Raw genomic sequence first — 60,948 nt, forward strand, 5'->3', positions numbered from 1 at the left:
TTTTACCTTCTGAATCCAATTCTTCCTGTGCAACAAAAAATTCGGTTCTACACACATATATTGTATCTAGAATATACTGTAATATATTTAACATATATAAGACTGCTTGCCATCTGGGGGAGGGGATCGGGGGAGGAAGGGAAAAAATCTGAATAGAAGTAAGTGCAAGGGATAATGTTGTAAAAAATTACCCATGCATATGTACTGTCAAAAAATGTTATAATTATAAAATAAAATAAAAATTAAAAAAAAAAAAGACAGCAGGAAAAAAAAAAAAAAAAAGAAAGAAAATCTGGTCAACCTACAATAACATTCTTAAAAGAAACCCAAGAAAAACATGTGCTGAGGATTAACATAAACTAGGACCTTAAGTCTTTGCCAGATGCCAAATGATGGGATTATAAGGAAAGATGATGGGGGTTATAAAGAGTGGAATATGACTGAACACCAACAACTTCCTAGAATCTTGAATCTGACTAGAAATTCCAAAAGAAGAAATGTGTAAATCATTCACTCTCCTTTTATTGTATTATTTTCTGTATCACAATGAATCAGACAACCTCTTTTATTGCAGTAAGATCTAAGAATCTTCTCTACCCAGTTCTTCTTCCAAACACATAGAAAACAGATAATAATTGCTTTGTGCCAAGTGCTGGAGATACAATAAAGTGAACAAGTCCCTGCCCTCAAGGAATTTACATGCAATGGAGAAACAACAGATACCCATAAAACTAGATACAAAGTATGCACAAAATGTAACACAACACCCCTGAACAAAATAATGCTTACATTTCATCTTTCCCCTGAAGTTCTCTGGTACCTTTAAGAGAATTTGAAAGTGGCTAGGCTCTCTGCCACTGGCTCCATCCATTACTAATGGTGTTCCCTCAATTGTAGCGGGCAAGTGCCTTGTAACCCAGTTCCATTTAGTCACTAACAGTCAGATTAACTTTTGCAAAAGAACATTTATTTCAAAGATATATTAACAAATATACAAATATATCCCAACACATGAGACACACTAACCCCCTGTATACCACCTCAGTCTCTGAGAAGGAGTAAATTAGGTTAATAACTCAGTTCCTATGTTCCAATTCTAAAATTCCCCTTGGGTTCAAGTACCAGGTACCCTAGCTTCTCAGGAATTCCCTAAGACTGGGTGGATGACTGCCATATCCTACATGGAATCTACTCCCACCCATATAGAAAGAGAATGATGTTTGCTGCCAAAAGTAGGGCTGTCTTCTTGTTTTGAGATCTGGGCATCCTTCAAGCTCCCATTACAAAAGTAAACACAAGTTAATTAGAGTGTATGAGGCACTGCTATTATAGTGTATGAGGGGAATCTGCAAAGTTTTCATATAAGAGAGTGTCTGAGCCCAATTTTGAAGGAAGCTATTCTAAGGGGCAGAGGTGAGGAGGGAATGCCTCTGGGCATGGGGGACAGTCTATTCAAGGGCACTGAGACAGGAAATGGAATGTTAAAGGAAGATTATATATTATCAAAGAAAAGTGGAATAGTGAGGATCATCTGAGTCAGATGAAGACAAAGTGCTGAACATGTAGTTAGAAATTCCTGAGTTCAAATTATGCTTTCAGGACTCCTTCATTGCCTTTTGTATAAAACATAAATTAATCTGGCATTTTAAGCCTTCAAAATATCTTTCTGGACTGATTATGTAATATTCTATTTTATGTATTATATGTTCTATCCAGTCTTGACTACAGATATACTTACTATTCTTCATTTTGTCTCTCATCTCCTTGCCTTTGTTCTGGCTACTCTATGCTTGGAATGTATCTTGTATCTTCATTTCTTGTGATGTCTAGCTGCGTTCTTAATTCATACGCTACCTCCTCCTACAAGGATTCCTAATTCCCATTTACAAGCATTAGTTAGTTGGCCCTAAAAAAATAAAAATATTTTTATATATTTCAAAATTTTCATCTAAATACATATAATCATTCCTTTCCTTCCTCCCCTCCAGTAGAAGGTGAGTTCCTCAAGGGCAGGAACTGTTTCATTCTTATCTTTGTATCCCATGATATTGCATGGCACTCGAAACATACTATGTACTTAATAAATTATTATTGAACTCCAGGATATCACCTCATACCCAGTGGATTACCAAAGATGACTTGCAAAACAAATAATAGTTGAAAGAACTGTGGAAGTATGTTAGTGGGGCTATGAACTGGTTCAACTATTCTGGAAAACTAACTATCCCCCCAAAGTAACAATAAAATGCATAATATTTGGCCCAGCTATAGATACCACCATGAGGCAGATATCCTAAAAAATGAAAGGAAAGACTCATATTTCAAAATAAATATTTTTAGCAAGGTTTTTTATTGTAGTAACTAGAAACAAAGTGGGTTTTCATCAATTAAGGAATGACCAGACAAATTGTAGTATATGATTGGTAGTGAATTATTATTGTATTACAAGAAATGACAAAAGAGATGGATTCTGAGAAACCTGAGACTTATGAACTTCTGCAGAATGAAGTAAGCAGAACCAGAATGATCAATCAATAACTGGAACACTGTAAAGAAAGAACACTCTGAAAAGCTTAAGAATTATGATCGGTGCAATGGCCAATGAGAAAAATGACAGTGAATAATATTTTCTTTTTTTAACATATTTCTGTTAAATATGTTAACATATTTAAATATGGTTCATTCTTTAAGATGACAGGTACAATGCTAAGTTCTGGGGATATAAAAAGAAGCAAAAGACAGTCCCTGCTTTTAAAGAACTTACAAGCTCACAGAAAAGACAGCATGCAAGCAAATATATACAAAGCAAGCTATACACAGGATAAACAAAATAATCAACAGAGGAAAAGTATTGGAATTAAGAGGGATTAGGGAAGACTTCTTGTAGGAAGTGGAATTTTAGTTGGAACTTAAAAGGATCCAGGGGTGTCAGGCTTCAGAGCAGGGGGAGAACATTCCAGTCATATGGTATCAACATCCAGAGAAAATAACCAAAGCTGAGAGATACAGCTAAAAGAGAGATGAGTCTTGTTTGTATATCAGGAGAAAGCTCAGCAGTTATTCAAAAATTTCTTTTAAATATTACAAATATTTTAAGTTCCAAGTGTTCCTCAAATGTCTAACATAGCCTATTACATTTTACTATTATCCTAATCTTATGAACCACACTTGATTTTAAGTATGTTCTATTTCAGTTGCTCTAATTTGTGAATCATGTTTTCTACCTCATAGAAGAGAGCTGATGAAACATAGAGTTTCAAACACAGAGTTTCAGACACAACCAGAGCTTAGATTTATTTTGACTATGGTTATTTCTAGTTTGTTTTTGCTTTTTTTTTGTTTTTTTACAAGAGGGCTTAGGAGAAGTAGAATCATGAGGGTGGAGGAAGTAGCAATGATGCCCAAAAAAAGAAGAAAAGAATGTCAATGAAATATTTTTAAAATACTCAGAGGAGAGCAGAAGAAAGTTCAGAAGAGGAGATGGCCAAGCAGGACAGGGTTAGAAGCATACTGTTTAATTTAATTAATATGAAAGAATAACCTGAACATAATAGAAATTCATAGTTTTTATACATTTCTTTTTTTCCTGTTACATATGGTAATGTTCTTGTGTGTTGATATTTTCCAAGTTAATAATCAAGAAATTAAATATATATATATATGTGCATATACATATATTTTTTTCAATGAAATACTTATTGAATTTGACAGTGGACAAAACTCTGCCTCAGAATCCAAAATCCCACTGCCTATATCAACTGATAACCTTGGGCAAATTACCTAACCTCTTAAGGTCTCAGTTTCCTCTTGTGTTTAGAAGAGGAATCTCCTAAGAACCTGTCCAAGTCTAAATCTATATCCTACTGCAAGAATTTCTAATGCTACCCCTACCTCCTATCCCCCATGTTAATGTCCCAATATCCCTATCCCTAAGGATCCCAAGGGTATTTTTGATGCCACTTGTTCAAAGTATTAAAAAAAAGATACTAATTTTAGTTCAAATCATTATATTCTTACTATAACCCCAATCTAATGAACCACACAGATCAGATAATTAAGATCTTAGGGAGTCTGCCCTGCTACCCAAAGAAAGCAGACTCTTTGATCCAATTTCAAGGTCCTCAATCTCTACTTTTCAAGAACTTTTCCTTAGTCTTATGTTGTTATTCCTGAGTCTCATTAAACAGCTAGGATAACAATAACATTCTCATCTCTTTAATATTTACAAATGGCTTTAATCAAAACAACTGTGTGGGCCTGGTAATAAGAGTAGCATCATCCCTATGTTACATGAGAAAACAGGTTCAGAAAGATTAAGTGACTTGCTCATAGTCACATAGCAAACAAAAATGGGAGGCAGGATTTAAATCCAGGTGTCTTCTGACTCCAAATCCAGGTTCTTTAGTCTACACCATCTAATCCCTTCCAGAACACAATGCATTGAAAAATGTTTCTTTGTTTTGTGGTTGTAGCAATACTCCTTGGTATTAGAAAGGCTTTTTCTTCTTGGCAACAAAACCGTATTAGGCTGCTTGGCTTTAGTGCCAATGATGATGATGATCTGGGATAGTGTGTAGTTTGGCATAAACCTTTATATAGATTTTAGAAATTAGTTTGCATGAAAGGAGAGACACAAGCGCAGAAGTATCTAAACTTAAATGTTTTATTCAATCTAAAAACAAATTTCATCATGACAAAAGTTTTCAACTTTTGAAAAAAAATTGTATGTCGTGAAAATCTATTGTTTTTCTGATCTTTGTAAATGGAAATGTTCATGTTTGTGGCTATTTTTCAAATTTCAGGGAAAAAATTTAATTCTAAAAATTAAGTATTTCCAATTTTTCAAAAATAAGTAGATTAGTAAAATAAGCTTTATCCCCTAAAATGTTTGAGATTTGAGTGAACACTGAATAAATGTTTGTTGATTGAGTGATTAGTTGATTAGTATGGTATTTGAGAGTAGGATTTAAATGTCTGGCTATAGATGAAGTGCTTCTAAAAAGAGCAAATCACTTATCCTCCTAGGACTCAATTCTTAATCTGTAAAATGAAATAATTTTACTATGTGAATTCAAGTCACTTCCCTGTTTTGACTTTCAGCTTTATTGTTCACTTTGTAACATCACACAAGTCAAATGGTCTTTCTGGTTCTGCTTCCTCACTGGAAAATTTTTGGACTAGATGACCTCTAAAGTTCTTTCCTTCTATATATAATGATGCTATCTTTCTGTGATCTTTTGAAGGGGGAAATCAATTATAGCATGATGTAAATTCTACATTTTGGAAAAATTAATTTCAGAATTCAAAGGAAGGATAAGGAATAGTCTCAATATTGGGGTATAGGTTAAGCAATATTATTTGGATTAAGAACTTACTGTTAAGATACTGATGAAAGTATTTTGCAAGATAAATATAGGTGCCCAAAATGAAAATAAGAAACCAACTGACAGAGGAGCCAAACCTGGGCATCAAGCCAAAAATCAATTGTACATGTGCTCTGAGTCATTCTGTTATAACACATATGTCCATAATCTTTGGACAACTGGGCCAAGTTTCCCTTTGACCTGTTATGGTCTGATATGAAAGTAAAACTCTAAACAAATCTTTTGTCATACTCATGATTCTCCAGTATTAACTAGTAACACCCAAAGCTATGTCTTGTTCTCAGCTCTTGTGACATTAATATGACTGCTCTCTCCACTGTACTCTGTCATCTCTCTAAAAATCTATTTATAGTGTCCAGATTAAGAAAAGGATTCTACACTTTGCTGGTCAGATAATGTCAGTTGAGTTCTGGAAATCATATTTAAGGAAAGTCATTAACCACTTGAAGTGGATCTAAAAGAAGGGTGTTAAGAGTCCTGGAAGTCATGCCATGGAAAGCTGAGTTCAAGGAACTGGTGATGTTTGGCCTGGATAAAAGACCAGAGGTGTCAAGATAATGGTCTTCAAGCATTTGAAAGGACATCATATGAAAGATATTAGACTTGTTTCAATTATATGGAACTGGAAAGGTAATCCTGTTTAATTCTCTCATTATACAAATGCAGAAACTGAGCGTCAAAGAGACTAACTTACACCTGAGGTTACAGAAATCAGTGACAGAGGCAAAACTAAAAATATGGAATGGAAGAGTATGAGTATGGAAGTTAGCAATGGAAGAGACTTGGCTAATTTGAGTAATTATGGCTATTTAAATGTGCAACAGATTGTCTTAACAGGCAAGAACTTACCCACCACTGGTTGTCTTTAAGCAGATAGCTTACTCTATTAACACCTACCAAGAATAGCAAGTTGGGTTCCCAGAGAGCAAAAACTTGTACTCTCCTCAGAATTCTAGATATAACTCTGAGGTATTATGATTGCTATTACCGTTTCTTACAAGCCCCCTCCAATGTGCTCCTCCCAATGTCAATCAACTAGTTGGCATCAATTCATTTTTTAAAGGAGCTATTTATTATAACAAGGAAGAAATTATATACAAATTATAACAAGGAAGAAATTATAGAAATATTCAGCATCAACTTCCAAACCAGAAGTTATAGTCTCTCCTTGCACATACAAAGTCCCTGGAGAGGGTGTGGCCCACTTACACAGCACAAAGGCAGTGATTCTTTTCCTCCCTTCACAGAGTCCCTGCCCAATTTGCTGTGGGATAAGATGCTCCCCTCTTGGGCTGGGCTGACTCTCATCAGACTGAGGTATCTCAGCTAAGAGGCTAGTCCTTTCCTAGTCTGGGCCACACAAGTCAGTTGATGGCTGTGCTGTTCTTCATAGGACTCAGCTAGTGCTGCCACTGGTGCTGGTGCTGTCTGCTACTGGCTCCAATTACAATGAGGAGCCCTGTGATGGCTCTTACAACATTTTGAAGCTCACAAGACCATATCTAGCTAATTCCATGTCTAGACACTCATTTGCTTAAGATCAGAAAATAAGTACAACATACACATACACACACACACACACACACACACACACACACCTGAAATGCCACATATTCACAGACAGATGGAGACTAGATGGGAGATAATGCTTGCAGACTCTTCTCCAACCCAGAAGCTCACAGTTGTCTTCCTCACTCAAGTTTTCAGAAAAAAAAGAACAAGGCTGTGTACCTTTTGCATTCACATTAAATTCTATTCAACCTCTCCTGTGTTATCATTCCTAGTTCATCAACCAATCAGAAGAATCTACGTTATAGATCATTCATGATCAGAAGAAGGTTAACCCAGCCTTAATGTATTTATATTAAAATCAGGCAGGGAATATTGTACATGATATGTATAACTCACCAGGAAGGTCAAATCAATACATGTTCCAAGGGCTGGACCTTTATTGTAAAATACCCCCACTACACAATATGGGATGAATACTTTCAGGAATATAGTGGAGAAGAAAATTCCAAGAACATTCAAGTTGGAGAAGATGGCCTGGAAATTCTTACATTGATAAATCAAAACTCTAGTTAAAAACAATAACAACAACAACCAATTGTGTAATGGAACGTCATTTGGCTTTTAAAAAAACAAATAGGAAGAATTCGTTTAAATATGAAGGGAAGCAAAGTGATTTGAAAAAAGATAGAATTAGTACAACAAACAAGCTTACTACAACTAAGTTTTTTTAAAAACAACAGCAATACAAAAGGTGAGACATAAGTACTTTATTAATTTTATTAATCATTAATTTATTGTTATATTTATTTGTTATTAATTTATTAATATTAATTTGTTAAAATGCATATAGATTCAACATTTGTGTGTGTGTACACAAAACAAATGGATTCCTACAGTCTCTTTGAACTATGGCTCTGGAACTCCTTGTTAATTTTTTTTTTTCCGAGTCTGGGGTTAAGTGACTTGCCCAGGGTCACACAGCTAGGAAGTGTTAAGTGTCTTGAGACCACATTTGAACTCGGGTCCTCCTGAATTCAAAGCTGGTGCTCTATCTGCTGTGCCACCTAGCTGCCCCCTCCTTGTTAATTTTTCAAAGCATAGTTTGCTTTTTTGACTAATATTTTGACTAATCAGTTAGGCAAAGTATGACCCAAGACTAAATTGATACAATGTTCTCTATTACTAGACCTTATAAGAGACATCAGTTCCATAGCAAAAGCATCTAATTAAGATTTTAAAATGCAAAAAGCAAGAAGGAATCAATCATTTTTTGCCACTAGTGTTTCTGGAACTCTATTTCAAAAGGCCAATTGCAAAGGACTGCCTTCATTGATGGAGATTGATTGCTTGGCACTCTGTGTCTCCATGAAGATGGGAGTGATGAGAGCTAGAGAAAAGAGAAGTCTTCTGGTTTCCAGCCTTGAAAAAGACTTTAGTTTCAGAATTTCCTTGGTTCCATGAAGAGAAAGAAAGACTGGAAAGAAGTCAACATGCAGAAAAGCCAGAAATCTCTATAATTTCTCTATGGCCAGCTTGCTGTACTAAAGGCCTTAGAGAATTTCCCCTTAGGCGAGATCTAATGCTCTCTTTCTTGGTTGAGACTATCTCCATACTGATGAGAGAACTCGTTTACTCTATACTGTCTGGTGTTTACTCTCATATGTATGTATATATTTGTATGTTATTGCATTCAATAAATTCTCTGATTTCTGTTTTTCTATTATCTTGAATAAATGGATTTATTTGCTTTTCACTATTATCTGTTAATTAGGGAACTGACCTTTAATGAGAAGGGAGTAAAGTCTTAGATATATAGCTAAGGGTACTCCTTCCCTTTTAAGGGATAGTGATCAGTTCAGCTTGTCTCTAACAATTACTTCTTCTAAATAAACAATATTCAAGGAGCCAGATAGATTTAATCAAAGCACTGAACCTCCTCTCTGTGAAGAAATCAGTGGTAAGGCTCTTGTCAGGAATCAGTCTCCCTTGTTTGGGTGGAGGGAGAGTTGAAGGGAGAAGAGACTAGATATATCCTTGCCTCCCTTTGACCTACACCTAGATAGACCCTAGAAAGACCAACTTAACCTAGAGACAAAAAACTGCTCCCACATATGTTTAATCATCTAACACAGTGGTAGTGGTAGTGGTATGATCTCATTATCACTATTTTTCCAAGCATAGCAAAAGAGAAACAATTTGTTTTCTTATGTTTTGTTTGTTTGTTTGTTTGTTTGTTTGTTTTTTCCCCAGAATTTAAGACCACAGAAGTAAAAACTAATGATTTTCTTGTTATCTGCCTTGTAGAGTTCTAGGGGAATCTCTCTGAGAATGTTAGGTATATATGGAATATCTCACCTTAGGCTTTGGGAACATTAGAATCCTGTCAAGATTTCTAAATTTGACTTTACTATGGCATCCACCTACTCCAGTCATAATCCCAAAACTTGCTTTTGTAACCCTTTTCATTACTGCTATTCTGGCAATCCTGCTGTTTAAACTTTGTGATTCTTTAAAAGCTCCCCACCAATCAGCTTTTCCTTGGGGATAGCACCATTCTGTGACTAAACAAAATTCTTCTTAGAAATATAATTCTGGGAGTTTCTTACAATAAGCAGTGTTCTCTTGGTCTCTGAGTATCTTACGAAATGAAATTTTAATAATTCCGCCTTAGTCATGCTTAACACACACACACACACACACACACACACACACTGCAGACTGTTTGTGCAGTTCTTAGATATCCCAGGTTTTATATTCAATCTGTTCTAATAGTAATATTAAGTAACAGTCTATACCAACTCAAGTCCTGCCTCCTGTAAGTATACAGAATAATGAGGTATCATTTTAACCAGTAAAGGAGAATATTTATCATTTTGTCCACCAAGTAGAGTAGAGACTAGCCCATTAGCCAAAAACAATTATTAAAAATATAAAATTGATTTATTTTGATCTTAGAAGCCAAGTAGAATATTGCCTGGTTATTGCTTGAATGGAATATTGGGGGGCTCTAGATATTTGCTTTTTTGATTTAAGCTAAGGCTTACCCTAACTCAAGTACCTTCACGTACATCAGAGCACAGTCTACTTCTCTTCTCCCACCACTTGCTTGCTTCTATCTGGGCAAAGGGAGCTTTCATTATAGAACTACAAAGGTAATTAGGCAGTAGTACCTTGACTCTCAGGGGAGCTAGGTTGCCATAATTAGAGTTCTGGGCCTTAGTCAAGAAGACTCATATTTCTGAGTTCAAATCTGGCCTCAGACACTTACTAACTGAGTAAATTATTTAATCCTTTTTGCCTTAGTTTCCTAATCTATAAAAAAGCTGAAGAAGGAAATAGTGAAGCCCTCTATTACTTTTGCCAAGAAAATCCGCAAAGAGGTCACAACTGAACAACTACAACCTTGATTCATGTGATATTATTTGAAGAGGCAGCATGACAGAATGGATAGAATACTGGAATAGGAATCAGGAAGCCCTGAGTTCAAATCCTGCTTGAGATGCCAAGTAGTTGTGTGATCCAGGGCAATCAAAGTCTTTCTGTTCCTCAGTTTTTTCATCTGAATAGTTGGGGAGTGAGGGGAGATAGAACTCAACCTCTCAGGTTCCTTGCAGCTCTAAATCATATTCTTCAATTATGGACAGATATGTTTTACCCTTCATCTTGCCATCATTCACCAGTGTTTCATTCTATATTAATGAACTCCGGCATTCTTTTATCTGATCACAAACTATTCAGTTTCATAATCTGAACCAGTTCAACTCTACATTGTCCTCTTCAAAAATGTTCCCTAGTACTTATCACCAATTGTATCCTACCAAGCCTCATCCTTGAAATACTCCCTACATGCTCTCATCTCTGCTCTTACTTACATGTGACTAAGTGAAGATGGACAAAATTATGAAACTATGCTGATTATACTCTAAGGAACATAGGTGAGTACGGAGCACATTCCAAGAACAGGGAGCAATCTATACAAAGGCATGGAGGTAAGACATGGAATGCTATGTTTGGAGAACAGTTAGACCAGCTTCCAATAACAGCCCAGGCTCTCCACATCCAAGTCCCAACTCTCGAATCCCAAGACCAACTGAGACCCCTCTGGCACCTAAAATGAAATGGGAGACCACAAAACTCCACCCTCCCTCCCAAGAGTATTTTTCATTAGCCTATGGCCACTCAAACTATGGATTCTTCTCTCAGACTCTTAGACTCAGATGCCCATACTTCCTCCTGCTCCTGCCTACTTTAACCCTGGTCTCTAAGACCTCACAAGACACAAAGCAGCCTCCCTAATTGGAACCCTCTCCATCCTTACATGATGCCTACTCTTATTCCTCAATGGTAGAAATATTCCTACCCCCTTTTTTCTTCCCCCTACCAGTTACCGAACCCTGGAACAAATTCTACTTCCTAGCTCTTGCTATCTTATTACCACCTACCTTAATCCTATACTTCAGTGTCCACTACCCTTCCCCCATGCCTTCTAGAATGTTTGCTGCATAAATAACAAATTTCTTTTCATTTTTAAATCTCTTCCTTTATCACTCTTCCCATCTTCTGGTACTAAGACTTTGCTCCCTCCTTATGATTTTGCATTTCTATTCCTCAGTTTTTTCATCTGCACAATGGGAATGGAGAGAAATAGGATTCAATCTCGATTGTCCTGATTGTCCTGATCTGTATCTTTTCACCAGACCCAGATGGATCCAGAGAAGAAAGTAAGACTGGGGACTGCACAACCCACCCTCACTTAAATCCAATTCACTTGATTGTCATGGTATCACTTTCCTGTCAAGGTTCTCTGAGAATAAAGGACAAACTGCAATAACCACCCCCAACCCTGCAACTCATTGGTTGAGGTAAGAGAGATAGCAGTGGATAGAGCACCAGCCCTGAATTCAGGAAGACCTGAGTTCAAATCTGGTCTCAGATACTTCCTAGCTGTGTGACCCTGGGCAAGTCACAACTCCAGACTCAGAAAAGAAAAAAAGAAAAAAAAAAAGCCAAAATTCATGACTTTATCCTACTCAGTTCCTATTATTTATTCCAGTGTTCTCCTTATGTTACACTTAAAAATGATCACATTGATTTTGACATCACCCATACATGTTCCATTTCCATGTTCATGAACTCCCAAATTCTTTTATTTTATAATATTTTATCATTCCACCTTTCTCTGTGACTTTATAATCCCCAAAGCTGATCATCCTTATGGCTCTAAATCTCTCCATCCTTCAATGTTTTCTTTGGCCATTATCCTCATAATGGGTATGCTCTCCTCCCTTACCAGTCTTGGGCCATTAGCAAACCTGTTCAATTCTGTATTATGCTCTACTTTTGAATTCTTTGACTCAATTACACCTTTCCAAACCTCAGTACTGGATTAGTCTCAGCACTGGCCACCTTTGCTCCTATTTATGTGCTGCTAAAACAAGCTAGAGGAAGTTACAAAACTGTTCACTAGGTTCACCATAACTTGGTTATATGATCTCATCTGGGCTCTGATTAGAAGTTAATGTTTTTATTCTTCCCTGATTGGTTTTCTTTCCCACTCACTATAATGGCTATCCCAAACCTTGTCTCCCCTCAGGCATTTCATGGAATTGCCTTTCCACTTCTTGTCCCCCCACTTTTATCTATCTGAGAACCTTTCCTCATATTTCACAGAAAAAAAAAAATGAGGACATTTGCTGAGAGCTTCCTCTTCTCTTCTCATCTCACACCTCTCAAATAACTTCCCTCACTATTGTGTCCTTCATTTCTGTCTCTCACAAAATTGACCTTCCTTGTCAATGCCAAGTCCTCCATGTTCATATTGATCCTATTCTTTCCTATCTTCTCCAACAACTTTCCCCTTCTGTCACTCTTTTGCTAATTCTTCAATCTTCAATCTACTGTCTGTTTTCCTGCTGTCTGCACATACAACAGTGTCTTCCCTCGTCATCAAAGAAAACTCAATAGTTCCTACTATCTCCAAGTGCTATTGTCTAGCATCTCTCTCCTCTTCTCAGCTAAACTTCTTGAAAAAGTCAACTGCATTTAGTGCTTCAATTTCCTCTCTTCTCATTCTCTTCTAAAGCTTCATTATTTTCCAACTTCATCATTTAATTGAACCTACTCTCTCCAAAGTTGCTAGTGATCTCTTAATAGCTATTTCTAATGGACTTTTGTCAATCCTCATCCTTCTAGATCTCTCTGAAGCATTTGATGTTATCACCTTTTCCTTCTAGATACTTTGGATTTTTAGAGTAGAGATATATTATTTCTTAATATATGTAGAGAAACCAAAAGGGGTTTGCTTCCATATTGCCTATTACTTCTAGGATAATATGTGAAATGTTTTTGTTTTGCATTTTTAAAGTTCTTTATAACCTGGATCTTTCCTACCTTTTCAAAATTTTTATAGTTTACTTTTCTCCATATATATACAGTTATGCGGTCAACCATAAACATATGATACTCTATCTACCCTATCTTTGCCTTTGCATTCACATACCCCAGGACTGAAATCTACTGCCTCCTCAACTCCACCTCTTAGAATCAATCCCTGGATTCATTCAAGACTCTTGTAAAAGAAGCCCTTCCTGGTTCCCTTTCTGTTTTTCAGGTTTCCTCTATGTTCTATGTACTTTTTATGTGTCTTGTATGACATAATTATTTACATCTTGCCTTCCTCTCTAGAATATAATCTCAGAGAGGAAAAAGACTATTTTGGCCTTTTTTTTTTTTTCTATCTCCAGTGATTAGTATAGATTAGCATATAGTAAAGGATTAATAAACCATATTAATTAATAATAAACCAGTTTGGCTGGATTGGAGCTTTATTCAACAAAGGAAAATAACATGAAACAGGACTGGAAAAGTAGCTAAAACATGAGTGTGGACTAGCAAATTGGAAAGGCATGAGATTAGAGGGTCAAGAGATTTTTATCATAGTGGCTCATTAAATATTAAAGTTATAGTTCATAGTTTAGGGATGTGTATGAAGTTAAATCAAATCAGGATTAGGAAAATAGCCTAGGAGATTAGGGGTTAAAAACCGCAATTAGGATCAGGACTATGTTTACTGCAAGCAAGAGTGGACAGTAGGATAGATTTCATTGTCATAGAGTAGAATTTCTAAGTTCTAGACACTGGAGGTAGTAGAATTCCAAGAAATAGTATGATCTCTGATCCTAGAGAAAAAACACTTTTTTTTGAGGGGGGGAAGGAGAAAGGGCCAGGCAATTGGAGTTAAGTGACTTGCTCAGGATCACACACTACTAGTAAGTGCCAACTATTTGAGTCCCCATTTGAATTCAGGTCTTCCTGATTCCAGGGCCATTCCTCTATCTACTTCACCACCTAGCTGCCCCAACAAGTTTTTTTTGGTTGTTTTTGTTTGTTGTTTGTTTTTGTTTTTAATATGTTTGCATTTTACTTTTTTGGCAAGCCAATTGGGGTGAATGATTTACTCAGGGTCACATATATACTAAGTGTCAAGTGCCTGAGGCCAGATTTTAAAAGCATTCCTCTTGACACAAAGAGCCCATAAATTACTATATTAAGGATTCCTTTTGCAAAGTCTCTCTGGCTTCTATTTTTCCCCTACCCAGGTAAACTCCTTAGTAGTTGGTTCACTTCGGTGATTCTAAAGGGCTGTAGCTGCTCTGAAAGCATTCAGACTAATGAGTCATCAAACATAGAACAGGTTTTATTTAGAACAACAAGAAAAAATGCAGAAATGACTTTTACCCAAACCTATAAACTATCAAAAAAAATTCACTTAACTTTTCACTGGTTTTCAAGCAATCCTTCAAAACTGATATGTCCCAATTCTCCAAGGATCTATAAAATCACTCTCTAATTATACTGCTTTCTTCATTTCAAGAGTCTTTGCCCTTTTGATGGGGTTGACTTCTTAAGATTTCTAGCTCTGCCCCTTCCACCACAGAGATTTATAATGACATTTTTTTTTAAACTTCTATGAGACCCAAGGTCTGTCCCCAGAAAAAGGGGGAAATGATGGGAAACAGAAAGACAGATGAGTGTTAACATAATAATAGTTAGCATTTACATAACACTTTAAGTTTTACAAAGCATTTTTCTTACATTTGCTCCTTACAACAATACTGGAAGTGTGGTAATAATTAACCCCCATTTTATAGATTTGGAAACTGAGGCAGATAGAAATTTAATTGAGTTACACAGCTAAAAAGTATCTGAGCCAAGATCTAACCTCAATTGTTCCTGTCTAGTCCAACACTGTATATACTATACCATCTTGCTTCTTAAAATATTTTCCATCCCTTCAAAGTAACACATAGATGAAAGAGTGAGAGTGCATCAGAAGGCAGCTACAAGGCAGCACCAGAAAGAAGAAAAATACCAATAAGAAACCAAACTGAAGACTAAAGGAGAGCTAAAAATCAAATGGAAGACAAAACCCCAACTTTGTCCTTCATTGATACTGTGACTCATGTAGACTATGGGGGAATTGAGGGAGGGGGATGAAAGAGAAGGAAGGAAGAGCAATCTTTTCACATATTAGAGGGGCTCAATCCTTGGTCTAGACTTTCTCCAAAATGCACTTGGTCCCTCTCCTGCAAACTATTTTTGCTGTCACATTGATTCCTTCTCCCCTCTCACTCTCACCCTAAACACACACATATCCCCACTCCCACAACCTACACACACACACACACACACACACACACACACACACACACACACACACACATACCGTTTGGTGCTTTACTCCAGCTAATTCCAGGTTCAGTACCATTTATCTCTTCATCAGAGTGTAGTTTGGTGTTCATGCTGCCTCAATTGCTACCATCTATTTCCTGCTGGCTACTCTCTTTCCAAGAAATGCTATGTTCTCTAAATATCTATATCCACATTCCTCTAAGATACTCATTGGATAATTTAGTTCTTTTTACTCAATCATTTCAAGCCTGCTCTGCTGTACTGACCTCAAATGGCCCTCTGAAGCTCTCCCAACTTCCTCTTCTCAACCAAAGATTACAGATTCTTATTCCTGGATGATTTACAGAGACCTGATTACATTCACTTCTTCCTTGCTTTTGTGCTCAAGTTGTGTGGTCTCCATTCACATAGTACTTCCTAATGTCTTTTTTCATGCAGATCACCAAAGTGAAAGATTGGTTAGTTCCCTGGCAACATTGTTTTTTTGTTTTGTTTTGTTTTGTTTTGTTTTTTCTGTGTGTAAGCCTGAAAATCCCCTTGAAAAGTTGAAAGAGTGATTTTGCTGGTGCATAGATGAAGTGAAATGCACTTTGATGAAAAAGGAAGTCATTAAGTCATTGAAAAAGTATAAGATTTGAGTGGTCAGATTGTTATAGAGGATTTGTAAATTATAAGAAATGGCCTGATTAGAATAAGGAGTAATGACATTTCTGCTATGTCTGTCACATAATATGTACTTGGGTCATTGTACTATTGTAAGCTCCTTTATGTAAATCTACAGAAAATAGATTGTCAACTTAATCAAGAATGATGGCATATATGTGTTTATGTACTACCTATTGTCCACCAGGTGGGGCTATACTCAAGCCACCAACCAATTTTTTTCTATCAGTCTATTGTCAACATCTACTAAATAGCTTGGGCCTCCTCTATGATATGCATGGAAGAAGCATTCTAAAGGCTTCAGGCTTCTTTGTCCATCAGAGGGGTATCCAGACTACAAATTTTTAGATTATTCCCATTATGATAATTTCTTGTTGGCCCTAGCCCCAAATCAAATATTGATCAATGTATATATAAAAGGGTAGCAAGTGGCTCAGAACATAAGAGTGCTGGGTCAGAGTTTCTTCCTGAGTTTAAATCTGGCTTTAGACCAGAAAAATGACTGAACAAAAACAATAACATGAAAAATGGCTGAGGATTACTGAAACATTTCAGTCATGATTGAACATGACACCATTCAGATATAACTGATTCTTCATGACCCCATTTGGGATTTTCTTGGCAAACAGAGTAGTTTGCTATTTCCTTCTCCAACTCATTTTATAGTCAAGAAAACTGAGGTAAAAGGATTAAGTGACTTAGCCAGGGTCACACAGTTAGTGCCTGAAACTCAATTTGAATTCATGTCTTCCTGACTCCAGGCCCAGTGTTCTATCTATTGCACCATTCATCTGCCTTTATTAAATATAAAACTGCAAAGAAAACACCAAGTGTCACTCTCTTGGCTAACCTTTACCTTATTACATCTCAAACTCAAATGTATTCTGAGTCCTTCCAGCTATCTAGGACTGGGAAGGGATTAATGAAAGGAGTTGCTTTTGTCAATGCAATTGTCAATACAAGGGGTGAAAGCTTGTTTGCCTGCCCCTTGCTCTTTACTCTTCCTGTACATAGCTAAATGTCTCTATTAACTCTATAATTTCCTTTGCAGAACCACGCTCTGCAACCTTGGCCTACAGCCAGTTGCTTGTATTTTCTCTCCAGGTTTAAATCTCAGTTTTCCCACCTACTAACTAGTACTTCAAGTCTGCAGTGCCTATGGACAAGGTACTTAGTAACTAGATGGGGGTAGAGAAAGATTGAAATTTTGATGAAATTACTCCCTGAAGCAAACAGGGAAGGGCACTGATAGTCCTATTCTCTGTGGAGGTTGTTCAGTCAGAAATCTGACTTTAAGTTTCCCCTACAAATCTGTTTATGGCCCAAGTTTGCTGAATCCCTTGTGGGAACTCTGCCTCAGCGGAACTTTCCCTTCACTCCTCCCCTATGCCATATGGTGTTCCTCTTCTCATCCACCCATCATGACTCATGGTGTTTTTCTCCTTATAGATAACTAACTCTTTTAGGGTACTAAATATACTCCAATCTCATGGGGTATTCCCTTTCTCCTGATTAGGTGTGAGTTATCTTTTCCATTGTTAATTGTTAAAACTTTTTAAACTATATGTTCTCCCAATCTATTTCATATTTACCATTCCTAGTGTCTACTGTTTTGCATTATTTTGCCTGTAACCTCTTCTCCTAAATAAACCTACCTTTTGCCAAAGAGAATAGTCATTGTGAATTCTTCATATGACCGAATATCAACATTTGGTGCTGAATCCCAAACACATCATTTGGAACTAGAAATTACTCTCCTGGGGGCAGCTAGGTGGCACCGTGGATAGAGCACCAGCCTTGAATTCAGGAGGACCAGAGTTCAAATCTGATTTCAGACACAACACTTCTTAGCTGTGTGACCCTGGGCAAGTCACTTAACCCCAGCCTCAGAAAAAAGAAAAAGAAAAAGAAATTACTCTCCTAAATCACATCACTATGACAATCAATTAATCAACAGTTCTATTAAATTTCTATTATGCTAGTTATAATACCAGGCAAAAGGGATAAAGGTTAAAGGTTAAAGATGAAATTTTCCTACTCTCAAGTAGTGTCACCTAGTCAATTGAAACAATTTGGATATGTATAGAGATTTATAAAACAGTTACCAAAAAAATTGAAAGGGGTTTGAGGAGGTGGAAGCACTAATAGCTAGGGGATGAAAAAATAAATTAATGTGGAAAGGGAGTATCAGAGTTGAATTTTGAAAGAAACCAGAGATTCTATGAGATTGTGTGACTATAAGGAGGGACATTTGGAGACTGGGGGGACAGCAAATGCAAAGATATGGAAATAGAAGATGGAGTATTATGAATGAGGAATAATAGGAAGATTTTGGTGAAATGTGTCAATTTAATCTCCAGTGATTCCACTCATTAGAATGTAAACTCCCTGAAAGTAGGCATGACTTTTGCTTTTGTATTTTTATTTCTGTTATTTGGAGTAAATATAGACATATGTTAATAGGTGTTTTTTCATTCTTTAATCATGTATTTGAAGTGGGATTGAAACCCAGGTCTTCTTGAGTTTGGATTTGAGCACTGAATCTACCACTTTGCCACACTATTCAATAAAAGAGCATTATAGCAATATTGGCAAGAGGTGATGAGTACCTGAATTAAGGTGTTAACTGTCCAAGTGGAAATAAAAGGATGAATTTGAAAGATGTTAAATATCCAAGAATTTGATTCCCAAAGTTCATTGTGATTCGTCCAAATGTCAAGTTCTCTAGCATGCAATCAAAAGTCTGACTCCCAGAAGCAATTCAGCAGCTCTTTGTGATGAACAGAGAACCTCAGGTCCATCTATCCCAACTAACCATCCTCTTGTTTTTAGTATCTAAATGAAAATTGTTTCTCCCAAGTGCAAAGTGTAATAATAGCTAACATTTATATAAAAGGTTTATAATGCACTTTACAAATATTATTATTTTATCCTCACAACAATCCTGGGAAGTAACTGCTTATTTTTATCCCTGTTTATGGTTGAGAAAACTAAGGCAATTAGAGGTTAAATAACTTGCCCAGAGTTTCAAAGCTAGTAACTGTCTGATTTAGGATTTGGACTCACCAAAAATTCAACACTTTTTTTCACTGCACCATGTAGGTGTTCAACTGCTAGCATTGTGCACAAAATTTGTCCTGTGTCCTCTTATTAAGATCATGATCTTAAGTATTCTTTTTATAAGGCTTCAGTAAGTAGAGAGATGCCTTTTAAAGACAATGTGATCACCAGAAATACACCACTATCTCAACTTCAGTTTCTTCATAGCGCTTATATAAATGACAATCCAGAACTGCCAAAAGATGTGCTGTAGTCACTATGGAATAGATATCAGTTACATATTGGATTGGAGATTGGATTACTGGAATTGTGATGTTTTCAATGACTGAAATTAAACCACAATGACCCACTCTGTCCGCAGACTTTGAAAACAAACAAACAATAGGGAGCTTACAGGCTTTATCTGTTCCAAAACTCAAAAAGGAATTTAGAAGGCTGGCATTTGGGAGACATAAAGAGAAGACATTTGTTTGCTTGATACAACTGACTCCATTTTATATCATTTTGTGATGTTTATTGTTCATGATGCTCTGATGTTTATTGTTAATAACTTACTTTTCAATATTAAAATAAGCATTATAAATTGGTAAACCTGTGTGTTCATAAACAACTGGTAAATAAAAGCAGGAGAGCCCTAGATAATACAGATTAATAAAGGAAAAATTTTATAAATAACCTTATTTCTTCTTTTCTTTTCTTTTTCTTTTTTTTTTTTTTTTGAGGCTGGGGTTAAGTGACTTGCCCAGGGTCACACAGCTAGGAAGTGTTAAGTATCTGAGATCAGATTTGAACTCGGGTCCTCCTGACTTCAAGGCTGGTGCTCTATCCACTGCTCCACCTACCTGCCCCCAAATAACCTTATTTCTTTATATTGTCAATCAATCAAATATTTTATCGTCAGATATTTATTCATATTGTTGAACAAAAATCTAAATTGCCAACCATCAATCAGAATTTGGGTATAATCAGCTAACATCCACAACTAGAACTACAAGAAATTCATCCATACCCCCAACCTTAACCTTCAAGGTTATGACTAAATCTGGTTCCTAAATTCCCATTTGTTCCATTGAGTCTCATTTGAAACCTAAGCCCATTGGTAGGGAGTTCTCTCTTCACTAGAAGAGATGCCTTGCCTATTTGAGGGATAAGATAGAGTTGACAAGAGATTCCAATTTTGGGAGAGGATATGGCTATTACAACCTCTCTTCAGATCACTTTAGGGAGACAATGATTATAGGAAAAAGCCAACATGTAGAACTTCAAAAATGTCCCCATTTATACCTAACTACATTAAAAAAAAAAAATTCAGGAAAATTTCCCCTATGAATGAGAATTTGGATTTTCTTTTGGTTGAACTGAAGATATATTGCTCCCAATGGGAGAATTCCTTCAATCTGTATTGCCTGATATATGTTCTCACACACACACACACACACACACACACACACACACACACACACATATATATATAGATATATAGATCTATATATCTATATATATTATAGATATAGATATATAGATCTATATATATCTATATATCTATATCTATATCTATATAAAGATTTCTGTTTTGCTATTGACTTGAATAAATGGGTTTCTTTGCTACTTGTTATGTATGGTCATTTTGGAACTGGTATTTGGTGGGAATGGAATCAAATCTTAGATATAAAGCTTGGGGTTCCTTTTCCCATCACTAAAAATAGTGATCAGGAGGTTAGTTTGAACCTCAAAATTACAATCCCTAGATTAATAATATTTAAAGGATCCAAAACTATTATTCTTATCTGGTATCCCCTCTCTCAGAGGAGAGAGTGACCAGCTTCTGCCTCCAATTTCCTGGTTCCCTTCCCAGAAGGAATTAAAGTCTCCCTTTAAAAAGAGAAGGAGAGAAGACACTAAAGATATCTATTCTTACCTATCAGACACACATACATACACACTACACATCTTTTTCTATACGTTGACTGCATGTTCATTTGAAGGCAATGATCACTGACTAAGTTCATTGACATCCTGGGCAACCACCTTGGATGGTGACACATGACTTCCAGCTGGGTGGAGAGGGAAACTTGTCCTTGAATACCAGCTAGACACTTGCTTAATTAGAAATTCTAGATAATTAGGTTGGTGGTTTATTCCTAGTGAGGTTGATATTTATATTGTCTAATAGATAATATAAACTAATGTTTGTGTGTATTTAATTAATAAATTTGACTGTTAGCATTAAGAAGTCTAAGTGTAATTATTTTTTTCCATTTTACTAGCTACCCAAAGTAATAGTGAGTAGACTTTGTAGAGGGCTTTAGATAGTTGTGACTCCAATACTATCTAATCAGCCAGAAATTCTTCTGGGTTCTAGAGAGAGGGATACAGTAGTCTTCTATCTCATTGACTTTCTTTTGTTTCTATTTCCCTCTAGCAACATTTAGAGTAAGCTTTTGGAGATAAGGCAATTTTGTAAGTTACAAAGTAACTATACTGGTTTACAATATAACTTGTAACAGTGTGGTATCTAGTTAAATTGTCTAGCCAAAGGCTCTTAAAACTGAGTTTTAATAATGATTCCATACAGTTGATAATGTTCCTACCATCAGATTGCCTCAGGATCATTCTCTGGGGCTTTTTAGATAGTGACCCAAAGCCACTGTGGACTTCTTGCCTTTCTCTCAAACCCTATCTATCTTTCTTCCCCCCCAAACTCTGCTGCCTCTAGTTCTCATTACCCAATCTTGGTTAATAGTGTTGTCCTTAGAGAATGGCAGGTCTGTACAAATGACACAAGTCAGGAGCATGGAAAGTATAGGAAAATAAGTCATAGAAAGGCAACATACAAACTAGGGGAGGAAGGAGAAGGGGGAATCCCCCAATTTTGCTTTGTTAATGGAGAGAAAGAGAAAATGTTTGTTATACCATTCAATTCCAACTCAACAAACATCTATTAAATGCCTACTATGTGTTTAGAACTGAGATATAACAGTAAAAACATCATAGGCCCTATACTCTAGGATCTCAGTGTAGTGTAATGTACACAAATGACTATGACATGAAACAGCATAATGAGTACAATGAGAGAGAGCTACACAAAATAACAGAGAAAATGTGCAAAGACTTTAGAAATCATCTCTTCTTCTGAAGGAATATAGGATCAGGAAATTAGAGCTGAAATGGAACTTAAAAACCATCAAATTCATTTCTAGAAGTCAAGGTGGTTGCCTTGCCCAAAATCACAAAAGTGGCAGGACTGGTGTTTAGGTATATGTATTCTGATTTCAAATCTTGCTAACTTCCCCACTTTCATATTCAGTATCTCTATGAGTTGTCTTCTTCCATCTGAGTGTAAACATGTTGTGTTTGAGTGCCCAGCCTTGCTTGCTTACTGATATTTCTGTACTGTACAGTATAGGAAACATATAAAGTATTTAATAAATATTCTGTTACTTGTCTATCTATATACCTGTCTGTCTAAATCTACCTACCTACATAGTTACCTTTCAAAATTGTTTCCTTATGCATCCAAATGCACTGGATTTGCTTCAACTTCCTGGCAAAGTTCAGGCTTGGGGCTATAGAATCAGGGCCTTATTCTATCTTCAAGATGTTCACAGAAGCCCCAAGTGATGTTCCCATTCTCCTTTGGACTCAAGAAGCTTTAGCTTCCATTCTTCTCACACTGATTCCTTCTCCCTTCTCCTTCCTGCCCCTCTCCAGTTGTTTTCAGGAACAACTTTTGTTCAGTTGGTGTTCCCCCCCAGTGGTGGGAAACTTCCTGATCCCATTTGGGATTTCCTTTCCTTTTCTTTTTTTGCTGAGGCATTTGGGGTCAAATGATTTGCCTGGGTCACATACCTAGGAAGTGTTAAGTGTCGGAGCCCAAATTTGAACTCAGGTCCTCTTGACTTCAGGGCTGGTGCTCTATCCACTGCACCACCTAATTACCATTTAGGGTTTTCTTGACAAATACTGGAGTGATATGCCATTTCCTTCTTCAGCTGCCTCCTTCCCTCCCTCCCCCCCAACTACTCAGTTGCTTAGAGGAACAGCTTGTTCAGTTGTTTTTCAGTCTTATGAACTCAAACATACTGAAGTGCTTTACCATTTCCTTCTCCAGCTGATTTTACAGATGAGGAAACTGAGGCAAAAAGGATGAAGTGACTTGCCTATATTCACCCAGCTAGAAAGTATTTGAGGTCAGATTTGAACTCAGGAAAATGAGTTTTTCTGATTTTAGTTCTGGCACTCTATCCATTGGGTCATCTAGCTGACCCTATTTCCTTTGCAGGAACAGCTACTCATATACAAACTTCTATACAGAACATAGTTACATTTATGTGGTTGCCTAAGATACCTTTGAAAGACAAATAATGAAAATGGGGAGAGCAAGAACTTTTCATCATCCAAAGAAAGATGAGGAATAAGGTTCAACTATAAAAGGGGGCAAATGGATCAGTAACAAGAGCTCAGAGGAAGGAGTAAGCACTAAGGCCTAAATTTAGAATGATTTATAAGAAAATGTACTGCTAAATTTTTGATATACCAGCCTTCCAAAACCACAACCAATAATTTTAAAGAATAATCTACATTATTACAATTTTCCATCATTTTCTTAAGTTTAGACAATTAACAAAACAATAAATCAAGCCTTGATTTGTGGTATTTGCTGATTTCCAAAGTATAAATGCTCATATTGAGAATGTAGCTAGCTCTAGCATATCCCTTTAAGGATATCAGAAAAAAAATTAATATTCACAATATTTCTTCCTCTAAAATATTAAAAAGGCACTTATGTATGCTTCATTTCTTAAGGAGGCAGCCTCTATAGCAGTCCAGATCCAAACAAATCATCCTGTAGATTGAATCAATCATCTTTGTGTGGTGAATGTTGGTAGTCACTGAGTACTGAGGCTTAGGGTACTTACTCATCAAGGAAATATCACTCATCAGATATGATGTGCTATTAAAGAGAATGGGATCAATCTTTTCCTAGTCTTTAAAGTTCAAACAAAGAAAGGGCTTATCCTGTAATCTTGTAATGCCAGAGAAATTGAGGCAGGATAGAGATTAGAGAACAATTTGATTATTAATTTATTGGAGAGTAATCAACTGGCTGGATCAGTAACTCATTTCAAAGTATCCAGCCCCAATGTCAGATACACAAGATTCTTTTATAGGGTAAATAGAACAATGACATAATGGGGGAGGTACCTGGATGGGGTTGACCTAATGGGGGGAGGCACCTAGGATGACATAGCGGAAGGTACTGGAGAGGCTCCTGATATTCTAATGATGTCTAAAATGGATAAAGATTTTTATCCCATTAAATATTAAGAAGGAATAAGTATAGCCAAAAGTCTAAGATATAAGACCTTTATCCTATCAAACATTAAGAGGGAATGGTTATAATCTGAGGCAGAGTAACTTAATAGGACAATTGGGGAAACTGGGTCAGAACATTAAAAGAGAATTGTAGAACTATGGCACAACATTCTCAATATTCCAGAATTTTAAGATCTTCCTGATATACGTTCTATATATTTATTCAAAATATTTGTCATGGGCAGTATATATTTTACTAAATAAATCAGCTTTAATTTCCTAAATTTTACTTGAAAATTTCCCTGAACTCTTGACATGATCACCTGCCACTTAAGTGTCAGAGAAGAATATCAATAATTTAAAAAAATTAGTTGACATTGATCAGTTAGAAGGCATTAGTCCTCAATGCTGTGAAACTGAACTAGGATGGAGTTTAGAGAAATGGGATGATTTTTTTCAAAAAATGACACTGATCATGGGTAAGAGGGCACGGTTAAAACTAGACTACACAGTATAGTTTAGGGAAAGTACTTAGATTTTAGTCCCAACTGCATGATCTTGGGAAGTAAAAAGGCACTTTCCTGGACTTTTGTTCTCATATTTAGTAGGATAGGTAGATGGCACAGTGAATAGAATTTGGGGCCTGAAGTCAAGAAGACCAGAACAAATCCTGGCCTCAGACACTTAATAGCTGGGAAAATTATCTCTTTGCCTCCGTTTCCTCATATTTAAAATGAGCTGCAAAAGGAAATGACAAACCTCTCCAGTGTCTTTGCCAAGAAAACCCAAATGAGTTTTGAAGAGTCAGAAATGGCTGAACAAGAGCTCCATTTCAGTTCTTGACACTGAATCAAAAATGATCTTGAAGGATCATAACTGGAAGAATGTCATAGCTGTTGACAGTGAGGTGATTTTCCAGAGGGAAACAATCTTGAGTTCATTTTCACACAAGCTCTTAATCGCCAGGAGGGAAGGAGAAGAATATCTTCCTTCTAGCCTCATAGATCTCAGTACTACATCTGCTGGCTGTTGTTTTTTGTCCTTTGTTTTAAAGGTCTGTAACATTAGGGAGGGGATGTCATGACTTGGAAGTGAATTGAATTTAAGTGAGGGAGGGCTATGTAAGTCTCTCCCCTGGAGCCATCTGAGCCCGGGCAAGATGTAGATCTGGACTGAAGACACAGAGGGAGACTTTGGCTTTCCTTCTAAAATTTGATCCAAATTTACTGAGGGGAAAAGGAGGGTTTCAGAAATGGATTTATTCTTTAGCTCCTTTCCTAGCCTCGGTAGGAGCAGCTGCTAAATACTTTCATTATATACTTTCCCTTCTCCCACAAAACACATTGTCAGGACTGAACTCTCAAAGCAACTAGGCAGTGAAAGCATTGCAAACTGATTAGAGTGCAAGGGGCTCCAATTCAGGAACATGAGAATTTAGGTTGTCACTAAACTACAACTCCCACAATCCTCTGTAATTCCTCAACTCAACAGTGCCACCCCCTTCTATTTTAGGTTATTCCCCATCTTAGTTGTCTCAGTTCCCCCTTCTTGGTAATGTACTTTAAAATGAGAAGGAAGTTGAAGGTGAGGTGGGAGTAGGTGAGGAAAAGATTCTGATCTCCTTTCTTCCTCCAGCAGCCCTGGGGCAGAGATCCCAGGGATTCTACCCAATCTCCATCTCGAAAAGCTTACCCAGCCCAGTCAGCTGACTTTGGGGGAAGAGGAGGAAGGGGTGGAGCTGTCTGCCCGAGTTGTCAGCTGAGAAGCCCTGGAGACTGAAGACAGGGCAAGAAGAGGACATTTAAACCTGGGACAGACCCTTGGGGACCTAGACTCGGAAAAGAAGCAAGCCAGCCTACTGAACTGGAGGGACCTGAGCCACAGGGAGCCCAGCTGGGCCAGGAGTTTGGCCACCACCCTGCCCAGGACATAAAGAAATGCAACCACATTGGGGCTTTTGTGGCTGGACTTTATGGGATCCTCCAGGGGGCCAGACTCAGGGTCGAAGACCTTCCACTATGAGAAAAGTCAAGCCTGTGGGGAACATTTGGATGGGCTTAGCGCTGGGTAGCTTCCTGGCTCTCTGCTGCTTGACTGAGGCCAGACCACAGCCTAGCAGAAGGGACCCCCAATGGTTACGGCAAATCCTGCCTGGCCTCGGTGTTGAATTCAAGTTACAGAACATCAGCTGCTCAGTATGCAAGACCCTGTTCACTGCCATCGACATTGGGCTGCAGGTGAGCTCCAAAAAAGGGTCTTCCAAGGGTGGAGTAAGGACTTCTTGGTAATAGGGACACAAGAATTTAAAAAGACTTCAGGCCACAAGAGGGTTCCCTGAAGAACTGAAGTAAAAACTTCATACGGGTCTGTGGGATAGTGGTACAGAAAGAAAGGAAGAAGGGGACAAGCATTAATTAAGCACTTACTATGTGTCAGGCACTTTGTTAAGTGTTTTCAATTATCTCGTTCAATTTTCATAACTAACATGGGAGATAGTGCTTATACCCATTTTACAGATGAGGAAGCTGAGGCAGAGGATAATTGACTTGTCCAGAGTCACACAACTAATAAGTGTCTTTAGGCCAATTTTGATCTCATTGCCAGACCTCAATGAGAAGAGGCAGACATACAGAGGAGCAAGATCAAAATACTTCAGTGAAAGGCATTTAAAAAATTTGTTTCTGAGGTTAAGTGACTTGCCCAGAGTCACACAGCCAGGAAGTGTTAAGTGTCCGAGATCAGATTTGAATTCAGATCCTCCTGACTTCAGGGCTGGTGCTCTATCCACTGCATCACTTAACTGCCCCTGAAAGGCATCTTTTTAGGATAGAATCCCAAATAAGAAACATGGGAAAAGCAATGCTGATAGAATCCCAGTGAAGCAATAATTTGGACTTGGTCCTTGTGTGTGGAACCCAGAGGTGCATACATTTAGGTCTTTAGCACTGTGTCCTCTCACTTACTGGTAGATATTAAATCAAAGCTTCTACTGGCCACTGAAATGGGGTGGAGGTTTAATTAGTAGAGTTGACTAAGGTTGTTGTCTTCCAAATTATTAAGCTTGAGTGCCCTAAGCCAAGGAGCATAGTTCCTGCCCTCTGGAGGAGGTACCACACAGACCATGACAAGTAGATTTAAGAAAGTGAGGGTATATCCCTTAGGATGCATGCCAGGGTTAAAGTATAAAGTGGGCTTCAGTTAGGATAGAGTCCAGGAAATCTTTGTAGTTGGGGTAAAGATGGAATTTGTCATTACCTCTTTACTTACCTTTATCATGTATAGTTTTCTGATCCTGGGGTGAGGTGAGGTCAGGTATGGAAGGCCTAGGTGGGTATCATTATGTAACTCTCAGGATAAATTTTGCCTCTCCTGTCCTGACTTGCATCCTTCTCCTTGCAGATGGAACCCAATGTGGCGCGAGTGGGATTTGTGGCCACAGCTGTGTGTGAACAGCTGAATCTAGCACCACCCAATGTGTGCCAGTCTATTATCAAGCTTTATGAAAATGATATAGTGGAGATATGGACACGTTCAGTGCTGAGCCCCTCTGAAGCCTGTGGGCTGCTTCTAGGTTCTTCCTGTGGACACTGGGATATCTTCTCAGACTGGAATATTTCCTTGCCTGCTGTGCCCAAACCCCCATATCATCCTCCTGCTCCCCCAGCACCTGGTGCCCCCATCAGCCGTGTGCTCTTTCTCACAGACCTACACTGGGATCATGACTACATGGAAGGTGCAGATCCTGCCTGTCCTGAACCCTTGTGCTGTCGAAAAGGCTCAGGTTTACCACCTTCCTCCCAGCCTGGTGCTGGCTACTGGGGTGAATACAGCAAGTGTGACCTGCCACTGAGGACCTTAGAGAGCCTGCTAGCAGGAATAGGCCCTGCTGGCCCCTTTGACATGGTTTACTGGACAGGAGACATCCCTGCCCATGATGTCTGGAGTCAAACCCGCCAGGACCAACTACGGGCACTGACTACTATCACTACCCTTGTGAAGAAGTACCTGGGACCTATACCTGTCTATCCAGCTGTGGGCAATCATGAGAGTACCCCAGTCAACAGCTTCCCTCCTCCCTATGTACGTGGGAACCACTCATCCAGCTGGCTTTATGAAGCTATGGCCTCAGCCTGGAAATCTTGGCTCCCTCAAAATGCCCTCCACACCCTCAGGTAAGTGGAGGTTTGCACAAATAGGCAAGAGGTGGAGGAGGGGAGAAAACTGAGTGGAAAGAGATAATGAAATGGTAGCTTGAGAAAACATTCCTGGACATTGTGCACAGCAACAATTTACAAACGGTGGTCTAGGGACTAGTGGTGGTCCTTTTCTCAACAGCAAAGCAATTTTTAAAATCATACTTTCAGTTCTAAAACAGTCTATATTGATAAGTATAACCCACATTAACAAAAAGCTCAATTTTAATTTTAAGGGGTCCTGAGAGCTCCAAGTTCTCAGAAAATAGGAAGTGGTTCTAACCACTTTGCTCTCTACTCAGTTACCTAGTTCAAACTTTTTTCTTTTGAATAGTTTCATTTCCATCCCCAGCATCTAACTCAGTATTTGGTGCATAGGCTTTTTAAAAAAATGTTGCTTGATTGATCTTCATCCTGAGTCAGGCCTCCATCACTTCTTGACTGGCCTACTGCACCAGCTTTGACCTTCCTGCTTCTTTCTATTCAATCCCTCTCCACACAATAACAAATGCTTACACTATACACACTTTCAAAATGTTATTTCCTTGCTCATAAATATTCCATATAACCTACCATAGCATATAGTCTAAACTCCTCAGTCTGGCATTCAAGGCCTTCTCAATCTAATTGCAGTTTGTTTTCACATGCTTTGTGTCCCACTCCTCCTCTAAACAGACAGTCTGATTTCAGGTACCTTACCTTAATTCACCTCTGTTCCCTGCTTATAATTCCCTCCTTGTTCTTTGCAATGATTCAAATCTTGCCAATCTTCAAGGCCTAACTCAAGCCTTTCCCAGGCACTCCAAACTTACACTGATCCCAACTTTCTCTGTGCTCCTAGGGCTAAGGCCTTACCACTAAGTAAGCAGGTGTTTGGTTGTTTTGTTGAACATCTCATTATTTGATTGTCTCAGCTGAGAGAGTTTTCTCTAACAGAACATAAACCCTGGAAAGGACAGAACCCACACTGTCTTACAACTGCTGTAGTATACCCTACAGGCAGGCCTACTTCTGGTCACGTGGTAAACTTCTAGAGATGGTGTTTGCATTGTATTGACCCAGCCCTTCCTCTTTCAGGATTGGGGGGTTCTATGCCCTCTCACCTAGGCCAGGCCTCCGCCTAATCTCCCTCAATATGAACTTTTGTGCCCGGGAAAACTTCTGGCTGCTGATCAACTCCACAGACCCTGCGGGGCAGCTGCAGTGGCTGGTGTCAGAACTGCAAGCTGCTGAAAACCGAGGAGAGAAGGTAAGGAAGATAAGGAGCCAGGAGGTAGAAAGGGAGGTCTTTGGGGGAGGAATAGCAAAGGTGTGAGCATAGGACACCAAGGGAAGCAGCCACCTTCTGACCAGCTATATGAAGATGCAGTGTTTTTTGTTTTTTATAATCACTCCCGTTATGCTTGGGAGAGAGTCTGTTTTCACAGCATCTGGCCCTTCAGTAAGCAATTGTTGGGAATAGATTACATCATCCCACTTCTATCCAGAAGTTGCTGGTCTCTGAATAAAGATAGATCTCCATACCCAGTTTGTCACACCATGTCTCCTTTACCCAAGGGATATTCATACCCCAAATCTGAGGGTGCTTTCTGCTTTTTGAAGGGCCAGGTAGCCCTAATTCCCTGCAGCCAAAGTGATGTTACTCCTATCGCCTCAGGTACATATCATTGGTCACATTCCCCCTGGACATTGTTTGAAGAGCTGGAGCTGGAATTACTATCGAATTGTGGGCAGGTAAGAGAAGGCATTGGGGGATAACAGGTAAAGGACAATTCAAGACCTATGTCAAATTCTACCTTTGACACTAATCAGTGAACCTCTCAGTGCACCCACACAACTCTCCAAGACTAAGTTACAGATATCTACATCTGTGGAAGGAGTTTTCATACAAGGTGTTCCCTAAACTTACATAATTATAAGGAGGAGATGGGATCTATGAACAGAGGCAGAACATGATTTGGGATCTGAGCAAAAGTTCTTTAAGCTTACCAGTGGCTGGAGTGCTGCAATTGGAGTCAGGAGGACTCATCCTTCCTGAATTCAAATCTGGTTTTCCTAGCTTTGTGATTCCAGGTAAGTCACTTCACCCTGTTTGCCTCAATTCCTTATCTATAAAACGAACTGGAGAAGGAAATGGCCAGCCACTCCTGTATCTCTGCCAAGAAACCTCCAAATGGAGTCACAGAGTCAGACAGGACTGGAATAGCTAAATAACAAAGTCCTTCCTCTAAAGTTTCCCATTCACTTCTGTGCCAACCCCGTCAGGCATATAGGTACCTAATGAGACGACGTCATTCATAGATGAAGAAACTAATAATCTCAGAAACCAAGTAACTTTCCCCATGTTGACCCAAAGACCTACAGAAATGACTTATTACAGTAATACAGATGAGGTGTGAATTAAAGCCCTGGATTTGGGCTTTGAAGTGTGGCTCTGCTACTTATTCCCTATATAACTGACCCACAGCAGCTGATTCACTTGCTTTGAATTGGCTTGTTCCTCTGTAAAAATAAACAAGTTAGGCTTTGATCCCTAAGATGTCTTCCAGCTGTAAAGCAACAATCCTATGAACTACCAGGATGCCCTGCCCTCTTTTCCCCTTAGAATGAATCAATGAATGACTTTTCCCTTTACTAGGTATGAAAACACCATAGCTGCTCAGTTCTTTGGTCACACCCATGTGGATGAATTTGAGATTTTCTATGATGAGGAGACTCTGAGCCGACCCTTGGCTGTGGCTTTCTTGGCCCCCAGTGCTACCACCTATGTGAACCTTAACCCTGGTGAGTGAGCTTTCCTAGTTAACTGGGTAAGGGGTGGGTGGCGGACTATACAGCCCATCTGTACCTGTTCTTACCTCTGGATTATACCCTGATCAGTGCCTTTCCTATCCATGTAGGTTATCGAGTCTACCTAATTGACGGCAACTACCCAGAGAGTTCACATGTGGTCCTGGACCATGAAACCTACATTCTGAATTTGACATTGGCCAATGCTCCCGGGGCCACCCCCAAATGGGAGTTTCTCTATCGGGCCCGAGAAACCTATGGGCTTCCTAATGCTCTACCAGCAGCCTGGCATGACTTAGTGTACCGCATGCGGGGCAATGAAGGGCTTTTTCAGACCTTCTGGTACCTATACCACAAGGGTCATCCTCCTGTAGAGCCCTGTGAAGCTGCCTGCCGCCTTGCCACCCTCTGTGCCTTGCTTTCTGCCCGTTCAGACAGCCCTGCTCTCTGCCGACACCTGGTACCAGACCTGCCCTTACCCCATACTGGAAGTCTTTGGCCGAAGCTTGCATTTTGCTAGCAAACAAAAGCTCGGACAGCCACAGGGGATCCAGAAAGATGGGGTCCAGTGCATTGCTGAAAGGAGGAACTCCTGATCTCTCTATGAAGTATTAAAAAGGAGGAGGAGGGTTAAATATCTGAATGTGCCATAAACTCAGGTGAGCAAAGATGGTTGAGTTTTTTCCCTGGAGGCATCTTAGCACCTGAGAGACTTGTCTGGCTGGACAGAAAGGAGGAAGCAGCTAACTCTTAGGACACGATGTGGGCAGGAAATTGAACCTCCTGTGTAAGCAACAACCATCAAGATTACTATTGGTCCTTCTTCCTTCAGGACTACACATGGATAGGAAACAAGCCCAGGACCTTAGTATCAGCCCCTTCCCTTGCCCTCATGCTGGTTCTAATTGCCTCAAGGATATCAGAACTGAAGGGGCACACAGTATTGGTAACTTTCCTCTGCCTGCTGGACAGGAGCTCCCCCATCCAAGGTTGCCTAATCCCCTGGGACAACTACAATAAATATATGTGACTCAGTGGCCTCCTTTCCTCATTGCACTGTGCTTCTTGCAAAAAACACAGACCTGGCAAGCCCTAAATCACTGTTTCTACTTAAGGTTCCATACTCTGTTGAAAACAGACTTAGGAAGGCCTTATGCCAAAGTCTTTAGATCAGGGACCACAGAGAGCACTAAATGGGTTACTCTGATAGCTTTAACTCAAACTAAAGAAGACTTAGATCTTCCGCACAGAAATTTAGGAATGAAGCCCAAGACTGCTTTAACAACTGAAGACAGAGGGAACACAGGAGAGAGTAGTGTGGCTAGAAGTAACATTAGGTCTAGGGGGAACAGCTTCATGACATTAATGCAAAGTGACCAACTTTACCCTTCATGAGGAGGTGGCTCCAGGGCACAGAGAGGCAACAGTTAGGCAGGCATCAGGATGGGCGCACAGACAGGCTTTATTAGTGAACACAAATAGCCAGTGCCCAGGGAACAGGAGGAGGGGTGTTCCCCCACTCCTAGCCTCACTGCCCCTGGGGTACAGGCCCAGCCAGCAAAGGGAAAGCCAGGTCAAAGGCCTGACAATCCAGACGGACTGATACACGTGGCAAAGAGACATAGGAACCCTTGGGCTGGGATAGATCAGCATCCCAGAACAGGGGCCCGGTTGTGGAGTCTGGCCATGAGACCATTTGTTCTACCTTCATGCTTCAGTCTCCTCCTTCCCTGTGGGCCTGCTGTCCCACCTTCCTCCCCATCCCCCAGGCAGGGAGCCACTGCCACTGATGGGAGAAGTATTGCCAGATGGCCCTGGCCCAGAGCAGCTTCAGCAAGGGCCTGATAGGCTGCCCTGGGCCCCTCCCCACCCCATATCTTAAAAGAGTTCCCCAGGGCCCCAGGGCAGTTTGGGGAATGGTCTGGACCCAATCCAGACCCTGCGAGGCTGTTCAGGGTGTATGGGTTCCTAGCCTTTTAGGTTTGAGTGTGCCCAGAAGAGACTGGACCCCCTTTCGAACAGTGCAGCCCACGCGACGAGCAACCGAGTCCGCAGGGGGTGCTGGGAGACAAGAGCTGGAGGCCTGGGGACGAGCATCCAGGCACTTCTGGTACCGAAGCTAAGGGGAAAGGCAATGGGGTACAGTCTTCAGCTCCAGACTGCCTATTCAATCCAGGTGCCCCCATTTCCTCCCCTTGCTCTCTGTAAAGCCCCATCTTCTCTCTCCCACCCTGGCAGGCAACCCTTCCTTTATCTCCAGTCCCCAACTTACCATGCAGGCAGCCTGTACAGCTTCAGAGAGGCTGGCTGCATTGGGCTCACACCAGAACATGTGGCAGCAGAAAGTGGAAGGGCCAGCAGCCATGATGAAAGCGAAAGTGTGGACGTCTCTGCCCACCGCCAAGAAAGACAGGAACCGTACCCTGCATTCTCCCAAAACTGCCTCAGTCTGGGAGATTAATTAGGAGGGGCAATTATTACAGATCTACATCACCTCTGGAGGGGACATTGATCTCAATGGCCCTGTCACTGCTTCTCTCAGAAAACAGGGTTCTTAATCTGTAATCTCTGAATGTACAGGGTTTGATTTTTTTCATTATTCTGATATATTTAAATATATTTGCTTTCCTTGATAATCTTATGTATTTTACTTATTTTCTAAGAAGGTCACAACACACAAAAAACCCCACAGAGATTTTAGTAGACTACAGGCTCAATATAGCAACCAAACTTCAATTTACATAAATAGAAGTATAGTGTCCCAAGTAAGGGAGTCGCCATCTCCTGTTCTCATCAGACGACATCTGAAACAGTGTTTCATTCTGTGCACTACATTTTAGCAAAGACCCTAACCAATCCAAAATGTCCGCAAAGAACATGACCAGCTTAGTGAGAGGGCTCAAAATCACATCATTTTAGGCTTAACGGATGAAACTCAGGATGTTTAGTCTGGAGAAGACTGGAGGAGGGGAGGAAGAGGCAGACTGATCACAGACTTAAGACATCATTTGTACAGTCCTCTCATTTTGTAGATGAGGAATCTAAGGACCACTGGAATTAAACAATTTGCTCAAGATGACATAAAGTAAATGGCAGAGTTAAGATTTGAACTCGGCTCTTCTGACTCCAAAGCCAGGACTCCTATTACATCACACTGTCTTATGATACTGAGCTTTCAAGATCAGAAGGGTGTCATGTAGAAGAAAAAGGGCTTGGCCCTAGACAGGAGAACTCAGAGCAAGAAGATTTCAGTGGGCCTAGAGTCAGGAAGATTCAAGTTCAAATCTCTAACTTGAAACATTTCTTAGATGTGTGGCTCTTGGCAAATTACTTGAGCTACCTACCTCAGTTTCCTCAACTGTAAAATGGGAATAATAATAGCATGTATCTCAGAAAATAGGGAAGGTTATGCCGATCAAATAATACAATCTTTGTATATTCCTTGTTTGGCACAGTGTCTGACCAGGACTAGATGTTCAATAAATATTTGTGTTCCTTTTCACCCCCATCGTCACAGATTTTATACACAGACTAGATGACCACTTGTTAAGGATGGTGTAATAGGATTTATTATACTAGCAGGGATTGAACTAGATGGTCTTTGAGCTCTCTTTCACAGGTCTGACATTCTGTGATTCAAATTTGTTGAGAATGAGGCAGCTCTATTACATACATACCCACAGTGATCTAGCACAAAGGGAAATGAGAAGAAGCCATTGCTGAGCTGCATCCAATAAGTACCTAACGTGTGCAGCACGTTGTTCATAGCTAGAGGGACTATAACTATCTATTTTTAAAATTTTACTAAGTCGTCCATAGTTATCAGCCAGTCAAGCATTCTCTTCCCCCCCATGGCAATCAGCCTACAGCAGATGAGACCAGAGCCTGAGCTCATCAGCTGTCTCCCTCCTTCCCTCCCAGCCATGGCCTCACCTGCTGGTGCAAGATGGTGAGGGTAGCAGGAGCCACACTGACGTGACTAGGAGTCCACTGCTCCCTGCTACTGGTGGCCAGAACTGACTCCAATGCCCCATTGATCACATCCACACCTGAAGACCAAAGAGACAGCACCCCCCAAAAAAAGTTGTGAGGAGTCATACCACCAGGACAATATCAACTGATATCTCTGTCATATGTCAGTTATATCCTTTGTAGTAATTTATATAGTGTTTTGATTTGCCAAGCACTTCCCATATGTTACCTTCACAGCCAACTTTTAAGAAATAGGTACTATAGTTCTATGTATAAAAACACAGAGAGATCCAAAAAATGAAGAACTTTGCCCAAAGTACTCACTGGTCATCGCCCCACCCACAACTACCTGGGTCCAGCATTTTTAACCTCCACAGTAGGCTGCCTCTATACATACATGCTACTGTGGGGACAGACATATACAATTTGCCTTCTCAAGACTCTCCTTACAAGACCACAGGGTCTTTTCTCCCTCCTCACTATATTCCCTTTAACATTTGACATTGCTACAGATCATCATCTTGAAGCTGTCCTCCCTTGCCTTTCAGCATCATCGCTCTTTCATCTTTCCTCTCTGACCTCTCCTATTTCTTTCCCAGGCTCCTCCTTTCCCTCATGTCCCCTCCCTATGATTGCCCCTCAAGTGAGAGAATCTGCTCCTTGTTCAGTATTCTCTCCCCCAGAGAGCTCATCCATTGTGAGATGAGTCCCAAATCTTTATCTAGTTGTCAGATGAAAACAAAAAACTTTGGGGACTTTCTAAGTGATCTAAGGGTAGGCATTTAGAATCACAGAAACTTGTAGTGGGAAGGGAACTGGGAAGCATCAGTTTATATTCTTCGTTCACAGGAGGAAACTCAGACCTAGAAAGGAAGTGACTTCATTTTGTGATCTCCCAGGTTGTCAGCTCCTTAATGTAAGGGACTGTTTTTCATCTTTGTAGTCCTTTGGTGGTCCCTAGGCTCAGGGTCCCAAATAGTAGGGAATCAGTCAATGTTTGCTGTATGTTGTTTGCAGAGCCCCCAAATCCAGATCCCCTCAAATGCCAGGGCAGAGCTCTCTCCACTATATCACAGCAGGGACTACTAGACCCAGGCATTTCAGAGTGGTTCCTGCTACCTTGCCGTCTTGTATTTAAGCTTTCCGAGTCTGTGTTTTTTTTTTTTTTTTTTTTTTTTTGTAAAGTGAAGATATAGTAGACAAAGGAGCTCTTTAAGAGCTATACAGCATGATGGATACAGAGGGCTGAACTTGGATTCAAAAAGACCCGAGTTCGAATTCAGTCTCAGAAACTTTCTAGATATATCACTCTGGGCAAATCCCTTAATTTTTGTCTGCCTCAGTTTCCTCAACTGTAAAACTAATAGCACTTACCTCCCACATTGATGTGAGGCTCAAATGACATGATTTTTGTAAAGCACTTAGAACAGGTCCTGGCACAGAGTTGGTACTATAAAACTATGTGGTACAGTGGCTGGACTCTGGGCTTGGGATCAGGAAAACCTGAGTTTAGAGACTGGGCTAAAGGGAGGGCTAATAGTGAGACCTTAAGCAGGTATTACTGGAAAATGTATACAATGACAGAACTCAGGCTAGCGTTCTTGCCTCTGTGCTCCTTCCTGTTTCTGAGAGTCATTGCAAACCTAAATTTGTCTTTTAGTAGTTTCCTTCCATTGCTTCTAGTTTGTCCTCTGGGAAACCAGGGACACAGCTATATGTGACAGCCTGAATGACAGCTACTCTGACCCCTCACTAGTCAGTCTGTTCCTCAGACCGAATTTTACCAATCTCTTTAACTAGGCATTGTCTGTCACGGTGTCAAAATCTAGGCTGGAGACATTCAAAGAAAGCTTTGATTTGATTTGATCTCCACTCCTCCTTCCCCATTCCCACCCCTCCACACACAAGTGAGAAAGAGGGAATAATGGCAGAATTGTAGAGTTCATGCTAGGGAAACCTTCCAGTGGATCATGGCTGAATGTGGGTGGTGGAAGGTCCTAATGGCAGGGGGCATTCTCTGTGCTCAGAAAACGGCAGTCAGGAAGATGACTCCAAAAATATCTTCCCTCACTTAAGGAAGGGGTAAAGGTTTGCTGGGTCAGCGGACAGGAGTTGGGGATTGAAAGGACCTCTCTATAGAGAAAGAGGGGTAAGTGGATTAGGGCAGACAACATACATACCCACTGGCTTAGCAACAGGCACATTCCCTAGGTAATAGACTTGGAACTTCTGTACCAGCTCATTCTTCGGGGCTGGGAATTCCACTGAGGGGAGGGAAAGAAAGCACATCAACTCTGGCCCCCAGGCCACTCCACCAGATATGAAATAAGTTTCCAGCCCACTTCCCCAGATCTCAGCTAACAATGCAGGGCCCAGATCTCTTGATCCTCCACTTTCCCCAGATCATCCTCCAGCTTCACTCCCTCCAAATCCAAATCCCTTCAATGCTATGATTGGTTGATTTTGAATTTCAATCTTCTCAAGTAATTTGTGCACAGCTGGAGCTAGCTGTGTATATTGTTTCTGACCTGTTTTCTACGGAAAATATATGGAGGCTCTAACTGCCCCATCACCATTGAAGCTCTGTGACTCCTAGGTCTCTCAGGTGAACCAACAAGGATAGTGCACCAGCCAGTGGGCCGGGACAGGGGGCCATCTGCCTGCTTGGATGAGCATGGGGTTAGGAGGAGGCCCTGACCTTGAAAGGGAACGTCCACCAGTTTGGAGTGATCCAAAGACAGGCCATTCACTAAGCAGCGAGCGCTTCGACGTTCAGCCATGATCTGTGGGAGTGAAATCTTGTTACCTGCTCTTTTGGGTTCTAGAATCTGACACCCCAAAGCCCACAATCCCTCATCCCACAGGTGGCCTCCCAGTGACTGCCTAGGCAGGAGCCAAATTCAGTAGAGAACCTATATCCCATGCAAGTGCCCTGCCCCTACTGGGCCCAGGGACCAGGGTAGGGGGCATGCCTTCGAGCAGATCTCATGCAGACTGGTGGCTATGTTCTTGGCGGGTGCTTCACAGCGAAATACGTGGCACTTGAGCATCTGGGTCAGCTTGTCCCGGGCCACATAGGCAAAGTCCCTGTGAGAAAGATGGGTCATTCATTGTCTCCCCACTCTGCTAGACACCAAAGTTCCAGTGGGGCAAGAGCTAGCAGATCAGGATCATCCAAATCCAGTGTCTTGGAGGCTGAGGGCTTGAGAGCTTAAATTTACTGGTAAAGGGAATGCTTTAGATAAGGTACAGAAAAAGAGAAAAAGCAGGCAGGACTAGGGGGAAGGGGGATAGGAGAAAATGCTAATAGCTTAGTGGGCATTGCTGGGGCCTAGGAGGGCATAGGGGGGCACAATACCTCTCTCTGGGTCCGGCAGCAGAAAGGAGACAAAAAGCATGATTAGGGAACAGTGGCCCCACCCTGGTAGCTGGGTGAGCCCCTTGTCCCAGGTGGACTCCATCCATTCCCCCCTCCATGAGAATTTCCCTCAGCCCACACCTTCCACTGTCCCGCCCGACGCCCCACACACGGATGCTGATGATGGGCTGTGAATGCAACACTGTCTGTCCATGAGGCTCCACCAGCTTCAATGTTTCATCCTCCAGGTGCAGCAGCATATCCTTTCCCTGGGGGGGGGGGGGGGGGAGAGGGCAGGGGGGAGGAGAAGCATAGAGCACCTGTCAAAGCAGGCCCTGGGAGACAGAAGGCAGCCCCAGGCACCTGCCATACAGGCAGTGGGGGAAGGGAGAGCTAACACCTGCCACAGTTGCCTTGCAGGGGGGGAGGGCAACGCTGAGACAACTGTCACACCAGGCCTGCTGGAGTGGGGCAGCAGCTGGGGCAAGCTTATTGCACAGATTTCTGGTTCTCCCCTGACTCTGGGTCAATCCCTCACATCCACATCCCTCTCTTAGTGGGTCCAAGAGCAGATTTCTCCCCCTGCTCACCTCCCCCCAGCCTCCCTGGGCTGGGTCATGCAGGTTGTGTTTGTGGTAGGAGAGCTGGCGGATGCAATTGTTGACAGCTACACTGCTTCGTCCAGGGGCCAGCTCCTCTTCGGTCATCTCCACCCAGCCCAGAGAGCGCACCGCAAAGCACTGCAATTGGGGAAGGGGGAGGGAAGAACATGGGGAAGGTGCATGTATGGGGCAGAACACAGCCCTCGGACATAAGGAATCTTGGGTTGTCACAGAGCATGCGGAGGACCAAGAGGACCCTAGCTGGGTCCAGGGTAAAGTCCCAGTCTCCAGCCACCCCCTACTCAAGAACCTCCTATTGTTTCTGCCATCCCCAGACAACACAGCTGACGAACCTTGGCCCCCAGATTGGTGTTCAGAAGGGGTAACTTCTCTTGCTCTTGGGGCAAGCCAGTGCTAGGGGAGGAGAGTAGAGAATCAGCCACCTGTGACAGAGAAGACACCCTTCCCAGCCTACTCCTATATAGACAGCCCCACTCTTCTAGCCCCAGCCAGAACTCAGGCTAGGAAAACTGGGCCCAGGCCCCAAGCCCCATATTTCATGATCAATAAGGTATCCCCTGACTCTTTTCCTTTCCTCTCCTCACCCAATGTTCAGAGCTTGGAAGGGCAGGGATCCATCTTCAGAGTCCTTCCTTTCTGACTCCATGGGGGGTTCTTCACTGGCCACATCCTAAGAAGAAATGACAGCGATAGGAAAAAGACCAATATGACTCTTTTACTCCCAGGATTCCCTACCCATCATCCAAGGGCCTCTTGCTGCCCATGAACAGGCGTCTTCTCACCTACCTTCCAGAACTCGCCATCCTCAAAGGTCTCCCCATGACCAAAGCCAGTCCAGGTGAGCTGAGGAAGGAGGCATTGAAGGGTGGGGTATAATGAATGCCTCTAACCCCACACCCCACTCCCAAAACATGCATTCTAGGGTCCAGCCCCTAGCTACCTACCCAACTGGGCCCAAAGAGTTATAAAAGCTACTCAGGTTAGGAACTGCTCTAGCCTAGGAACAGAGGGAATAGACAGTACTGGATTTGGAGTGAAGAAGAGCTGGATTCAAAGCCTATCTCTCAAATTTAGTAACAGTTAAGTGACTACAAATAAGTCATTTAACCCTGTTAGTTCTTCATGGGGATAACAACAAATGTGGAGATAATAAAATGGGGATAGCTGCTGTTACCTGTCTTATAGGTTTTCAAGGAACACTGCAAACCTTAAAGAGTGCCTCTATAAATATATATAAAGTGCTTATATAAATGCCAGTTATTATGGAGGGGTAGGTTGGAAGAGCCGGCTTAGGGGCTGTTCTTCCCTTTCCTTCAGGAAACTAATAGATGCTTCACCTGAGACTCTTCAGTGGGGCTGCTCCCCTGTGAGGGTGGGGCCCGGCCAGGAGGCTCCCATTGGGTGGTTCCAGTAGGGATGTGCCAATAATAGGTTCCTGAGGTATCCTGGACCCTCATCCATCCGGAAGGCAGGTCTGAATCCGTCTCGAATGAATTCCGGTTCCAGAAGGAGTCTGCCACAAGATGGGCTGAGTAAGAAGTCACCCTTCCCCAGTCAGGATAACTGCCACCCTCCCATCTCCTGCCAGGGTAGTGCCATCAACTCCCACCTTAGAGCTCACAGCTGGCCTGGGCCTGTGATTACAGGTGATGGGCCAGGGGGCTCGGCAGCCTTAGGAGACTGGGATCCAGGGATAATGGAAGTGAAGGGGCTTCCTACTGCTTAGGAGCAGTAGATGGAGAGTCTGGGATTATAGTGCTCACTCTGCACAGAGCCCAGCTCATATTCCCAACACTGGGGGTGTCCTGTGGGCTTGTATGTATACATGTGTGTATACAAGTGTGTGGATATATACCGGTGTTCCAGTAATGAGAACATACACAGATCACACGAAATATGTACACCTATAAGATAATTCATACCTGAACCACATACACACATACTTATACATATTAATGATGTATATTAATAGTTGGATGTGTGTGGAGCTGCACATTAATAATTAATTATGTTTAAAAAAAAAAGAATGGGCTCAAGTACAGGGCATGAAATAGACAGGAAGCTAGACACCACAGAATTCAGAAATGCTCTCTTGAATCTCTTTATACATATACATATGCCCTACATATGTATACAAATATTCATTTATGCATAAATCACATACCCAATAATACCCGCCAGGTAAATATATGCAAGACTTCATACATAATGTATACACACTCATGTCAATGTGCACTGTGCAGCCACACACACGAACATATAACCCCCCTAAAATTTCATACAGAGTACATATCCCATACCCCCCACATATAACATATATCTCATCCATACTGTGCACACACTATACATATATTCTAAATACACCACATACCAAGTAATTCTCCCATAACAGCCATCAGTGTACACATATGCCATACATATGCACTGGTCACAAACATACCAATGCATACACGTACACATACTGCAAATGCATACAATATTAACTTCTTATTCTCTCTGACCCAGATGTCATAAGGTAAGTGATACTCTTAGCTCCTATTTACCCCACCCCCAATCCCAGCTCCCTTCCTACTGTTCCCCTCCCAAAAAGTCTGCCCAGGAGCTCTCCCAGGCTCAATCCTTGCCCTCACCTGGGCTGCTGTCCTGTAGGATGATGGCGAGGAAGAAGTCTTGAGAGAACATGCTGCTTGCCTGCCCGGGGCCCCTCCCACCCTCGGGCCCTGGCTCCAGCCTGGGCCCCCACGGTCTTCCTCCCTTGCCCCGCTGGGCTTCAGCTCACTGCTACGTGCTGGTACTGGGCTCCGGAGAACAGCTGCTCCCCTCCCCCTCCTCTTCCCTCTCCCACTCCAGCTCCCTTTTCCTCTCCCCACCAGGGCAGAGCCATCTGCCAGGCTTCTTCCTCCCCTCTAAGCCAAGAGGAGGAGGAACCCAGCATACCTCCCCCACCCCACCCCCACTCACCCCTAGGGGCTGGAGACTGCTATGGCAGAGGTTAGCACTCAGTGCTGGACCCGCTATCTAGCTGGCAGCAATGGGGACCCTGCTTTCACTACAATGCAGTTCTCGGCTTTCACAGCTCACACCTCCACCCAGAATACCCCCTCCCCATCCCTAAGCTGAGCTATTTCCATCATTTCTCTGCGTCAAGCATTCACAGCTCCCCACACACACCCAAATCCCAGCCAAGGAGACAGGATACCCTAAACCACCTCCCACCCTCCTCATTCAAAGGCCCTACAGAAACTACAGCTCCCAGCATGCAACTGGACATAGCCTTTGAGGTCTCAGGGGACCCAATGACTCCCATTAACCATGGGGATTTCAGGGCCCCTCCTTTACACATGAGCCAAGAGACATCCTCCCTGCTCCAAATACTTCACAGTTTACCCTAGGGGTTGGAAGTAGGAAAGCAAGAAGGTTATAACATATGAATACTGTCTGTCAGAAAGGTTTAAGCCAAAAGGAAAGGGGTATCATTCACCTTTCAACTGGCTAGGCTGCCCCAAAGACACCCATCTCTCACACTTACCTGCCAGAGCCCAGATGGACTGCTGCGTTTCCCCAGCAACAGGAGCCTCAGGACCAGCTGGGCACACCCAGACCAGTGACGCAAACTCTGGTTGCTGGGGAAACCGGGAATCCTGACAGGTACTGAAGCAAGAGAGTCACTGCTGAGGGACAGACATTGTCCCAGAGCTGAGCCAGGGCTCCTAGGCAACCAAATAGTGTTTGTGCCCAAGGAGGGAAGAAGGTGAGCAAGGCTTGGAGATGCATCAAATCTTGCTCTCCTCCACAATGACAAAGAGAGAGGGATGAGATCTAGGGCCTAAGGGTGGGGAACTGGGGCTCCCTCATCACCTTGGGGAGGCACTCAGCTCTCCACAGACTTCTCTGTATTCTTCATTGTCTTCTGGGGCAGACTTATGCCTGGGAAGAAGAGGGATATTATACCTGTCCAATGGGCATACAGAGCCAGACTGGAGACGGGATAGGGACATGGAGAAAGGGGAAACCAAGCCTCTGATCTTGAGTTGCACTGATAGGGAGGGACAACAGTCTACAGCTCCTCAAGAAGAGGAGTGAAACCTGAAGGCAGTTTAAGAAGCCTTCTCCCATTTATTCTCAATGTTCCCTGATACACTCCAAATGGAATCCACTAACCCACTTTTCTGGAACCTGTATTACCAGAAACCAGGACCCTCTTTCAGGAAATTGAGTCTTAGTAAGGCGAAGCTATCTTCTATACATACATCTTTTTTGAGAGGAGGGCAACCAGGCAACAATCTCTGGATTTGGGACCATATCCATATCCCTGCCCCTCCCACCAATTCCCAATGACTTTGATTTCTAGGTTTCACCTGAGTCTCCTCAGCTATCTCCCTCTTTGGAGCTGTCCAACTACCTTTTCCAATCCCTTTTTCTCATCCTTGAACTACATCCTGAAACCATCATACTTTTGGCAGAGGTAAAAGGAGCATTTGTATAAAAAGATATCTTCTGTTGTGTTTCAAATCTCTTCCCTAAGAATGTCTGAATGCCTGGCCTGTGCTTTTTTGTTTTAGCTGAACCAAGACACTGGGCTTGGTCTTTGGGGAACATGGCCAACATTGTGCTTCAGGCTTTTTTCTGATATATTTCCTCAGCTTTAGTCAGAAAACTCCAGTAAGGGGTGTCTTTTCATTGTCTTTCTCCATAACTCATCAATATATAATATTCACATTCTTCCTCCTGTCTGGATTCTTTTTCTTCAATTTTCTTTATGTAAGGCAACTAAATGGCACAGAAGATCAGTAGGCAGAGCACTGGGCCAAAAGTCAGTAAGATCTGAATTCAAATCCAGACTCAGATACCTTGTAGCTATGTAGCCCTAGGCAAGTAGTCTTGCCTACTTACCTTTTGTCTAGCTCAGTTTCCTCATCTGTAAAATAAGAATAAGAACACTCACCTCTGAGCATTAATGGAGATAATTACAAGTGCTTAGCACTTGCCTGGGACATGGTAAATGCTATATAAATGTTAGCTATTACTATTACTATTATTATTAACCAGATTTTATCTGCTGTATTCTTGGGTTCAGCTCACAAGTCACTTAAGAGAACTTTCTTGAGCATCATGGGCCACACTGATCTCTGCTACCTCTGGACTTCTGAACATTTATGGCCACAGCTATACAACTTAGCACCTCATTATATGAATCTAGACCACAGGCTGCCCTCGGGTTTTCTTGTCCTATATGCTTCACAGTGCTGGCACATAGTGGGCTTCTAAGTGGCTTGTGATGATTGATTGGCTGTCACCTTAGAATATAAGCCCTTTATTGCCTGTCATCTAGGGGAGGGAGGGGAAAATTTGGAAAAATGAAAACAAGGGATAATGTTATAAAAAATTATTCATGCATATATACTGTCAAAAAATTTTATAATTATAAAATTAAAAAATAAAAATAAAAATAAAAAAATAAATAGAATCTAAGCCCTTTGAGGGTTCTGACCTTACTATATGCCTCCAGAACTTAGCACTGTTCCAGGCTTATACACTCATGAGCTTAATGCTTGTTGACTGGCCGGCTGACTGGTGACCTGGGCAATTCCTATTAAAATATATTTTTTTGCATTTTCCCAACATTCAAACTTAGCTGCCACTTTTCTCCTACCGAGAGTTTCCAGAATTTGGGCAGATCTACTTCTAGGATCCCCACTGGCTTAGTATCTCATCAACATTAAGGGGCTAGTGTGTTCTGCAAATTTGGAGAAGATGTCACTGGGTATGCCTTCTGAATCCTTCTGAATCTCTTAAAAGAATAATAGAAGATGATTTCTGTATATTTTTTTGTTTTGGCTGAAGAAAAGACACTGGGCTTGGTCTTTGGGGAACAAGGCCAACAATGTCCCTCATGCTTTTTCCTGGTATATTTCCTCAGCTTTAGTCACAAAACTCCAATAAGGGATGTTTTCTCATTGTCTTTCTCTATAATTCATCAATATATAATATTATAATAATAAATAATAAAAGCCAATGCTTTAAATTCTCTATTCAAAGAAGTATCTGTTTATTACTACCTTTATTTACTATCTCTAAGCCACTCTTTGAACTATATACCTCTTCCTGGTACTGATCTTAAGCTAGGGATATGGCCCTTCTACCCTGACCTTTCCATATTGCTTTTTCCTCCTTGAATTCATTTTATAGTTTTGGCCACCTTAGATAATGAATGAAGCCAGCCCAGGGGGTAGCCTGAATGAAGCCAAAGGAGGTAGTATTCATAATTGACTATCTTTCCTGCCAGTTCTACTTGGCCACTTTTGCTTAGATCTTTAATGCCCCCTCCGTCCCCCACACCAAAGAAATACCTGTTTCCTCTGGGGAGCCATAGGAAGGGCTGCCCTGTGATAGGGTGGCCCAGCTTGAATCTTCATCACTGGCCGCACTGTTCCTCATGCCAAACAGGAGACTAGCGCTCTTGCTGTGATCTCGAGGACCATCTGGTTGGGTCCGCTGAGCAGGGTTACCCTCACTGCCCTCCAGAGGCTCACAAGGTCCAGGGGGAGAGGACAAGTCCTCTTCTTCTTCTTCCTCTTCCTCCTCTTCTTCTTCATCCTCCTCTTCCCCAGCTGCCTTCTCTTCTCCTTCCTCTTCCTCTTGGCTACAGGGCAGGGCCTGAGGCTCAGGTGGGCCAAGATCAATGAGGAGACCAGAACCCAAGTGCCCACAGTTGGCAGCATTTCGGGCAGAGATGTCTAATTCTGAGTAGAGATGCAGCAAGCCTTTGGCGCTAGAAGCCACAGTAGGGGCTGGTTCTCCACCCAGGGTCATGTTTCGGTTCTGATCTTGGTGAGCTGTGGCTGCCCGTCGTAGCTGGTTCTGACCCTCTTTCACCCATTTGGCATTGGCTGGGCCTGATTCAGCCCCACCACCTTCTCCCATGGCGCTTCGAAGGCCTTTGGGTGCTGCTGCCACACTCTGTAGCTTGGCGTTCAATAACTGGTTATGGGCAGCCTGCAGGGGCAGTGCCAGGCTCAGCACTGGACCCACACGGCTGTTGTCATTCACCACATCAGGTTGTGGGCTCAACGATGCAGACATGGCCCACGGTAGGTCCTCCTGACAAAGAAATAGGGAGTAAAACCATCATTAATTAAGGGACAGGGAGTAGAGTAGAAATAATATAGGCTTGAAGTCAGGAGATACCTGAGATTGAATCCTAGCTCTGATACTTTATTAATAATAATTACTAGCACTCACACTACACTTACATTTTATTTTCCTTATATAACATTTATTTATATAATGCTTTTCTAGCAACAAACCTATGAGCTAAGGAGTACAAGTATTCTGCCCTAAAATGGGCCTTTAAAATTATTTTATGCCCTAAAAATACCGCTATAAAAGTAGAGGAGAAAACTGAAGCTCAGAGGTTAAATAACTTCTTCAGCGTCACAGAGCTAATTTTGAAGATGAGATTTGAACCCAATTTTGATCATAAAACACAGATGAAGAGTTGGAAGGGACCTTAGAAATCACTAAGTCCAATCCTACTCCTCATTCTATAGATGAGGAAATTGAATTCAAGTGAGGTTCAATGGAAAGAGTCACAAAGGAAGTAGGTCACAGGATGTGGAATTGAATCCAGGTCCTAAAATTCCAAACCCAGCCCTCTTTCTAACATTCCGTGCTCCCTCTTTCCTAATACCATGTCTAGCCTGCTCTCAGTTACACCATTTTGCCTCTCATTAACTAGCTGAGCAACTCTGAGACATTCAGTTTCTCTCTCTGAGTTCCACTTTTTTCTATTAAATGGGCACAATACTTGAACTGCCTGCTTTATTAATTTCTTTGAGGAAAACACTCTGTAAACTTTAAAGCATTCTAGAAATGGATATGATGATATTGATGATCCTCATCATCAGTGAGGATGATGAAGATGAAACTCTTCCCCCACTCTCCCAGATAGGACAATAGCTTTCTTTGGGCCTCACCAGAGTGGGACAGTAGACTAAGGCTGGTGACCTATCCACAGGAGCATGTAAAAGTATACAAGTATAAAAGCAAGAGGGCACCTATGAAAGTTGAGGGGAAAATTATAATGGTCTTTATTCTCCTCCCATGATCTCCTTAAAGATCTAGTCTCCTCCCTCCAGGGGCTTTCACTTCCACTGTCCCCCTAATAAAGGATCACTGGACTAACCTACCTGACGCCCACCTGCTGCTACTACCTCTAATAGGTCTAGGCTCAGAGACCAGAAGTCTTTTCCATCTTAAGACACAGAGACTTCTCCAGCAAAGCACTGTCCCCCCCATCCCTTTGCCACAGCTTCAGGCAGCTGAGCGCCCATACAATGACCTCTCTGTCACAGCCTCAGTTCCTCAAACAAACTCCTGACAATCAGCTCTCAGCCCTTGTCTAGCCTGAACTCAATGTACAAGGGACAGTGCTAGGCAGAAAGCTGAGTCAAACAGGCATGAAAACTTTGATGTCCATTTTGGGGAATGTGGTGGGTAGCTAACATGGTCCCATCCCCACCCCAGCTCACCACCCCAGAACTGAGCAAGGGTCTGATCATTTTTACAACCAATCCCTGCTGATGTGAGACCCAATACCATCTCTTAACACCCTAGTTGTTGTACTTATTATTGTTCAATTATTTCAGTTATGTCCAACTCTTCATGATGCCTTGGAATTCTCTTGGTAAAGGTAATGGAATGATTTGTCACTTGCTCATTATACTCATTAAAAATATGAAGAAACTGAGGCAAACTTGGTTAAGTGACCTATTAAGGCTCACATGGCTAGTAAGTATCTGAGGCCAGATTTGAACTCAGAAAGATAAGTCTTTCTGACTTCAGGCCCTATTTACTGAGCCACATAACTGCTCTTAGATCCTCTCAATTCCCAGTTCTTCAATTCCTTTGACCTTCCCTTTCTCCATGTCATTAAATATTTTCTCTCCTCCAGCATCTTCCTCTCCTCCTTATGGACCTAAAAGCTTCTGTCCTTCATCCATTCCTAGCTTATGCCTATCTATTAGTCTAAATGTGTTTGTCTGACTCATACTTACTGATCACTTAACCTTTGCAGGGTCCTGAATCTAGGCCTGGGGGTGTACAAGGGCATTATATTTGGTTTCTGGAGCAAGAAATTGGACATTTATATATTCTGACATAAAATGAGAAATAGCACTATGTATGGCAGCCAAATGACTTAAGAGAGTTGGGAGGGACCATTAGAAGTCACCTGAGCCATCCCTTGAAGAAAATGAGTGCTATAGGAATTAAGAGGAGAAATCAGTTTGAGGTGGGGCACTCAGGACAGCTTCCACAGAACAAAGTGGAACTGAATATGGGCATGTGTGTGCTCTGGCTCCATCTATAGCCTTCACATCCAATACAAAGTCTTCTGAATACTTCTTTCCAATGAGGGGTATTATGTGGTGGTTTGGAGCTGGAGGATCTAGGTCTGAATCTAGGTTTGTTCCTTTTGACCTATATGACCTTGGAGAAATTATTTTAATTCTCAATTTCCTCATCTGCAAAATAAGAGGTCAAGTTAGAAGATAACTAAGGTTCCTTAAGATCTTTAATTCCATGTTCCTAACATTTCCGCTTCCTCTTCTTCATCCCTACTACTATCAGCCTAGTCCAAATCTTCACCAACTCTTATCTCATACATCATTTTGCAAGCACCTCTTGCAAAAGTTTCAGGCCTCCCTGCTTCCAATCTTTCCTACAGAAGGAATGACATTCTGATTATCCCACTTTCATCACATTACACTTTTTGACTCAAGAATTTTTGGTAACTACTATAGAAAAGATAAAAGTCTAAACTCCTTAATCTAGCATCCAAGGCCCCTTCATCATCTGCCCTACCCTATCCTTCTGGATGCTTTTTTTTTTCTCCTGTTACTTACTAAAATAACACCTCCTCATCCCAACCCACTCCAACTAGGATTGTCTCTTCATTGATGTTTGGCTACAGAAACAGAAACATTTCTCCCTAGCTTAGAATGACATTCTTACACCCTTCATTTCTATTTATCTAAATCTTATTTAACTCTCAAGCTGCAGCCCATCTCCATCGAATACCAACCTAAAACCTCTCCTTTCTCTAAATATTGTCTATTCCATTTATTTGACATTTAGGATCAGAAGTTCAAGGATCTAGGAAAGTGGTGGAAGCGAGAGGTAGGTAATTTGTTCAGAGTCAAGGAAGTGTCAGAATCGGAATCTGAACCTAGGATTCCCAAGTCCAAATCCAGTGCCTTCCATTATACTCTCTTCTTAGGTGGTTTCTCTTTAAAAAAAAAAAAAAAAAGCATAGGAAATATAGGAACCTTGGAGACAGGAACATATCTCAACTTAATTCAATTCTCATATCCAGAGCATTGATTTATGGCCTGAGGAGATATAAAAATATCAGATAATATGACTTTTTAAAAAATTTCAATTTCAACAATGACTTCAAGGTATCTCATTATTAGCATCCCTATCATCAGGGCAGTTAGAGTTTCCAATCTTCTTTCTAATCCTATACAAAGTTTAACACTTAAGAAAAAACTCACTAAATCCAGTTATTAATTAGTAGCTATAAAAACTTGAAACCGCACTAAGAATTTGGGTACACCCAATATTGATTGAATGAACATATTTCTGTTTATTTCTATCCCTACTGAGAAGTCAGTGACAGGGTAAGGAAATGAAAAGGCAGAGATGGATTTGGAAGGAACAGGAAAAAGAATGACAGGATAGAATTATGAAAACATCTAAATAGAAGGAAACTTATCCTCCTTATCCATCCCACACCATCACTACTCCGATAGGCAGATAAACAAAAAGGATGAAAAGAATTGACAAAATGGCCTCTGGATAAGCAATGAAGAAGAGGGGTCACTGAGTCCAGAAATGAAAAGGTTAAATCAATTATTTCCTAAATTTTGACAAGGTTCTATTAAAAAAAGAAAATTAGACGCCAGATTAATTAAGAATAGAGAACTAAGAGACAAGGTTCGAGATAAGCAGGTATATCTGAATTAACTTCATCATTCATTCACTCATTTAGTCACTTTATTAAATGCCTTTTATATGCAAGATACTGTGGAGTCCAAAGAGTAGGGTTGTTTACAAATTTCTTCTAGGAGTTAAATGATAGTATTTCCCATTCTTAGGATCATGAAGAAGGGCATAGTGAAAACTCCAAGTTTTCTGATGACATCAAACTCTCCTGATTATTGGAAAACCTGGTATGCATAGAGAGACTATATCCATAGGTCTTACAGGTCTGAGGGTAAAAGGACGACAGCTAAACTTTAAAATAGTAAACATATTTAGGGTTAATTAAATACACTCTACCCAAGTATAAACTATCTGAAGGCCTCAGATCTATCAGTCACAACTCAAGATGGATCCCTGAGGATGCAGGCCCAGTGTCCTGCTACATCCCCAAAAGGTCAACAAAATGTAGACAATTTATTCTTAGTCCGATTCAGGATAGCAAATCTCAGCTGTATAAACATACACACGCACACATTCACATACACACCCCTTTTCCGCCTGATGTCTCTTTATCAGAACCACTTGCCTCTGACCTCCTCCTCCCTCACCTTGTCCCGTATCCTCTCCTTTTACCTCCCATTAGCCTATGGTCATCATCTCCTTCTGAACGGTCTTTAATTCCCATCTTTTCTTCCCCTGACTTTTCGTCCCTCCACCTCTGAGGTCCCCTACCTTCCCACCTTTTTTCTTATCCATCTCCCCCTCCCCTTCACAACCATCCTCCCCCCCTTCCCATACCTCCCTCTTCTATCGCCTTCCTCTGGCTTTCACCCTCCTCAAGCTAAGATTCAGGAAAAAAGGGGGTGGAAGGGAGAGTGGCTGGGCTTGGGGAGCCGGAAGATTAAAGAGACAAAAAGACAGGGCTGAGGATGGAGGGCTAGTTCCAGCCTAGGAAGGGCAGATCCCCAAGGAGGGGAGTGGGGGAAGGGAACGCAAACAGAAATTAGACTGGAAAGCGGAGGGCTGTGCATATAGCAGGGCAGGCCCAGGTGGATGGATGGATGGATGGATGGATGGGGAAGACTGTGGGTGCGGTATAGTAGAGCAGGGAAATTAAAAGAGATAGGGAGGGGTGGAGATCAGCGAAGAGAGGAGATAGAGGGCAACCACAATACTCTCCTCTGAAGCAATAGTGGAGATAATCTAATCTGTGATTTGGGAAGAGGTTGCCATATAAAGGGGTTTAGAGCGCAGGAATGGAAGGGCCGTAGAATGGGTGAGGAAAGGAGAGGGCGGTGCAGAAGCGGGGGATGGGGAGGGCGGTGGAGGGGGATGGGGAGGGCAGGGCCCCCAGCCCCGTACCTGCAGCGCTAGGGACCCCGGGGCTGCGGGCGCTCGGAAAGCTCGGGCTCAGATTCTGGTTCGGGCTGCGGGGCGGTTTTAGGCAGAAGCGGCTGCAGCGGCGGCGGCAGCGGCTGGGCTGGAGATCGGACTCTGGGTCGGGCTCAGCGGCCGCTTCTCCATCACAACATCCCCCAGCGCAGGAGCGCGCGTGCCCGAAGCGGGACCGCGCCTAGACCTGCGGGTGCGCGCCTGGAGGGGGAGGGGGGAATTCCACGGCGCCATTTTGGGCCGTGCGCGAGCGTGTAGATGGCCTGCGAGGAGCTCCAGCTCTTCGGGTGGGGCAGGGAAGAGGAAACTGGCCAGGGATCCCACCCCCTGTATATCTTGGATTTTCCATTGCCCCACAACCTGTCTCCTAATAGTGTACCTGTAACCTCCTAACAGATTACACCTGTAATCCCATCCCCCACGCTCAACATCCAGATCTCCATAACCAACACCTGTGCACTATTCCGCCACACCCCAACAGCTGGGCGCCTGTGCTCCGCACAGTGGGATTCCCCACCCCACCAATACCCCGTCATCCACATCCCAGTACTGAGGGTTCTATCCCGCCAACATCTGAATTCCATCTTCCCCTATCCAGGCCTGCCCAAGACTTTCATCCCCAACCCCAGAGCTCAGCCCCATTCCTCCTCACCTCCCCCTACTCTGTTAGATTCTCACACATCCCAGCATCACTTGCTCTATCCCCTAATTACGCTACATTCTCTAACCCCTATCGCTGAGGACCTCAGACCTTACCTTCCCTCCTACACACACTGGAGTTCAAAATCATTTTTTAATCCCAATCATTAAGCCTTTCTCTCAATTTTCTCTGCATTCCTCACCTCCTATTGGGAATCCATAGCGCTTGGTATCTGAGCCCTTCTTCCTCCAAAACCCCCACTCTTCATCATTTCTTCCAAATTCTATAAACCGCCAACATTGGAATCCCCTCTCCAGCACCCAGGCTCTGTGATCCCCACACTTCTGAACTCCTTCTCCACCCCCAAGACCTATCCATAGTAAGAAGTCCTTACCTATAGCTATAGTAAAACCCTGGACCTGACTTAGTTCTTGCTGATCCATTTTTAGATCCTCTGCTTGGAAGATTCCCGGAGACCTTTGATTGGAGATGGAGGGAGGGGGGTTGCTTAATTGGGAGAATTAAGCTTGAGTTCTAAGTAATCAGCTAGGGTATGGCTTCTGCCCTCTGGAAGAGGTACCACACTGATTATGACAAATACACTAAGAAAATGAGGGTGTTTTTCATAAGATGCATGCCAGAGTTAAAGCATAAAGTGGGCTGCAGTTAGGATAGAATCCTGGAAATCTTTGTAGTCAGAGTAAAGATGGAAATAGTCATTACTTCTTTATTTACCTTTATCATGTGTAGTGTTTTGATCCTAGGATGAGATGAAGCCAGGTACCTAAAGTCTGAGTGGGTATAATTATGTGAATCTGAGGATATAGCTCTCTCATCTCATCCATCCATCTATCACAGATCTGTATCCTTCTTACTGCAGATGTTTTTCAGTAGTATCCAGCTTTATGTGATCCATTTAGGATTTTCTTGGCTAAAATAGTGGAATAGTTTGCTATTTCCTTCTCCAAAAAAAAAAGGGAGATATATATATATATATATATATATATATATATATATAGAGAGAGAGAGAGAGAGAGAGAGAGAGAGAGAGAGAGAGAGAGACATATATATATATAGACATATAGATATATACTTTTTGTTGTTTTTTTTTGTAAAGATGACTTATTGTTATTGTTTCATTTTGAAATGATTTAACTAAATTTAAGTGGCAGGGTAGTACAGTACATAGAAAGTCAGTGACAGAGTCAGGAAAACTTGTGTTGGGGTCTGCCTTTGATATAATGCTGTTTGTCGTGACTAGACAAATTTCTCTGCTCTTGACAACTCTACAAAGATTCCAAAGTTGCAGAGCTTCAGGAGAGCTTCTTTACTTTATATTTTTGGGTATGTATGGGTGGAGAAACCCCATGTGTAATTTGGTGGGGGGTGGATTAAAGGGAGGCAGAATAGCCTCTCTAGCCTCTTTTTACCCATCTTCAGTAAGGAAGACTAATTTCTGCCAGAAAAGCAGGAAGTTGAAAACAAAAGGTTGCTACTCTTCTCTCCCTCAAAGAGAGAAGACACCAGACAAGAATTATATCTATTTGCTCTCTTAAACATTATAAATCTAGGGGATATGATTATTGAGTTCAATTTAACTTCTGGTTAATATTTTTCATTATTGAGGAAAATTTGGATTTCAAGCTTTATATCCAAGGCTTCACTCTCATATCCCAAATATCAGTACTACAATGAAGAAATAAAGCAAATGGTAAAGCAACCCATTTGTAATGTTCTTCTTTAAAATATACTGTTCTCTGGGAGCAGGTTTCTTGGAGGGCTTCTGGAAGCAACCTTAGTTTCAGTTCAGAGTAATAATCATCTCAAATTCGACCAGGAGTTAAAATCCAAATGCTTTATTATTCCTTTTAATTCTTTCCTGTCTCTTTTCCTGGGGCCCGGTTAGCTTTACTAGAGGCCTATCTCTCTCCTTGGTTCCAAGAGCTCTCTTCAAATGTCTCCAAATCCAAAGGTTTGTCCTTCAGTCTCCAGCCAGCACAAAGGTGGAAAAGGAATGAATCTGACTCTGCCTCTGAGAGAGTGGGTTTGTGGGTCTCCATGGCCTTGTGGGAGCTCCTCCTTATATATGCTCTCTTAAAGGTGTGAACTCTAATAAGTACTGAGTACATAAGCATTGTTTCTATCAATTCCAGTGACTTAGCACCTTGGAAAGAACAGAAAAGGACAGGAAAGGCACTAGAATTAAGATGGGTTGGGAAAACTTCCTAGGTTTTAAAATAAGAAAGGAAAGCCAGGGTGTGGAATTGAAGAGGGAAACCATTCTAGGTATGAAGGATAAGAGAAAATTCTAGAAACCTAAAGATGGAGTGGAATGTTTTGTTTGTGGAACAGCCACAAGACTAGGATCACTGGATCAAAGAGTAAGGTATAAGGTTTCAGGAATTTAGGTATAAGAAGATTGGAAAGTAGAAGAGGGGCTAAGTTATAAAGAATTTTGAATGACAAACTGAGCATTTTGTATCAATACAATTAATCATACTTCTTTGCACCTATTTATATTTAAAAAAGGAATTTGAAGATGTAGTATCATACCTTTTCAATAAAGTCCCTGTAAGTTTCCATCAGTTTTCTTTATTTGTTCATTTAATTTGTTTTATTTGTTTAAAGAGTTTTAATTAATTTGTTCATTTCCTTTTATGTGGGAATGCTTAGTGTACACCTTTTTCTTCATGATCTCCTCCCCTCCTCATCCCCAACCTGCTTGCTTTCCATTATATCATAAAGGTCCATCTATGTTCTTATAGAGCTTGCTTACATTTTAACATTCTAATACATGAATGTGCAAAATTTTACATAAACCTTTGCCTCCTATTATATATCTATAGGTTGCTTCCAGGGTTTTTACAATGGCAGATAATTCTTCTAGGAGAATCTTTGAACAATGTAACCCTTTTGATTTGTTTTTGATAACAGTCTTAGATCATATTTCCACTAACAATTATTGTATCAAAGGGTCTGGTTATATTTGTAACTTTTGCAAGATATTACTAAATTTCCCTTATAAACTTTCATTTCCACAATCGATAAGTATACCTGTTTTCCAGCAATCTTGCCAACATTATTTTTTTGCCCTGCAAAAAAAATTTTTCTGCCTACTTACTGGTCATGAGGCAGCATCCAAAGTTATTTTAATTTACATCTCTTTGATTGTTAGAGATTAAGTATTTACAAGTGGATTTTAAACTTTAGGTTTCTTCTTTTGAAACTATTCATTTTCTTTGGCCTTTTATCCATTGTAGACTGGGAGTTACCTGTATAAATATTTAACATTTCTTCATATATTTTAGATGTCAAAATTTTAACTTGTCATATTTGCCACATTGTTCCTCCCCTGATATTTTTCTTTTGATCACAGTTTTCATTATACACAATTTTTAATTCAATGTAAATGAGGACATCTTTCTTGTTCATAATCATTCATTCTATTTGTTTCAGAAAATAAAGGTAATTTGCACTCCAGATATAACAACATTCCATTTTTATATTTTAATTATAAATATTTTTTAAATTGTCCAACTCTACTATTCAGTTGAAGCCATTGAGATAGATGGTGTGAGATTTGCTTTATATCTATTTCATGTCATAGTGCTAAGCAATTTCCCAAATAGAACTGTTAGAAGAGAAATGTCAAAATCAAAGGATCAATAAGACTTGGCAGCTGACAGGTTAGATGATGTCATAAAAAATAAAAAATCAGAGATACCTCCCAAGTTACAAACCTGAATGAATTAAAGAATGGTGGTGAACCAAAAAAGGGAAAAGAGAATGAGGAGGAGGAGAAAGTGGGGAAGGGGAGGAGAAGGATTCCAGGAGAAGGATTAATTCCATTTTGAATATGTTAAATTTGAGATGCCTATGGATTACCCAGGTGAAGAGCTATCTAGTAGGCAGTTGGAAGTACAGAACTGGAGCTCGGGAGAAAAATAAGGGCAGCATATATTTTTAGAATCACTTGCATCAAGATGAAAATTGAATCCAAGGGAACTTTTATTGCTTCAACTAATGTTACTGTTGATAACAAGGATGCTTGTGATGAGAGAGAGGAGACTTAGAGAGATAGAGACAGAGACAGAGATAATGGCCTTAAGCAGAGCTTTGTGATACACCAATGGGACATGATGATTCTTGTGAAAGAAAATTTAGGCTCAAGTTTTCCAGAAATAGTTTTATTTAATTTAGCATTAATCTAATGTTCAAGCATTTCTAACTTGGAGGAAAATATCCAAATTGGCATTTCCCCCATGATCTCCAACATGCACCAAGAAGATCACATAAAAAATCTTGAACAATTGTAAAGAAACTAAGTTGACATTCCATTCCCTCCTGGACCACTCAGTCTTAAATAAAAGCACTTTGTTTTCTTCCAAGATAAGCTTAATACTTTCATAATGGAGAAGGGCAAGTCTAAAGCTATTCTCTTCAGGTGGGCCAGGAAGCAAAGATTAAAACCAGACAAAATTTAAATATCTTAATGCATTTGCCTTTTTGTCTTTGATTTGCCACTCACTTTTCCAAAAAGTTTTCCTATGGACTCTGGAAAGGATTTTATGGGAAAATACTTCTTGTTTCACTAAGCAGAAGGCTTTTTTATGCTTTTATATTCCACAAAGGTAAGTTAAAAGGTTTGGTCCACTAGGAAAATAACCAAAGAGGAAAAGGTAACATTAAAACTCAGTAAGAAAGGAAAAAAAGAAATGAACAACAGTTTCAAACACTACACAGAAGTCTAGAAGGATGAAAACTTACAAAAGAGAAGTGTGTTGATCAATAAAGAGATTATCAGGGACCTTATGGAAACACAGTCAGCCAAATGATAAGGATGTAAACAGGCTATAAGTAGCGAAGTGAGAGGGAAGAATTATATGAAATGTATGAAGAAATATGAAGACGAATGAGTGAAGAAAGTTTTCTAGGAGTTTGAATGTAAGAGGAAGGAAAATAGGAAGATGGGATAAGTCAAGTGAAGGTTGTTTTTCCTTCAGAATAGGAGAATTCTGGGAATGTCTGAAGAAAACAGGGAAGAAACTTTTGGAAAAGAGGTTAAAAGTTATGGAAAGAAAAGGGATGATTGAAGAGGTAGGTTTTCTTTTCTTTTTTTATTAATTTTTATAACTATAACTTTTTTTTGACAGTACATAAGCATAGGTAATTTTTTTTTTTTTTACATTATCCCTTGTACTCCCTTCTGTTCCAAATTTTTCCCCTCTTTCCCTCCACTCCCTCCCCTAGATGGCAGGCATTCCCATACATATTAAATATCTTATAGTATATCCTAGGTATAATATATATGTGCAGAACCGAATTTTATTGTTGTTTCAAAGGAAGAATTGTATTCGGAAGGTAAAAATAATCTGGGAAGAAAAACAAAAAACAAACAAACAAACAAAAAAATGCTCACAGTTTACACTCATTTCCCAGTATTCCTTTTCTGTATGTATCTGATTCTGTCCATCATTGATCAATTGGAATTGGATTAGCTCTTCTCTATGTTGAAGATATCCACTTCCATCAGCACACATCCTCGTACAGTATCATTGTTGAAGTGTATAATGATCTCCTAGTTCTGCTCATTTCACTCAGCATCAGTTGATGTAAGTCTTTCCAAGCCTCTCTGTATTCCTCCTGTTGGTCATTTCTTACAGAGAAGAGGTAGGTTTTCTGAGGAAGTGTTACACTGTGGAATCAAAGACACAAATGAAGGGGTTAGAACTGATAAGGAAAAGAACTACCATCCTCTGAGATTGAGGCAAATGAAGAGAGGGTAGAGAATACTGCTGAGGTAATATTAGGTTGAAGATGTTGTCTGATATACTAATTATTTCCTTCTTTTATCAGAAATTTTTGATGAGGACCATTTGATAATATTTTGAAGTCTAGAAGTATATATTCTTCATCAATTTTTCTTAAAAATGTCTTCAGTCAATCCATGTGGATACTCTCTCCAGAAGAAAAGCTAACAACCAATATTGGCCTTTTGATCTGAATCATATCCTTCCACAGACACTCCATTGAAGACTTGGTTTGTGCAGGGCCTATCTCTTGCTATTTTTTAACATTTCTTGGGTGCTTAACAAATGCTAGTTGACTGAGAAGTCCAGCACTCAGGCTAGGGACTCTAGAAGGGACCTAAGAGACCATTTAATCTAACATGTTCATTTTCTAGTCAAGGAAACTGAGGTCCATGGAAGCCAAGTGACTTACAGGGAGTAAGTGACAGAAGTAACATTTGAATCCAAGTTTTCTGACTCCAAATTCAGTATACTTTCATACTATGCTTCCTCCATAAATGCCCCACTTCCTTTTAAATCATACATTTCCCAAATGATATCCCATATATAGTAGAGTATAATGCATAAGAGTTGGACTTGGATTCCTGAAGATTGGAATTTAAATACAGTTTCTGACATAGGCAAGCTTTTATTCCAGGCAAGCCATTAAGCCTTCAATTGTATAAGCAGCTCTGTGAAACTTTTTTTTTTCTTTTTTGCCGAGGCAATTGGGTCTTGCCTAGAGTCACACAGCCAGGAAGTATTAAGTATCTGAGACCAGATTTGGACTCAGGTCTTCCTGACTTCAGGACTGGTGTTCTATTGACTTCGCTACCTAGCTGCCCCTTCCCTGACACTTTGAAAAGAAGGTGCCAGCCTAATTTGGGAGGGGTAATTAGCTTATCTAGAAGTTCCCTGGACCAATGAAATCTGTCTCCATGGCTATGCTTTTTTGTATGCCACTTCTTACATATATGCCACAGTTTATTCTTCTTTTATATCCCTTCATTGTCTATCAGATCACCAATAATTTAGATTTGTCAGAGATTGTAAAATTCTAAAATTTATCAGCCATTTAGCATTAACTGGGGAATTTTTAAAAACAGGACTTTAAATATATTGGAATATGGGACTCTCTGTGAGTAACTTCCTATACAATGTCATCAGCTCTTTGTCTGCAACTTCTAGTCTTGTTGTCTAGGGATACTGAGAAGCTAAGTGACTAGTCACATAGTCTGTATGTGTCAGAAGTCTGAACCCCAGACTTCTTATCCACTTACTACATTTCCTCTCCCTAGAGAATATTGGTGCTTAAAAAAGGGGGGGAAATAAGATCATAGTGATAAAATATGAAACCCTTAAACTTTTGGTTTTGAAGTCTGCCTCAGGAAACTCCTATGTCCAATCTGTCTGATTCTGAATAGACTACTTCTCAGTTCATTGCTGAGTGATGGTCAATAATAATCAAATTTTGGAGAAACCCCTCAATTCATCTGGAGATTACTTCCCAGCCCTACCCATGAGCTATAGAATTAGCATATCTATGGTAGAAACTGGATAAAATGATTTTCCTTGGTCCTGTTTTTTTTTTTTTGTTTGTTTGTTTTAAATTCCCTTACAATTCAGTATGCTTGGTAAAGGCATACCACTAATTTCAATAAAACTTAGCCCCTTGACAAGGAGATGCAAGCTTGCAAATTCTTTTGAGACACCTCATGACACCAGTTTGGGTGTTTTGGGGTTCCCCCTTTCCCAATCTCAACAATAGGATTACTAAATTAGAACTGAAAGGGATCTCAAGAGGTCTTCTAATTCAACCTTCTCATTTCCTAAATGGGAAAACTGAGACCTAGAATGGATAATAGATTCACTGAAAGTCACAGGGTAGTAAGCAATAAAGGCTCTGACTATAGTCAGTGCCTTTTCTATTGGGTCAAGGTTCAGCTTGGAATCACTGAAAGTACTATACTATTTCCCAAATATAATTCAGCCTTCTCTTTTCCTGTTATTCAATTCTGTACCAACTTCACTCATCCACAATGTCTGTAAAAGATATAGGCACTTATGGATTAATGCAATGGACTTTTTATTCAATTCTGTATCTTAATCTGGAAAACATGCATTCTTCAATGTCTACTTTCCCTCTTACCTCAATCTTACAGAGTCTCTTTCTTCTTTTTTTTTTAGGTGCAAATCAGGCACTGTCTTCCAAATGAAGTCTTTCTTGATACCCACAATTCCTAGAGTCTTTTCTCTGTATCTAACTACATTTTATGTATGTGTGTGAGTGCACATGTGCAGGTGTAGGCATATAAATACTTGTTGATTAATTAATTAATTCATTAATTCAGTTTTCATCTTGCCTATGTAGGTTATTAGTCCATTATCAGGTATCACCTTCTCTGAGATCCTCTCACCACCCAAAATGTAAATATTTCTCCTCAAATTATCTCTCTCTGACCTCACATATCTTCTATTACTGAACTGTGTTGTGGTCCCTTTAAGAAACTGTATTTCCTATTGATCTGTGATTCCTTTCAGATTCCCAGCCTCTCCTGGCTGAGGCATATCTTACCCAG

General features: G+C 40.8%; 2 protein-coding genes across 7 annotated transcripts; one reads left to right on the forward strand and one right to left on the reverse strand.

The window, feature by feature from the left end:
• The first annotated feature begins 26,345 nt into the window (after positions 1 to 26,345).
• On the forward strand, positions 26,346 to 32,646 carry SMPD1 (sphingomyelin phosphodiesterase 1). Its single transcript, XM_074305039.1, has 6 exons — positions 26,346 to 26,863; positions 28,026 to 28,798; positions 29,897 to 30,068; positions 30,477 to 30,553; positions 31,458 to 31,603; positions 31,720 to 32,646. The coding sequence occupies exons 1-6, from the start codon at positions 26,564 to 26,566 to the stop codon at positions 32,127 to 32,129; spliced, it is 1,878 nt and encodes a 625-aa protein (XP_074161140.1). The 5' UTR covers positions 26,346 to 26,563; the 3' UTR covers positions 32,130 to 32,646.
• Positions 32,647 to 33,047: 401 nt separating this feature from the next.
• Positions 33,048 to 52,107, reverse strand: APBB1 (amyloid beta precursor protein binding family B member 1). Of its 6 annotated transcripts, none has more exons than XR_012488476.1 (14): positions 51,911 to 52,098; positions 45,913 to 46,663; positions 40,900 to 41,075; positions 40,349 to 40,405; positions 40,147 to 40,232; positions 39,895 to 39,955; positions 39,530 to 39,679; positions 39,081 to 39,208; positions 38,554 to 38,668; positions 38,280 to 38,364; positions 37,762 to 37,845; positions 35,415 to 35,658; positions 33,882 to 34,105; positions 33,048 to 33,728 (listed from the first exon to the last, which is right to left on the reverse strand). XR_012488476.1 is itself a non-coding variant. In XM_074305033.1 (14 exons), exons 2-14 carry the CDS (start codon positions 46,643 to 46,645, stop codon positions 33,561 to 33,563), a joined length of 2,136 nt encoding a protein of 711 aa, XP_074161134.1. In that variant the 5' UTR covers positions 46,646 to 46,663; positions 51,911 to 52,107; the 3' UTR covers positions 33,048 to 33,560. The 6 variants fall into 6 exon arrangements, 5 of the variants coding, with proteins under 5 accessions (XP_074161134.1, XP_074161138.1, XP_074161137.1 ...); XM_074305033.1 differs by having other exon boundaries at positions 33,882 to 34,058; positions 35,543 to 35,658; positions 51,911 to 52,107; XM_074305037.1 differs by lacking the exons at positions 45,913 to 46,663; positions 51,911 to 52,098 and adding an exon at positions 43,092 to 43,146 and having other exon boundaries at positions 33,882 to 34,058; positions 35,543 to 35,658.
• Between the last annotated feature and the right edge of the window lie 8,841 nt (positions 52,108 to 60,948).

This window comes from Sminthopsis crassicaudata, chromosome 3 (genome assembly GCF_048593235.1).
Source record: "Sminthopsis crassicaudata isolate SCR6 chromosome 3, ASM4859323v1, whole genome shotgun sequence".
Classification (NCBI taxonomy): domain Eukaryota; kingdom Metazoa; phylum Chordata; class Mammalia; order Dasyuromorphia; family Dasyuridae; genus Sminthopsis; species Sminthopsis crassicaudata.

Coding starts and splice junctions, on each gene's coding strand:
- APBB1 (XM_074305033.1), bottom strand. CDS start 46,645: ATGTCTGCATCGTTGAGCCCACAACCTGATGTGGTGAATGACAACAGC. Junction 40,233..40,348: donor AGGATGGCGAGTTCTGGAAG/GTAGGTGAGAAG, acceptor ATTTCTTCTTAG/GATGTGGCCAGTGAAGAACC. Junction 39,209..39,529: donor CCCAGGGAGGCTGGGGGGAG/GTGAGCAGGGGG, acceptor CCCCCCCCCCAG/GGAAAGGATATGCTGCTGCA.
- SMPD1 (XM_074305039.1), top strand. CDS start 26,564: ATGCAACCACATTGGGGCTTTTGTGGCTGGACTTTATGGGATCCTCCA. Junction 26,864..28,025: donor CCATCGACATTGGGCTGCAG/GTGAGCTCCAAA, acceptor TTCTCCTTGCAG/ATGGAACCCAATGTGGCGCG. Junction 31,604..31,719: donor CTATGTGAACCTTAACCCTG/GTGAGTGAGCTT, acceptor CTATCCATGTAG/GTTATCGAGTCTACCTAATT.